General features: G+C 37.3%; 5 protein-coding genes across 10 annotated transcripts; 4 read left to right on the top strand and 1 right to left on the bottom strand.

Moving 5' to 3' along the window:
* The first annotated feature begins 1,738 nt into the window (after positions 1–1,738).
* LOC131336343 (transcription factor WER-like) lies at positions 1,739–3,451 on the top strand. Its single transcript, XM_058372131.1, has 3 exons — positions 1,739–2,036; positions 2,192–2,321; positions 3,006–3,451. Exons 1-3 carry the CDS (start codon positions 1,916–1,918, stop codon positions 3,409–3,411), a joined length of 657 nt encoding a protein of 218 aa, XP_058228114.1. The 5' UTR covers positions 1,739–1,915; the 3' UTR covers positions 3,412–3,451.
* A 5,092-nt stretch (positions 3,452–8,543) lies between these two features.
* On the bottom strand, positions 8,544–12,214 carry LOC131335752 (carbonic anhydrase 2-like). Of its 2 annotated transcripts, none has more exons than XM_058371246.1 (9): positions 12,036–12,214; positions 10,897–10,972; positions 10,632–10,748; positions 10,405–10,453; positions 10,153–10,269; positions 9,987–10,040; positions 9,568–9,653; positions 9,351–9,456; positions 8,544–8,951 (listed from the first exon to the last, which is right to left on the bottom strand). In XM_058371246.1, the coding sequence occupies exons 2-9, from the start codon at positions 10,953–10,955 to the stop codon at positions 8,787–8,789; spliced, it is 753 nt and encodes a 250-aa protein (XP_058227229.1). In that variant the 5' UTR covers positions 10,956–10,972; positions 12,036–12,214; the 3' UTR covers positions 8,544–8,786. The 2 variants fall into 2 exon arrangements, with proteins under 2 accessions (XP_058227229.1, XP_058227230.1); XM_058371247.1 differs by having other exon boundaries at positions 10,897–11,018; positions 12,036–12,213.
* A 13,083-nt stretch (positions 12,215–25,297) lies between these two features.
* LOC131336053 (pentatricopeptide repeat-containing protein At1g19720) lies at positions 25,298–30,720 on the top strand. 5 transcript variants are annotated; one of them, XM_058371676.1, is made up of 4 exons: positions 25,298–28,955; positions 29,105–29,193; positions 29,406–29,541; positions 30,049–30,720. In XM_058371676.1, exon 1 carries the CDS (start codon positions 25,355–25,357, stop codon positions 28,046–28,048), a length of 2,694 nt encoding a protein of 897 aa, XP_058227659.1. In that variant the 5' UTR covers positions 25,298–25,354; the 3' UTR covers positions 28,049–28,955; positions 29,105–29,193; positions 29,406–29,541; positions 30,049–30,720. The 5 variants fall into 5 exon arrangements, with proteins under 5 accessions (XP_058227659.1, XP_058227656.1, XP_058227658.1 ...); XM_058371673.1 differs by having other exon boundaries at positions 29,105–29,541; XM_058371675.1 differs by having other exon boundaries at positions 29,105–29,541; positions 30,084–30,720.
* A 1,025-nt stretch (positions 30,721–31,745) lies between these two features.
* LOC131335840 (peroxisomal membrane protein PEX14) lies at positions 31,746–40,210 on the top strand. Its single transcript, XM_058371372.1, has 13 exons — positions 31,746–31,903; positions 32,023–32,081; positions 33,419–33,663; positions 33,806–33,860; positions 33,953–34,137; positions 35,234–35,423; positions 35,576–35,665; positions 37,270–37,343; positions 37,788–37,830; positions 37,937–38,004; positions 38,373–38,417; positions 38,499–38,567; positions 39,239–40,210. Exons 2-13 carry the CDS (start codon positions 32,045–32,047, stop codon positions 39,779–39,781), a joined length of 1,644 nt encoding a protein of 547 aa, XP_058227355.1. The 5' UTR covers positions 31,746–31,903; positions 32,023–32,044; the 3' UTR covers positions 39,782–40,210.
* Positions 40,211–43,275: 3,065 nt separating this feature from the next.
* Positions 43,276–51,669, top strand: LOC131335841 (1-deoxy-D-xylulose 5-phosphate reductoisomerase, chloroplastic). The gene is made up of 12 exons (XM_058371373.1): positions 43,276–43,585; positions 44,716–44,894; positions 45,176–45,262; positions 45,947–46,072; positions 46,531–46,593; positions 47,577–47,726; positions 47,903–47,970; positions 48,425–48,536; positions 48,703–48,807; positions 48,976–49,097; positions 49,713–49,859; positions 51,368–51,669. The coding sequence occupies exons 1-12, from the start codon at positions 43,495–43,497 to the stop codon at positions 51,534–51,536; spliced, it is 1,419 nt and encodes a 472-aa protein (XP_058227356.1). The 5' UTR covers positions 43,276–43,494; the 3' UTR covers positions 51,537–51,669.
* The last annotated feature ends 11,711 nt before the right edge of the window (positions 51,670–63,380 follow it).

Genomic DNA, 63,380 nt, shown 5'->3' on the forward strand with positions numbered 1-63,380 from the left:
AAGAAAAATGTTGGAAGTACGAGGAATCTAAGGGGAATTTTTTGAAAAATTCTTTTTAAGAAGTAAAGAGAACACAACATAAATCAATTTAAGCTTTCCATTAGTTTTTAAAATTAGTGCAAAAAAAATTGGAAAAATAGTACTATACTCCCTCCATTCTAATCTATTTATCCTTTTTAGGAGTTCATACTACTTTTTAATTGATTATATCTTGTAATGATCTATAATCGTTTAGGTGATTTTGAAAACATTATTTAAAATAACTAATTGAGATAAGGAGTAATTTTCTTAAGTTTCTTTCTTTCTCTTTTTTGTTTTTCCCCATTCGTTAAACCTAATTTACTCTATCCTAGGAGATTTGGGGAGGGGATAGGTGTTTAAGGGAATCGAATCTTACTCATGTGCATGAGAATATAACGGAGACACCGATTGCACTCTAATCCACTTGCAATTTTCTTAAGTTTCATTCGAAGTCTTACTTTTTAACCTAAAAATATAATGGGCACATGTTTGAATGACGTTTCCAAAAACACACACTCCATGTAGTAGTTGGTGTTTTAAGACACAGATGTATAGGATCACGTGCCTCCAAATTTTGCGGTATTTAGAGATTTGAGGAAAACAATGGAACACCAAAGAATGACAATCGAAAAAAATAATAATTTGGGAAATGATTTTGCTATTCCCCTTTTTGTTAATGTCACTTTCATTTTTATCTTTATTAGATGCTTTATTTTGTAAAAGAATGAGAATGGCATTAATAAAAAAGATTGGGAAATCCTGTAGTGCAAGGCCCTGCATGGCATCCTGTAGGACGCACACGGGCCATCGATTTGACAATGAATGGTTGGATATAATCCGAGTCTCTACAAATCATATCCATCCATTGTTTAGATGAAAATCTGAACCGTCCATTGCCTAAATGGACGGCCGAATTGGCCACGCTACACATATAGTGCGGGAGGTGCACTACAGCACCTCCGATCCCTGACAAAAAAATAAGTGACAGAATCAATTCTTAAAAAATTTGGTGCAATTTAAAGATAGATTTCCTGTGCCTGGAAACTGGAAAAGGAATATTACGTGTGTTTTAGTTGACAGCCAAACATTCACGTGTTCCTACGACTCCATCTCAAATACGACATCTCAATGATCTAATTTGGTCCAATTTTGGGCGGTCGGATTATACTGGTTGCGGTCCTTTTGATGGATTTATATATTTTGTTGGTTGAGTTATTAGGCTTGACTATCTCGTAAACTCTTACACAATTAATGTAGTGTCTCATGGTGTAATGATCTCTTCTATCGATTTAAAAAAAAAAAAAAAAGGCTTAACAAATGAGTACAAATTAAAAGAACTCAGGCCTCAAGGATATATACTTCAGTAGTAACTAGTGGCAAAAAGTTTGAGTTTTTCCGACGAAAATGCATTAAATTTAAGTTCTCATTTTGCAGTCAAGACAATCTTTGTGTAAAAAATAAAAAATCTATTGGAGATGGTAAAATCCAACCACGTTCCCAAATTTCACAGGCAATTATACTATGGAAATTGATATTTGCGTTCCACTTTTTACTGATGGCGTCCCATTTTGTTTATGAAATTACTAATATCTTCACGTTAAAATTGGAACGCGAAAATCAATTTCCTTGTATTATTCACCTATAAATGAACACAAAACCAAAATGGTACTACTGTTTCTACTTTAATACTCCAACACGGTCCTATATATGGAGCATCTTCGTAAACTCTCTTCACGGCTATATAAATCCCCTATTTTTTACCATAAAGAAGAACTCTCTATAGAAACAAAACTCCAAGCTCCACAGTATCCAACACCTCCCTCTCTCTCTCTCTCTCTCTCTCTCTCTCTATAAAATTCTACTACCCAGTTGAGTACGTTTTTGGCAACAACAAATGGAAGGAGATCAGAAGGGATACAAGAAAGGGCTGTGGGCAGAGGAGGAAGACAGAGTCCTCATGGACTACGTCAGAGTGCATGGGAAAGGGAGATGGAATCGCATTGCTCAAATGACTGGTTAGTTTAACACAACTATATATACTTCCATTTAAGTTGTCAATTTTTTAGACTGAATTAATACTAATTATTAACAGTACTGTGGGTGTTTATTATTTCGAAATAATTTAAATAATTTTATTTCATACGTATGATTGGTTGTTTGTATGATGTAGGTTTGAAGAGGTGTGGTAAGAGTTGTAGATTAAGGTGGATTAACTATCTAAGTCCCAGCATAAAGCACGGTGATTTCTCAGAGGAAGAAGATGACCTCATTATCAGGCTTCATAATCTCCTTGGAAACAGGTTTTTCTTCTTTTTGTCTTTATGAAATCTCGATGCAATTAATGGTTCTTGTATTTTTTCATCGGCAAAAGAAAGTTTCATTATCTCAGAAGATACATAATAAAATTGTGAACAATAGAAAAATAAACCCATTAATAGTGTTTCGGAGAGCAGAAGGGCTCTTCTAGTTCTGCAACTCGCAAAAACTCAAAATAGATCCAATCGTTATAATGATTAGCTCTTTCACAGTGTGGTAGGGCTAGCTTTGTTAACATTCCCCTCGTAATAATGTGGCCTATCCACTGTCTCTACTAACGTGGGCTCCTTTACTTCCCTTGTTTTCTTTAGAACGTGTGTTGTTCTTTTCTTTTCTTTTCTTTTTTTGTGAGCGGATGTTTGGATCAGCGTAACTCAATTGTTTTGGGCATTGAAGTTAACGAACGGACAAATCTCCAGTAGCCCCAAGATTGAAATGTTTTGGCATCCGTAAAATTTGAACATGAGATTTCATAAAGAACAATCACTTATTACTTTCTCATGGTGCGTACCACGGAACTATTTAATAAAGCGTCCGTACAACTTCCAAATTCATTTTGAACATTATTGTGGTAGTAAAATAATGTCTGTCATAAATACATGTCAATTTTTTTGCGAACATAATGCTAGATGTTGTTGAAACTAACTTGGTGAATTATGATCCCTAAGGTGGTCACTAATTGCTGGACGAGTACCGGGCCGAACGGACAACCAAGTGAAAAATCACTGGAACACTCATTTGAGCAAGAAGCTCGGAATCAGGAAGGGAACAAGAACCAAGGTCAATGGAGTTTCTTCACGAACAATGCCGAAAAAAGTAGCAGCGGGAAATAGTATTACACCAGTGGACACTAATTTTAAGCATTCTTCTGAGAGTAACAATACTGATGGAGCCGAAGACCAAAGAGTCATCGAAGGTGGCTTCCGAAGCAATGCTGGGTTTTTTGAAGTAGACGAGCCCATGGTAAATGAGAGTTTCGAAAGCCCTTGTTGGATTTATGATCACTTAGATGCCCCGAGCTTACTAGATCTCTTCGACCAATTTTCACCTGATTTTGTTTGGCATGGTTTGTAAACCTAACTAATTCTTCAATCTATTGTGCTTTTATCGGCTTTTTTCTAATGTGACCAATCATGCATGTTTTTTATGATCTTTATCTTTATGATCACGACCAGAGCCGGCCCAACCTCAAGAGGCCTGGGCCTTGAGCATTTCAAAAATTTCAATTTTTAGGAGCACTCCAATATTTTCACTATTTGGGTTTAAGTAGGACTCTCTTTAGGGAAAATGACGGCTCAGGACGTGTTTTGATAATTAATACCCGCCAAGGACATTTTCAGCATGTCCTTGGAGGGTATTAATTATCAAAATACGTCCTTAGCCGTCATTTTCCCCTCTTTTTAAGCCCAATATAATGAAAAAAATGCCCAATTAAAGGTAATGAGTTAGCCCAACCCATCATCCAATATGCCCAAGTGCATGTTTGTAATAACCATAATAAGTGTGGCAATTCTTTGGGCATAAGAAATGTTTGCACATGTTCGGATGTACCGATAGTGAAAACAAAAAAACCTTAACCATTAATGGTCATGATTCATGAACTACGTACGTAGTCTGAGCTAGCTAATTAGAAGAAAAGGACTTTTGAGGCCGTGCCAAACTATGAGCCAAACGGACCCCAATATCTCAACATCTTGTACTGGAAATCCATGAGGAGGGGGTAATTAATGAATGTTGGCCACACGTACGTATACTAAACGATAGATGTTCCATTGTAAGACAACTGGTTTTTGTAGTTTGTTTTGCCTATTTCATTTGTTTTTACAACTCAGGCGTACGTTGGGGTAGGCTTCTTGCATCTCGACTAATTCTGAATGACTGATCCCACCATATTATAACCGAGGAATACGGTACAAAACAAGAACTAGGTAGTAACTACTTTCTTGTAATTTCCATTTTCAAGCACTCCTAATAGAATAGTAATAACTAGGATTGGAGATTCTTGTGTTTTAATTGGAATTCAGATAGCATCATATAGCTAGTAGTCGAGAGTGTCCTGGTAATAAATGATTGGGAGATTTAGTAATAAAAGTCCACTGTAGACATTTCATAATTAAGCCCGCAAATTCACACAACCTAAACTCTAAGTACTCTATGATCCTAAATCCTAAATTCTAAATCCTATGAAAGTGCCTAAACCACTAAAACCCTATAATAGGAAAGTGCACCCTAAAAGCCTATGAAAGTACTTAAACTTTAGGATACCCTAAGGTACTCTACCCTACAATAAAAAAACGCACCCTAAAATCTTATAAAAGTGCCTAAATCCTAGGGTATCCTACCCTACTCTAGGGTACCCTAAAATAGACTTGAGACCTTACAAAATTAATAGATGAAATTATGGGCTTATGAAGTTCACATAATAGACCTAAGACTATTTTTTTTAATAAATGATATCTGGCGGTAAAACAAAGAGGTTTTTCACATATATATTGTCTATCAGTCTACGCATAAAAATCAACAAAGTAACATCTATGGCCATCCGATTAATCATACTTTTATGTCAAGTTGTACGGAGTTGTCGGATCATTTGTTTTTAAAATATAAAGAGAATTATTCTCCTAATAAATCTACCTCTCTCCTCATTTTTTAGGCATGCAATGTATCTCCCTATGTGTAGATTATTACACATTTTCACGTTTCACAGATAGTTTATTTAAATTGAGCCTATATTACATGTCGACGCTGCGCCTTCCAACATGAGCATCCACGAGTACTTTACATTAAAGGACAAAGATTTTGTGCCTTTGAGTTAATGGATTTGTAGCCTAATGGCACTTCCTCACCCTTTCCACATGGAAGATAAGGGTTCGATTTTCAGCAGGAGCGCAAGTGCTTGGTGTCGTGGTTGATGCCCATTGTGCTTGCCTCACCCATATGCCGCGTAGTGATACCTCTTTCCCATCCTCTTAAGGCCCGGTTCCACTTTTTTAAATAAATACTAAAAAAATAAAGACCTATTTTCAAACTTAAAAATAATGGGCTTACGAAAATAATTTTTCAAAATATTTTTTTTGCAGGGTAACAAGATCCATATTGCATATTTTTTGATTCAATAAGCTTATTATTTTTAAGATTGAAAATTATAAATAAATATTTATTTTTTAAGGGTGTAAATTGGAACACATTCTAAAAGTAGGCTAGATATCTACCCAGTGATCAAAAAGAAAAAAGAAAATAAATGATAATCGATGCAAATTGATAGTACATGAAAGTGATGTACATGTTCTGGCTAGCTAATTAGAAGAAGGATATATATAAAAGGGATTTGATCTTCAATTAATCATGCTGCAATCAAACACATTTTTGCACAGATGCTTACAAAAAACTTGCACGGTGCGGGTGGAGTTCCACAAATTTTGTGAGTGTCTTTGTTACGTGTATAAAATATTTATGACTTTTTCTTCGATCAAATTAAGATTTAGGATAAGTGGAGACAAATTCCTAACTTGATGTGACCAGACTTAGCAGTGGCATGATATATACATGCATGTTATGAATGGCAGGCAACTAAATCAATTGCCCGTGGGTATCCACACATCATTTGAATTTTGAATTTTGAGATGTCCCAGTTGCTAGCTAGCTTTATTGGAGAATGAATGAAACTGCTCCTGCGTGATCTTATGCTAATGATCATCCACATCAAGATCAGGCAAAAAAAGGAAGAGAAAAAGAAATAGATGAAGTGGGACACTTGTGTGTGCTTTATTCAGACTACGAAAAGTGACGTGAACGGTGTTTGGTTTATCGAGTTTATCCGGTAAGCAATAAAACCTCACTAATCGAATCTGTTGGTGATCATGACATAAACACAAAACGTTGTCTTGAAGTTTATTCTAAAAACTATTCTTGAGATTCGATGAGGCGAATAGATTGAGCGGTTTGGCTATATTACTATTTTGAGCGCCGAGTAAGTCACAACCCGTATAACGAGCATAGCCACAAGACCCGTGACGTGTTGTGATTGATGTACCACGAGGCGCCCATGTTCGAGATTCACAGAGGAGAGAGAGGGGGGAAATGTGAAATTGCGAAATGATGTCCAAATTAAAAGATAACACAGCTAGACTCAAATTATGGTTTGTGTGAAAAGTTTTGACACAATGAAAAAGGACCACCCCACTCATTTCTTTTTTTGCCTTGTAATTTAGCCCTACAAAACTTGGCAAACCCAATTAGGTTTCTGGATTTTTGGGATGGTTTTCGATGCACCCCACAGGTATACATTATTGCTTTCAAATGATCATAGAAGTCCTTTTTCTCCTCTTTTCTCAAATCTATACAATTCCCTTCCAAGTAACAAATCATTCACACGGAGAAAGGGTATGGAAAAAGGTCATTTGGTCCTTGTTGTACGGTCATGTTATGATTTGGTCCTTCCTTTCAAATGAACAGCACCACTACCCCACCGCATGCTCAATCTCGCCGTTCGTCTCAGCAATACATGCACTTCCTTAGAAGAGTTTTAAAAAAATTTGAACCGTTCAAAACACTTTCGAACGGTGAAATTGAGAGCGATGGGGAGAGCGGTGAAACAGAGGAGTGGTGGTACTTACTTTTGGTTTAGTGTATAATCAGTGGAGGTCGTAGGATTATACATTTTGACATTTTACATAAAAAAAAAAATAGCGGTTGGTCTCTTCAAATAACTGATATCATATGTAAAACTCTTTTAAATGCAAATAAGTTTTCCTTTATTCCCTTTTAAAAGCTAAATGATTGTATCATAAGTCCTCCTTAAGAATAGTAGCGTGTTTCCGTCAGTATACGTATATAATCAAGAAAAACATGCATTGCCCTTTTGGTAAATCAACTTATACAGTTATTCTCTGCTCCTCTATCGATAGTCGTCTACCCCTCTTGGCTATGAGATATAAAATGCGGGTTCGAATGTATGTTACTTCACTTTACCTCTATCTATTAAATTGGAGTAGTAATTACTAAAAGATCATTTTAGAGCAAAGATATATAGATCCAAAATAAAAGGAACCTTTAAGCAGAGTATAATATTGATGTGATCACAAAGCTGCAAGGGAATGTTCTGTCTCAGCATAGAGACAATGGAGGTAGCATAATGGGTGCTGGGAAACTATTGGCAAGTGAAGTGTTCCATTGGAAACAAGATTTAGTACTCCACCACTCACAATGGTCAACGGTTACTTGCTCCTAGGTTTTTCCTAGACAAGCAGTAAAATATTTGCAATTTAGTTCCTCTTTAGTTTTTGGCATATTGTACTTATCATTGGCCATTGATTAGCATGTCTTCGTTTACTAGTTGTTGCTTTTGTTTCATTGTGTTTGGATTTAGGGTGGTTGTACTCTAAAAATTCAATTTTACGTTTTTTTTTTTGTCTTTAATTAATTTTTTTTGCATTTTTTAGTTTCGCGTCCAACTTTTGTGATTTGTTGATTCGTCTCGATAAGAGAAATCGATTAAAATTATATAATCAAATACTACTAACCCTCCGTCCCAAAATGGATGACAATTTTTGAAATTCGTGTCATTTTTCATCGCTTATATCTTTCAATCTATAATATTTTTCATGAGTTTGAAAACTTTGTATAATAAAACTAATTAAGAACTATCAAACAAGATCCATATTGCATATATTTTGATATTCATATTGAAAGATATAAGTAATTGAAATTGGCACAGATATCAAAAATTGACATCCAATTTGGGACGGAGGGAGTATCTTTTTTACTTATTTTTGTCTTTATTAAAAAAATTATAAGTTTCAATAATAATTTTGTAATTTTTCGATTCTTCTTGTTAAGACGAATCAATAAGTCACAAAAATTTGAACAAAAATAACAAACCCGAAAAATTTGAATAAAGACATACAAAAAAGTCACTTTAACTTTTTAACTTTTAAGCCAAAACAAGCCTCAGGACTAGAGAGGCTCGGAAAGAAAAAGAAAGAAAAATTGTGATGGTTTTTTCTTACCTCTTTTTGCTTTACTTGATCATTGACAAGACCTTGCAATTATTGAAGATCAAAACACGAGATTTGGTAGTGTCGAGTACAGAGAGCCTTTATATACCGCTCTGTTTTTGCTACAAAAATAGAAACCTTATACATCGATTTGTTAATTCCTCGTTCTCTAGGTACCAAAAAAGAAATTTTCAGTAAATCGAAATAAGATACAGAACGATAAAGACTTTTATTATAGCTGAAATAAAATGAGCACAAATTTTACGTACAACCACCCTGTCGGACTACGAAATCGCTACATTCGCAAACATACAGCAACGAGCAATAGAGCAGAGCAGAAAGCGGCTGCTCTACTGCTTTATTCACGGCATACTATTAATGCCTACGACAATAGACAAAAGAGAAACACACAAACAGAGAAACAAAAGTAACAACACAAGAGTCATGATGAACTCAAATGCAGAGCAGGGGTTTGGTTCCGGCGTCGAAACCCCAGACTTGAAGCTTGCCGTCGACGAAATCGTAGTGTCCGCCCATCAGTCTCAGAGTTCCCTCCGCCACCCGAGACCGGACGTACGGATATGTGAGGAGGTTTATCAATGACACATTCACCGCCTCCTGCAGAATTCACAGTTCGTGACTATTTTCGTAATCAAATTTCTTAAAAATCATCCCCATAGACGCGGATCCGTTAGCTAGGTACCCGTTAGAAGGGGATCATATGATGGTTTGGGAGATGTATATAGTTCGGAGTCTTTCTGCGAAGTTAACACCGAATTAAGATGGACCCAAGTACACGATTAACCAGTCTCAACACAATATTTAGTTTGACATGACTGTTAACCAGGCTATCAATTGGGAAAAGAGAGAGAGAGAGAGAGAGAGAGAGAGAGGCAGAAGAAGAAACGAGCTTATTAAATTAAAAGTTTTCACTATTAAAACAATTTTTTATATTCTCTCTCTTTTCACTAATTTTCATTGCCTCAATATCACCACAAGGCAAAAAAATGGAGTCACCTTTTCACACATCCTGCATTGTACATCAAATGGTTCGTCCCCATGGTCTGCCATCACCTTAGCCTTGGCTGGTAAACCAATCTTGATCCAGTCATGAACAAAATCACTGCATGCCCAAATTACCCCCAAACAATTAGTAAAATTATTTTTGTACTATAATTATTTAGTATCTTTATAAGCGAAAATAATACAAAACAAATTATTAATCAATTCTTACTAGGAAGGTGGCGCATCATCAGGAAGACTCATAAGTGCTTCAATCCCACCACATCTACTGTGGCCAATGACCAGTATGACCTCCACCTGGTTAATTTGTTGTTATTTTTCCATTGAACAAAACATGGACTCGAGGGCTGCTGTCTCTTAGGGCCAACAACATTTGGCAGTGCACAATTTCACCATCCAAAAGTATTACTATTATGGATGGTCCAGATTTTAAAATAACTCTTACAGGGAAGAGTTTAGAATTGTTTTAAAATTCGTACCATTGATTGCTGAAATGGATGGTGAAATTGAGCGCTACTGAATGCTGTTATCCCTTAGGGAGTGTCCCTTCGGAACAGCAGCCCCCCAAGTTGGGAAATTATATATATGAAAATTGTGGAAGGAAATCTAGAAGTAGGATTTCATAACTACCTGGAGAGCTGCAACAGCATATTCAATGACTGCACCAGATTCAGAATGTCTCGTCTGTGTAGCAAGCAGAGATGTGTTAAAAGGTGATGCATATATGCCATCAAAAGTACAGATGTTCTATTCAAACATGAATTAATTAGTAGTACTGTTTTTGAAGTACATATACCTGATTAAATCCTGGGACCAAGTTAGCGATGTTTCGGTTCATGAAGGCCTGTCCTGGACGGAAGTCTAGGACGCGAGACGGGCAAACTCGGGAGTCGGAGCAAGCAAACACCAGAAACTGCAAGCATGTATACATTTTGCATCAAGATACTATGATAGTATGATATGCTAGTAAATTGAGACTGGTACTGGGAGCTCTGAAAATGGTTCAAGAAAGGGATATTTAAGCATGGGGGACAATCAAATGACGTACTTTGGGGCTCTGGCCTGCTGCAAGTTGTTCGAAAAGTTCTGGAAACTTGCTGCAAAACTCATTCATATCCAACTCAGTAAGGAAAAGAATTTAACCAATCAACAAGACAAGTGAAGAGCCTATAAAATCGGATGGATGTGAAGCGTTGAGTTGATCGATCACATGGTCTTGTTAGCAGAAAACAAAAATTACAAAAAAGATCATGGTCTTGTCTAAGCTTCACGTACCGGAATTCATAGGTCATGAAGTGATCGAACCCTCGTCCAATCATTCGAATCGGGTCGCCTACATCAATCCGTCTCGATGCTATTTCCGTCGTCTCGACTTTGGTCTCATCCTCATTTCTGCATCCCAAAAATATAACTCCAGTACTCATGTTTCGGTATATGCATGCATAATGATTTGGCAAAATAAAAATGAAGAAAAACAAGCTTTTAATTAAGTGGAAAATGAGATAAATTAATTAATCAAGGTGGGTAAAAGAAGTAAAACCTAAGAAGCTTCTTGATTCCTTCAGCAGCTACCTCATGACTTGAATTCTTGCCAGCCATTTCTGTGCCTCTTTCTACTGCGCATCGACAAGATTGTGAACGTCAAAGAAAATTATTTACAGTCTGCATTTTTTCATTATCTCATCAATTATGTGCAACTCTCAATTAAGTACTTCTTGTGTTGAGCAAAATATAAATAAATAAAGCTGACTTTAATAACAACACAAAAATGGATCAAAAGTAGCCTGTTTGTAATGTTTTTGTTACTATTGATGATCATAACTCTGTGTACTCATAAACAAGTCACAAGAAATTAACCGCGGGACATTTCTTCTATTGTTTTGAACAAAGTATATTATTGTCAACGGGACTTTGGGCTACCAGCACGGAGAGGAGTATAAGTGCCCACGGGAGAGGTCTCGAGTTTAAGTAGCTGGAACTTCGTTTGGTATGCTGTTGTTATTTAACTTAATAATCACCAACGATGTCTCTCTAGGGTGAGAGAGAGAGAGAGAGAGAGAGAGAGAGAGAGAGAGAGTTATTATGTATATGTATCGATGCATAGTAAATCGTCCGAGAACTAATTTTGGGGAAGGCAAATGGACGTCTTCGGAATTTTATGAGGGTTGGTTATACGTCAGTTCAGGAAAAACAAAAGTTAATGCAATTTAGTGAATTGCTGATCCTCACCAAATTGAAAATTTTCATACCCAATTGTACTAATTAACCAAACTACTTGAAATTAATTTACCCTACACCAACCACAGCATGGGTATGTATCAAGTAGAATCTTGTTATACTTCTTAAGTATCCGTAGCAACACTACCGATCGACAATGAAAATACTGTAGGCAATGACCAAAGGGTCGAGATTATAAACTAAGAAGACGAATGGTTAATTATCTATGAACTATGAAGTGCTCCTGTATGCGCAGCGTGATACGAAGCTTCACTTTTCCTAGCCTCCTACGTACGTACCAATTGTCAGAAAGAAGATTAGCATTACGGGAAAGTGCATGCAAAACAAAGAACAGGTACTGATGCACAAATTAAACCAACAGTTCCTAAATTAATGAATCATATATGGTGTAATTAAGGATATTTGAATGCACCATGCAAGAATCAAACTTGTAAAACATACCACACTAATGAAAACTAGTTCTCGAGACTTTGGGAGCTAATGATAGATTGTGTATCTTACTTGACAAATGCCCAACAAGTGCATGGAACTTTGGTCTTTCTAGGCTATGTATTTATAGGCCAAGTATCCTTAATTGGTTGAGTTCATTGAACCAGAAATCCTCCATACCACAACACTTTTTCACAAGGAAACGTGTTACATGCCCATGCCTATTTATATTTGTATCTTAGTGCAGGGAAATTGTAGAATGCACCTCTATGGCGTGTGTGTGATACGCATTCCCTGAATCGATACCATGCATGTTGCATAAAACTTCATAACATCGGTTTTGAAATCACAACGTTTATTTTGCGATTCATATCATCTGGGCATAAATTCATTCAATTAATTTTGAATTGATAATATTCGCGCGTATGTTATGAATTTTTTTGGATGTTTTTCTTCTTCTTTTTTATCGGCAAAAGAAGATTTATTAAAACTCGATAAGGGTACATCGAGGAGAAAGAAAACAAGAGAGTTCTCAGAAAAGGTGAACCCAAACAAAGAAAGGAAAAGAGAAACAAGGTAAAAAAGTATCCAACTGAAAGTTGGATGTCCCACCCTGAAGGGAATTCTTTTTTATCAGCAAAGAAATATTATTAATATATGATTGAAAGTTACAGAGATTAAATGGACCAACGGAAAAAATGGCATCACAACGGGAAACGGACATTCCAACTATGTTGGCCCCAGTTCCACGCGACATTCCCGACAATCACGTGCCCCGCAGACGTAAACAGGGAACTACAAGAAGTCGATGAGAAATCAACCACAAAACAGAGGATAAAACAAGAAAGCAAAAACAAATGGTCCAACCAGTAAGCATTTAAAGCTCTATCATATAGAACAAACTGCAGCAAATTATGGTCCTCACAACCCCCAAATCAGCTTCATAAATCTGAACCCTGAGACACAAAGTAATCCAGAAAGATCATGAGTAATGCAGCTAAAGCATGACAAGGCCATAAGAGAAATCACATTCCAATGCGCTGCGAAAAGCCCTTGGAACCACCCCATGCGTAAAAATCCTTTAGGTTAGCAAAGGCTGGCGGGGCGTTGAAATTAGTCCTGTGGTGCGCGTAAGGTGGCCCAGGGACCACTCTTCATTACCCAAAAACAAATAAAAAATTCCAATGCGCCTAATCTCATCAAGACTTCTTTTCAAGGCTTCCACGGTGTAGTTTGAGATGGTGTTCAATCCTTTGATCCATATAGCCATTCCTGTTTTTACTATCTGCAACCTCTTCCCATTCAGCAGTGATGTTGTTGAAAGATGATGGTCTTTTCTTGCCTTCCACAGAGACCACAAGACTCGTTGAAATTTATCCCACATCGGTTAATTATAACCTCCAAAACTAGTAGTATATAAGCCTGGACGGTCTGGCCTCTCTACTCATAGCCAATTGATTTTGAGTTGGATCATTTAACACGTTATCAAAGTTAATTAGGTTTTCAAAGGCTTTTTCCCTTTGGGCCATAGTTGCACTTTGCTTCATTGCGATTCGTATATACCGGATTCTTTGTTGATCTCTCCACTCATAACCTAATACATTTTCTCCAGGTTTTTAACCCCAAATTTCAGAGGACCGGTAGAGTAAAAGGGCAGACCCAAACTATCTGCCACATAGAGGACCAAACATTCCATGCAAATTGGCCGTGAATTGTAGGAGATGTTGAGGGGATTCAACTGGCAATAGGCAGATCTAGCCAGAGTTGTTCTAGATGCAATTTTATTTTCAAGGGCTAACCAAACAAAGATTTCAATCTTTAGTGTGACACAAATGAAAAAGTTGGCGGGTAGCCAAACAAAAGAAAAAGTATACAGAAAAAAACAGAACCAGCACAAACATAACAAAGATGAGAATAAATTTATGGGCTCCACCGAGTGTCTATTGTTGTGATTTGAACCGTTCTTATTTTTTAGACCCGCAATATAGTATTGCAATGCAAAAAATTAGCTTGATCGGAAGTCGATAGATATATCAAAATTTGAATTTTGGTTTATAAAATGGACGATCTAATTTTTGTCGATAATAATAAAGATAAACTTTCCATTTTACAAAGCAAAATTCAATTTTTGATACTGTTATCGATGTCCGATCAAGTTTATTTTTTGCATTAATACACTACTATGTGGGGTCTACAAGATGCACGGTTCAGATCAACAATAAACACACGGTGGGACTGAAAAAAGTGGTGGTGAAAAAATGAAATTTTCTACCTCCGGCTAAAAGAATTTAATCTCAAGAAAGATCACCCCAACTTCATCCAAAAACTAGTGTCATGAAAGGTGCACCCTAGACCTCCTCCTACAAATATTTATATGCAGATGTTGTGAATCTTTATGCAAGTATTATGTATTTCGTATAATATGATATGAAGTCGTATTACAATATGTTACACATTCAAAACGATCCGAAAGAGTGCATATCGTACACATCTAAATAGAGGTGTAAAACGATCCGAAAGAGTGCATATCATACACATCTAAATAGAGGTGTATTGTTTGTACCTTTTTCCCGTGAGTGAATACAAATAAACTATATACCACCTTCACAAGAAAGCTCTCATTGCTCTGTGTAGGCCAAAAATAGCAATTTCATCTCTCTCTCTCTCTCTCTCTCTCTCTCTCTCTCTCTCTCTCTCTCTCTATACCACCTTCACAAGAAAGCTCTCATTGCTCTGTGTAGGTCAAAAATAGCAATTTCATCTCTCTCTCTCTCTCTCTCTCTCTCTCTCTCTCTCTCTCACACACACACACACACACACGTTTTACTTGATATTATTGACACCAAACGAATATTCTACTTCATATCTACCATTCATATCAAGGTTTAAAAAAAATGCATGCAATGGTCATGTTTTTAGACTTTTTGACAATTGGTTGAGAAGTTTGTTTTATTTGTAGGAGTAAATGATCGAGGAGGAAGGAAATATGTAACACATGTTAATCGACCTCTTCTATTAATCTAGCTTGTAACTGGGGTCGGTGAGAGAACCTCATTTTGATTTTTTACATACGAAAATGACTGAAACCAAACACCATTGTCCTCTCTTGGGAATGCATGCCATGCATTGCATGTGTTTCGAGTTTATCCTTAACTCATATTGTAGATGGAAAATAAAAAATATGAGTACGATTTTGTCCACCGATCCTAAGAAAGTTAACGAACATTACTGCAGTGCTCTACGTGACAGGCCCATATCGAGCCCTACATGCATTACGAAAATGACCAACACCATTGTCCTCTCTTGGGAATGCATGTGCATCGCCTGTGTTTCGAGTTTATCCTTAACTCGTACTGTAGATGGGGAAAAAAATATGAGCACGATTTTGTCCACCGATTCTGAGAAAGTGAATGAACATTACTGCAGCACTCTACGTGACAGGCCCATACCGAGCCCTACATTAAGAAAATGACCAAAACCAAACACCATTGTCCTCTCTTGGGAATGCATGCATTGCCTGTGTTTCGAGTTTATCCTAACTCATACTGTAGATGGGAAAAAAAAATATGAGTACGATTTTGTTCATCGATCCAAAGAAAGTGAACAAACATTACTTTACTGCGCGTAGTACTCTACGTGACAGGCCCGTACCGAGCCCTACAGCTTGGTTGATTAAAAGTGGGTCTGTTACAGATGTAAATGGGATTTAGTTTAAAGTATTACTGTACGTGAAGGAGTCCGAATTCTAATTATCTATATATAGTCTACTAAGTCTAGGTGTGTGGAATAGGAGAATGTGACTGAGATACCCTCTATGTTGATCAGAAGTTTGCATGTTTTAGAGAGACAAACGGAGTTTATATAGGAGTTCGATATTTGAATTTCATTCATTCTATATATTGTTTTGTTTTGTAACTCAGTTTGAGACTCCACGAAATGACTTAATTAAAAGTTTAGAAAAAAATAAATACGATGAACGTATAATCTAGGACAGCCTAAGTTGGAGGAGATGTGTGTAATTTTTAAGGGCTAGATAATGATAAAAATACTCGACTTAAAAGCGCATTTGTCATCCCTAGATTTGAGGGGAGTTCAACGTATTTCATCGACGATCTCTGCTCGATCGCGTAACCCTCATTGTTTTTTTTTTTTGGCTAAGCAAAAAGAATTTACTATTAATCTTTATAAATGATTACGAAGATTAAAACAATCAAGGGCACACTGGCAAAAAGTCATTCATGACCTAAAGACAGACAAGACGCCAAGCCGGACACCAAAAACCAAAAACAACCAGGAATCCCAAAATCCCAAAACAACCAAGAACGACCCCAATCTTTAGTATGTAGGTTAACGGTTTTTGGCCTCTCATACCTGGCCGGGGAATAATATTGTTGTCTCATATTCCAATTCTATTTGACCTGTTTTATTGTCTCTCTTGTTACTTATTTTTTTCTTTCGAATACAAAATAAAAACAGTACGTCGATGCAATTTTACAATTAACAAACAATCAATCAATCTTGTATGTACAAATTGATATCAGAACAGCCGTCGATAGTTTTTCCCCTTATTTGATTCGCGATCACAAAACGGTTTTACTGTAACCTTTATATACAAGAAGGAAGTGTCTATGTTACGGTGTTTCATTCATATAAAGTTGTAGAATCGCAAAACTTACATTCCTGATGCGTTTGGAAGAAGTAATGAGACAGTGTTATGTAATACCAACTCTTAATAAGTAACCATCTGTTCCTCAACCCAATTCAAAACTCGGAAAAAAGGCTGAGAAATCGCCTTAAAATGGTTTCAGCTAGCCGAATTGGGGCGTGCGGAACTTGTAGATTGCCATCCCAATGCCAATTACACACGACTTTAGCAAATCAACAAATGACTTTGGCTGATCATCTCCCAAAGAGGAAACAGATCCCAGACTCCCACAATTATCTCCAGTTTGGTCTACCTAATTATAGCATAAAAAGTATGGGTTGAAGAACTCAATCAACTGAAGAGGTATTGCCCTGTTTGTCTTTACCGTGCCTCACCACAATTTCAGTTTTCGTGATAGCAAATGATGGGTGGATGTTGTACCTAGCTTTAAGTCATTTTCTCTTACAGCATTACGACAACGGCGTGAAGAACCAAAAAGATTGGAGAAGAAAGTGAATAGATCGAAAACATCCAATACGTCATTTTTACTGTCAGTTTTCTCCTTTTTCACCTTCTAATTGATGTAAAATTGAGACTATATTATATGGTTGCAAATAAACAATTTTGGTTGCTGAGGTCAAGGGGTAGAAATAATCTTAGAATGGAATTGGGCACCCTATGTGTATATAAATTTCCGGTGATGCTACTTACTTTCTTACACCACTCTTATAGGTTGTGGACTTTTGTTTCTTAGAGTATATGTAATTTCTTGAGAACAAGAAGTTTTGGTTATATTGTTGACCAAGTGATGAGAGCTTGAGAAAAAACTGTCATGTGAACATCCTCACTATTTTCTTTTGTTTTTTTGCCTTCTTATGAGGCACCGACACTCTTAGAGATCTTTGTATTTGTGCTAGACACTCCGGGTACACGTAAATCTTCTTTATTGTGTGTCATGTCGAGGGCACGCACGGAAATATGACAGGATAATTTTAACAGATTTTAAAAGCTTTTCAAGGATAAAATATTTGAAAGTATTGGTCCACAAGCAAACTATGTGTTGTATAGGCATGCACCATGAGTCAATATTGCATTCAATAAGCATTCTAACCTAAATATTTTGTGGTTAAAGGTTTGCATAGCTAAAAACAATTATTTTAAGTAATGGTGTATTCGTGACTCCACTTTTTGAGAATTACCATGTCCTATATTGGTGTTTGTGTCCGTATCGGGGCTTCATAGATGCCTTGATACTAATTGAGTTAAGATTTTGTAAGCTGATCATTTATTTTGTATGCAAAAGTGAAATAGAAGAAAAGTGAAGGTCGCATTGGAAAGAAAGAGTACATCAAATCGCGATGCTTTAAATAAGTAAGTATTCTCTTATTATGCAGAGCACTGGCTGCTCCTTTAGTTCTAACTTTCATTTGTTGGTGATATCTTAAAAATGATGTGCGTGTGGCTCCAACTATTATTTTATCGAGCTTGGCTCAAAACTAAAAAGGGATTGAATCAGCTTAAATAAGGGGTTGCACTTTACTTAATTTATTTTCCAATAGAACTGTGAAATTTGTGAGGCCAATAGTTGTTGCTACGTGAAATTTGACATGAGATCAAAAATAAGTCCGAGTGCATCAAGTGTAACAAAGTATGGAAATTTGAGTATATGTACGTACACTTTTATAGACATTGTATTCAACTTCAACACCTACCTTTGGAAGAGATAGATCAATAGGGCCCACGTGCTATTTTAGTCCTCAAGGTAGGCATGCCTATCAAGTGCTATGGAGACTTGGTGCACTTGCAAAAAACATAAGGATTGAGCACCTCCTAGGACACACCATTGTGAAACTACCGGCCAACCTTGCCGCGACACCCTTCTTAGATTTATTTTCTAAGTAATCTTAGATTTCTCAACCTTAGTTCAAGTAACAGAGGTACAAGTGAGCTGAATCGACAACACATATAGATTATCTCTTATGCATACAGTATGTAGAATTGTTGAATTTGAAGAGAAAAAGAAACAACTTTGGTGGCAATTTCGCATTTTCTGTTTAGTCAAAAGTCCTCCGAATGTATTAGCCTTGGATCAATAATCAGTTTCGGTATTAAATTTTGGATTACGTCAAAGGGGTAGTTTCCACCCCCCCGCCTTTTTTTTTTTTCCCCCTAAGGACCTGTTTGGATGCAATGAAAAGAGGGGGGAAATATAAGAGGGGGTAAAAGGGGTGGGACTCACTGTTTTGCCGTTGTTTGGGAACCAAAATTGGACAGGTCTTCGTTTTCACCCCTTCTTATTTTTCACGCGTTTCGGGGCTTCTCCGGTAGAATTTTTGGGCTCCTCATGGGTTCCCCAAATTTAATCCGGCTGTAGAGGAGAGGAATTTGGACGAAATCACCCTTGCTTATCCCCTTTCCCCAACCCAAAGACTCTTTATTTAGTTTCACGACTCTCTTAGAGTGCTCATTGAAAGACCTTAAAGCCAAAAATCTATTATGACCATTTAAGATAAAATAATCGAAAAAATAAGATCTTCGTACCGGTTCAAACGGATTAAAAATCAGAAAACTTAATTTTTTAACTATATTTTTTAAGATATAAATGGTTTAAAAAAATAAGTATTCAAATTTCAATCCATTTGAACCGGTACGAAAATCTTATTTTTTTGATCATTTTATCTTAAATGGTCATAATGGATTTTTGGCTTTAAGACCTTTCAATGAGCACCTGAAGACTCCTTATTTAGTTTTAGGACTATCCTAGGGTGCTCATTGAAAGACTTTAAAGCCAAAAAAATCCATTATGACCATTTAAGATAAAATGATTAGAAAAATAAGATCTTCGCACCGATTCAAACGGATTGAAAATTGAAACACTTAATTTTTTAACTATATTTTTTAACATAGTTTCAAGGCTCTCTTAGGGTGCTCGTTGAAAAGCCTTAGAGCCAAAAATTCATTATGACCATCTAGGATAAAATGATAAAAAAATAAGATCTTCACACCGATTCAACCGGATTGAAAATTGGAGCACTTATTTTTAAAAAAACATTTTTTAATATAAAATTTTTAGAATAGACATTTTTTAATATTAAAATTTGAATTTATATACTTATTTTAATACATAATCAAATTTAACACTGCACATGGACAAAATAGTTATTAGATAGTTTTTCCCATCATCCACCCCTTCTTATCCCCCCATTCTATAAACCATCCAAAAAAAAGTCAAATTTTATTCCTCTATTTAATACTCCATCCAATTCACATACTATTTTTTCCCTCATTCAATGTTATTAATCCCGTACCGTACCGGCCGGTACATACCGGATTTCAGAGAAATCGGTACCCTAACTCCTTAATACCGTTTCGGACCAAATACCGGTCAATACCGGCCGATACCGGTCATCTCGGAAAATACCGGCCGGTACCGGCGTATCGGAAATTCCGGCCAAGATTTTGCATCGTTTTTTTTTTTTTTTTTTCTCCAGTCATGTTATCATTTTTGGTCAAAAAAAGAAAAAAAAAACGTTTTAGATTTTATTTAGGTTATCTTAACCCCCAAAAAAATAAAAAAATGTTTTTCAGAATTTTAGCAAAACATGGGCTTAACCATATTACGTGCGCGAAGCTCAAATCCGGGATTTGCACCCCCCCTGCACGCGAATAACCCGTGACGCGCACCCGGTTAATTGGTTTTCGAATCAGTTTTTCCAAATTGTCTTCGGCCACGGCACATTTTTCCGAGCGCGCGAGACCTCTTATTGGGTTCTCATTCACAAATTCACTAGTGTGCAAAGTCATTTAAAGTGGAAAAGAGTTTTGTAACTAAGCAACGTGGAACTAGAGATATTTTATGATGAATTGTATGATATGGAGGATTTTTTTGAATTATAATTATATATAATTATTATATATATTATAGTTGCGGTAAATCCAAAACGGTACCCGGTACCTGACCAATACCGGTACGTACCGTATCAGTAAAAAAACCGGTACTCTGTCCGAAACGGTATTCAGAACTATGCCCTCATTCGTAAACCATCAAAATTAATACACTCTACTATCTTATCCCCCTTCATATTTTTTACCTCCAATTTTTTACTTGCATCCAAGCAGGCCCTAAAAGTGCTAGATGGTTTAACAATGCTCAAAGTAGTTGATATATGTTAAGAGATCCGTGTTTAGCACTTTTAGTAAAAATTGGAAACTGCCCTCAAGTTACAAAATTGTTGGATGTATTATTTGCTTCATTAAGTCCAACTCGGCATACTTCTTTAATCTTTTCTGGAGGAGTAAAAGAAATTGGTACCAACTCCATAAGCAAATTAATAGTTCTTTGTAACTAGTTTAAATGTATAATTGGAGGAGTGGCGTAAATACGCGCGGGTAATTCTCTCTCATGCCACTAAGAAGATGATCACATACCACACATTAATGAATCGATTTAGTATTTGAGCCACTAGCTAGTAAGTACCGTAAGTACAGACAATTTCAATCGGAGTGCGTAGTGTCGTAGGTACAGACAAACACTATACAAAATAAAAATAGTACGTCGATGCAAGTTTACAATTAACAAACAATGAATCAATCTTGTACGTATCTGAAACTCAACCTCGAGGTACCTTATCCGTTAGCGCTCTCTCTCTCTAGAAAAGGAAGTTCCAAAGCAGATCTGGTTTGGGGGAGGGGGGCCGCCGCCTCCCCATCCGCCCCCCTCCCCCTCGCCCCTTCTCTCCCTTTCCCCTCCTCCTCTTTCCTCTCCGTCGGTGTATCTTCTCTTCCGTTTGGGAGCATGTATTGCAGTACTCGTGGTGACCTCGTCTCAGGTGTTCCGACCTCCGGCCGGTGACCTGTGGGCTGGATTTGTCACGGCTTCACCTTGTCTTCCCAGAATCTAGAGTTTAGTGGCCGTCGGAGGAGGTAATAATGGCGGTTTGGGGTTAGGCTCTGATGGGGTTAGGGTTTTTTTTTTTTTTTTCTGTTTTTTTGGCCATTTGGCTCGAGTTCTACAGGCTGGGTCTCCCCCAGTCTGGTTTGTACCGGTCTAGTTCTCTAGATCTGGTGGGTTTTGGGTGGTGGGCGAATAATTTTAGTTAGGGTTTAGTGGGTGTTCGAAGTGAGGTCTGCAGTGGTCGAAGGCAGTGTCGGTGGCGCTTCTTGGGGGTTTCCGGCAGTGGTAGCAGTGCCGCTGTTGTTGGGATTTTCCGGTAGCAGCTCTGGCCTGTTTTGTTTGCCGGTGTTGTTTCCTTGTTCTGGGCCGTCAACGACAGTTTTAGGCGTGAAGCAGTGTTTGGTCTCCGGCACGGGATTAGATTTCTTTTTTCGCTTGTGATCTGTTTGTTGTTTGATTACATCCGTTTTTTATTGTCTACTGGTTTGTACTGGGATTTTGTTTGATTTCTCTCTGCCTAGTCCCGAATGGGATTCTCATATCGGCACCTAGTGCTGATTTGCTTTTACAGGGTGTCCTGTAATCCCGGATTAGGTAGTTTGGTGTACTCCTGTATTTTGCGATATAATCTTTGCCTTCGGGCTTGAAATGAATTGACTGATTCAAAAAAAAAAAAAATCAATCTTGTACGTACAAATTGATATCAGAACAGCCGTCGGTGGTGTTTCCCCTTATGAGTACGATTGGTTTGGACTTGTGCGCACAGGACGCTTAATTCGTGACTGGAATGGAAATTGGATGTATAGCGGGTTTTTCTTGTGTCTTTGGGGATTTCCCGCTAGCTCTCGCATCAGAAGTTTGGGCTCTTTATCAATGGCCTAAAGCTCCTTGAATCGAAAAGGCTCCCTTCGGCGACCATAGAAACTGATGCAGCAAATGAAATTAACATCATCAACGATATGGATGGTTCTCATTACCTCTGCACTTCTTGATTCTCAATTGCAGGTCCCTGATTCGGGAGTTGATTGCCACCCGCCGGTTAGCCATGTTACGCGACAAGGAAACAAGTGCGCGCGCTCCCTCGCTTGCGAAGGATGATGAAGTGCATTGTTGTTCTTTAGTTTATCAGTCTATTTCCAATTGTATTAAGCTACATCTGTTGGCAGACGCATGAGGGGTGATTTTCATCCCCGAACTTTGTACCCGTAATTTTAGTTTATTTAATCTTCCCACTTTTAAAAAAAAATAAAGCTAGTGATAAAAAACACTCACTGCAGTGACTGTGTGTACAAGTGCTTGTTATTTTTGTGTTTCTCCTGCTTTTCTTTTCGGCTAAATTTCACTTATCATTCTTCTTCTTTTTTTATTGTCTGATTCATCTTTAATTTAATAATTAATCTTATTGATTCCTTAAACTTTCTAAGTTGATATCCACTTAGTTTAATTGCATTTCCTACTATTTATCCGGCGAAAGCCACTATTTTTTCTTTTTAAAAAATCAAGAAACCGTTGTCCAATTGTAAACAATTAGTATTGATCTGTAACAAAATATGGGGCAATGTTCTTTTGGTTGTTTTATTTTTTAAATTAAAACCATTCTGTATTACAAAAAATGAAAAAAAAGGAATTTTTTTCCCTAACATCCTATTCAATATACATTTTATACCTCAAAGTTCGACAAATTTTTTCCATTAACCACCATAAGGAATAACCATAAGGAGCCTTAATGTCGACCCTAATAACGAAACATTCATTGTCGTACAATAAATAGAATGCGAAATCTAAAATTAGACTATGTGGATATTGATTTGTTTGTCTTTTTTGAATTTTTCTTTGATTCCTGCCTTTTTTTTTTTTGACAATCTTATACTTTTCTAGTTTCTCTCCTCGATACGAATGATTAACCCAAAAAATTATGAGCAAAAGCTCATAAAAAAGTTACAAAAACTAAAAAAATAAATACCCGAAATAATCTTAAATCGAGCCTTGATAGGTATAATCGATAAATTAAAGACAAAAGGAGAATGCTATCGTCAACTCATAAGGCTGACGATAGTGTCATTCATGCGCCCATTAATGAGAGTCTACCATCCTATTTTTTTGAATAAAGTGGGCCCCCCAACCAGCTTTTGCATTTCTGTCAAACATCAAGCTCAAGTCTGAGCTGATATAAAGCATCTATTCAATTGGACAAAACTAACCCTTTCTCCTTTTGTAATAACGAAAAGAAACTAACCTATCCAATACTTTTTCTTCAGAAGTTCAAAAACAAAAAGTCTTTTTTTTTTTCTTCTTTAACGAACGAACAGGTCTGGCTCATTTACACCCCATAACTCTTAGGCTTTAAATCCCTTGTACAGTACACTTGTTAACGATTTTTTTTAAGGGTAGTAATATTGTCAAAATTATTTTTGTTAGTGTCAAAACTCTCGCGCATAAAAATTTTGTACACTGCACATGATACATACTTTTTGTGCACTAGAATTTTTACACCAACAAAAATAATTTTGACATTATCATTTCCCATTTTTAATAGTACACTTATTAACTTTTTTAAAAATAGCTACTTGGGTGAGTTCTCCTAATTTTTAAGAAAATTAGTTGATTTGTCCTTATTTAAATTTTCTTCGCATTTGTTAGTTTTGCGCCAAATTTTTGTGGATTCTTGATTCACTCGATGAGAGAAATCAGAAGAGGAAAAAAAATTATTTCGGCTAAAAAATGATTATTTTCTAAAATATTTGGATAAAAGTAAAAAAAAATTTATTTCTTCGATTCCACTCGTCAAGATAGATCAATAATTCACAAAAATTTAGCGCAAAACTAACAAATACGAAAAAATTTCAAATAAGGAAAAAACTAGCTTATTTTCTTAAAAGTTTAGGAGAACTCAGTCAACTTATTTCACTTTTTTTTTTTTGCTAAAAAGTTATTATTCTTCAAAATACTTGGATAAAAGTAAAATCTTTTTATTCTTCCGATTCCTCTTGTCGAGACGAATCAACATTTCACAAAAGTTTTGCGCAAAACTCATAAGTACGAAAAATTCAAATAAAGACAAAATTGAGCGGAGAATTGATCAAGCACTTAACGATGTCTATCTAAACTGATTTTTTACAAGTTTTCTTAGAAAAAATATTTTAAACAAAATTGAGCGACTTCAATTATTTATACGAAACTTCAGAATAATTTCCACACAATGATTTTGTATATTTGGTATGAGCACCGCTATGTGTACATATGCAATGTGTATACTATGTAGATATGAATTTTGTGGGGTCCATCTCAGATCCCACAAAAATTATTTGAATCGCCTATTATTTTTAAAATATTTTTTTTGGAAGGACCCATAAAAAAATTGTCTCTCTTAGCGTCAGTCCATTGGGTTTAGAATAGAAGGACCCATAAAAAAAAATCAAAAAGTAGCAGTGAATATTTAAAAAAAAAATGTAGCCTGGAACATGCAAGAGCAAAAAGTAGAGGTGAACAACTTGGAGGTCCGTACAGGATAAAGTTGGAGGGCTATTTTGGTCATTTACTTTCTTTCTTAGTTGAAGTTCTCAGCTTTACCCTGCAAAAAATACTGTCCATTTACCATGGAACTCGCGCCCATAGTCAGCCTCTTGGGCGGAGCATAGAAGGACCCAAGACAAAAATAGAGATAAGTTGGATAGTTGAAAGGGTAAAGGTGACATTTTACCTTTTTCTTTTCTTACCAAACTTTGATACGATAAGATAATCTTTCCGTCCCTTTGTCTTCGACATCTGTCGGAGAGATACGAAGGCACAACAATGGAGGGTGTAATCATGCGCAGCAACTCCAGTTCTCCATTGGCAACGACACCTTTCAAGCGAGAAACCCATCCTGAATCTCCATCTAAACCCCCCAAGATTTCAGTCAGCAAGACCCATGAACCATTACCCATAAAACTGAACCCAAGAAGAATCACAGAAGCACGCTTGAACCACCTCTGCGGAGCCGGGCGCCTCAGGGAAGCAATCGAAGCTCTCGACTCCATTTCCCGACGTGGGTCCAAGGTAAGACCCGACACCTTCAACCGCTTGATTAAGTCTTGCGTTCAAGCTCGTTCAATCCTCTTAGGCCGTAAGCTGCATAACCATATTGGTTTGGTGAGTGATTTAGACTCGTTTACGGAGATCAAGTTGCTCGGGATGTATGCTAAGTGTGGGTCGTTAGAAGATGCGCGTAAGGTGTTTGATGAGATGCGGGAGAGGAACATGTACGCGTGGTCGGCCATGATCGGCGCGTGTTCGAGAGAGCACAGGTGGAGGGATGTGGTGGAGCTTTTTTATGGGATGGTGGTGGGAGACGGGATTGTGCCGGATTTTTTTCTTTTCATTAAGATTTTGCAGGCTTGTGGGAAATGTGGGGATGTAGGGACTGGGAGGTTAATACATTCGATAGCAGTACGGTCTGGTATGAGCGCTGAAACCCGTCTTGCGAATTCGATTTTGGCAGTTTACGCAAAATGTGGGAGGTTGAGTTGGGCCAAGAGGTTTTTTGGGAAAATGGAGGTGAAGAACAAGGTTTCTTGGAATGCAATTATAACTGGGTATTGTCTGAAGGGTGAGATCGGAGAGGCACGGCGACTTTTTAACTTGATGAGGGAAGAAGGGATTGAACCCAATTTGGTAACTTGGAACATATTGATGACAAGTTATAACCAGTCGGGGAACTTTGAGCTTGCGATGGAAGTGATGGAGGAAATGAAGAGTTTTGGAATCACCCCTGATGTCGTCACTTGGACTACGATGATTTCAGGGCTTGCACAAAATAACAGGAAAAGCCGGGCATTGGAAGTGTTTGGGGAGATGCTTTTGGCCGGGGTTGAACCGAATGAGATTACCGTTACATCTGCGATCTCCGCATGTGCATCACTCAAAGCTCTATCGATTGGAGAGAAACTCCACTCTTTTGCTGTTAAGATAGGATGTACTGAAGATGTACTAGTCGGGAATTCACTCATTGACATGTATTCCAAGTGTGGGAAGCTTGATACTGCTCGGCGGGCTTTTGATTTGATTGCAAGGAAAGATGTCTACAGTTGGAACTCAATGATTGGAGGCTATTGCCAATCTGGATACTTGGGGAAAGCCCATGATCTATTCATAAACATGCAGGTATCGGATATACCACCTAATGTAGTCACATGGAACACAATGATAACAGGCTATATGCGAAATGGAGATGAGGATCAAGGCATGGACCTTTTCCAGAGGATGGTGAAGGATGGGAACATTAAACGAGATACTGCTTCATGGAACTCTGTTATTTCCGGCTACTTGCAAAATGGGAACAAAGATAAGGCATTGGGGATATTTCGACAAATGCAGTCACTCTTTGTTAGACCAAATGCAGTTTCAATTTTGAGCCTCTTACCTGCCTGTGCAAATTTAGTTGCTGTGAAGAAAGTGAGAGAGATCCATGGTTGTGTATTGCGCAGAAATTTACAACCTGAGTTGTTTGTTGCAAATGCACTTATAGATTCTTATGCCAAGTCTGGGACTATATTGTATTCAAGAAACATATTTGATGGCATGTCAAGAAAAGATGTCAAAACCTGGAATAGAATGATCGCTGGTTATGTTTTGCATGGTCGTTCATATGTTGCACTTGACCTATTTGACCAGATGAAAAAGGTGGGGCTTAAACCAAATCAAGAAACCTTAGTGTCTATCATCTCCGCATGCGGTCTTGCTGGAATGGTTGATGAGGGGAAGCGAGTTTTCTCTAGCATGACTGAAAACGACGACATTTCACCATGTTTGGATCATTGTCTTGCTATGGTACATCTATTTGGCCGTTCGGGTAGGCTTGAGGAAGCAATTGACTTTGTTGAAAATATGGCCGTAGAGCCTGACTTCTCTGTTTGGTCTGCCTTACTAATTGCTGGAAGGATTCATGTGAATACTAGGTTGGTAGTCTATGCTGGGGAAAGATTACTTGAATTAAAACCAGGGGATGCCTTCATTCAGCGCTTTGTGTTACAGACATATGCCTTATGCGGGATCTCTGCAGACTCTTTAAATATGAGAAAGCATGTTAAGGGAAATGAGACTAAAGAATCTCGTGGGTGGAGCTGGATTGAAGTTAAAAACAAAGTACACACTTTTGTTGTAGGTGATCATTCTAAAACTAATTCCGACATTCTGTATGCTTGGATTAGAACCATGGCAAGAAAAATCAGGGGATGTGCTCCTCGTGATGGACTTCACATCCAAGAAGAAGAGAAGGAAGAAATAGGTGCGGTCCATAGTGAAAAACTTGCAATTGCTTTTGCCCTTGTTGGCACACCTCAAGCATCTCGATGTATTCGGATCGTGAATGACCTTAGAATATGTGGAGACTGCCATCAAACTGCCAAATATATCTCCAAGACGTATGGATGTGAAATATATTTCAGTGACACTGTGTGTTTACACCATTTCAAAAGTGGGCAATGCTCATGTAGGGATTACTGGTAGATAAGGAACACGAGCATCGTGAAAGGTTTGTTCGGCGGAGTAGAGTACTAGTGTGAGAGACTGATTTTTTGTTGAAGCGCATGGATCCTGCTGCAACAACAGGTGATAATTATACCCGTGCATTGAGGAAGGTCAGATAGAAGAAATTAGTGGGAGATGAGTTGTCTTTGTCTGTTTTGTCATGCCGCCAAGCATTTCAAAGTGTACATATTGTATGTGTGTGTTAGAACACTTAACCTTGTAAGAACTTTAAAACACAATATGAACCTGCAATTTATCTGATGAAACAGTTATCAATGTCATGCGTTGGCGATAAGGGTACAAAATGTCACCTTCTAATAGCTCTCCAATTTTAAACCAAGAAGAGGAAAATACCTATTTTCTTGGATTCACTGATCTGCCATTAGAACTGAAGATTAAATATATCGCTATGAGGCATCTTCTCAGTAACTGTCAAAGTTGAAGCAGAATCAAAAGATCGATAATGGAAAGTCAATGGACTTGTGCAAGTATCAGAGGTCTGGATGTATGGCTAATAGGCTGAACGTGTGGTCATGTTCAAAAGTTGAGCTGTTTGTATACTTCACATGTGAACTCATCTTTCTTTTTGTAATCGAGAACATTCTGTACCATCATAGAGCATATGTTGCATGGAATATTTCTAGACAGAAAAGGGTACTTGTATGAGATATTCTTGTTTTCTGGATCCAATTCTCTTCCATTCAATTCATTCCCGCCATACTGGAATCCCGAATTTGCTTATGCAAACTGTTTCCAATCTGATAGAAGCATTCACGCACCTGTCTTCTGGTTGATAAATTCTTCATGGACATTGGCTAGCAACTCGATACAACTGCACTCATCCATCTGCACCTCTCTCTCTTTCTTCAACCACTGTTCAGACAAGGTAATACCTGGTTCACAGCTAAATAAGTTCAGCTTATATTGGTTTCAAATCTCCATATTCTTTCTTTGTGTTGGTCATTTTTTATCTTGCTGATGCTCATAATGATAATTGCATACTGAACACTTATGGGTCAATTTTTATTTCTGCAGGCCTTATATTTGTGGACTGAGGCTCCCAGGGTATTTGTTGCCCTCCTAAGCTTCCTTACTAAGGCACCATCCAAAAAAGTTTGATTCAGGTACCTTTTACAATTTTACGATGTTACCCATAAAATTGTAACGGTTGGCAACAACTATCTAAGGAGTTCTGGAGGCGGAAGAATAAAAAACAGTTGGGAGTTTCTAATATTTGACAATATTAGATGGTACATTTCGTCAAAATGCTATTATAGAGGAGAGTGAGAATTTTGATTGATTGTAGATCAGCCTCTTTATCCTTTTCCTCATGCAGTATTGGATATGATGGCTACAGAGGCTGATTCTGTCAGCAGTAGGCACATCAGCCTCTGTAGTCGTTTTCTCATGCAGTATTGGCTATAATCAGTTCCAAGTGGTATGACGAATATTGTGCTGAAAACTAAATTAAGGTTAGTACATGTTGATTCTGAAATTCCTTCTACCTTTGAGTTGAGATAATTCAAAATTTTGACCTTTCTGGTGATGTGTTGATAAATATGTTGCAAAAAGTAGGTCTGTTTGATACCTTTAGTATGAGAATATGTGAATTTGTTCAGTTATAATGATCACTAGTAGTCAATCTTGGTCAGGCCAAGTTTTACACTCCTTTTGGTGTTTGTAAGTGCATCTAAAGACTGGTAATTTGCTATGTATATTAATGGCTTGGTATATACTTAGTGTGGTTGTTGAAGTTGCAATTCCCACGAAATGTGAAAGACTGAATCGTTCCAAAATTATCTGTGTTTAAAGCTCAAATTGATGGTTTAATGACTCTAGTTTTGCTCCCTGGCCCAAATAAGAAAATCTCAACTGGAGGAATCAGTAACTGGGCCTTCGCATAAGATAATGTGTATGTGATCTTTATAAAGTTTCTTGCGCCTTTCATCAAACCTCAACTCACCTCTTTAAGTTCGTAGACCAAAATCTTGCTCAAACTGTGGGAGCAAAACAGTTGCAGCCAGGGAAGTTGAAGAAAAGAAAGTGGCAGCAGCAGGGGAAGGAAACAAAGCCGTCCAGATTAACGATTCAGAGAAAGTTCAGAAAAAGTGGCCTTGTGCTCTATGTCAGGTGACAACCACGTGCAAGAAGAACTTGGATTCTTATTGAAGGGAGAAAACACGAGGCCAAGTGGGACCGGCTCAATGCAAGTGACCCCCTTTGATTTTGAAGTCGGTGATATCTTGGGGTGTAAACTTCTGCTGAAGGAAATCTGTTGGCTGCACAGTTGTCAAATTAGTTCTTGCTGCTGCTATCTATCATCTATGGGGCGAAAGAAACTGCAGAATTTTCAAACAGAAATTAGTGGTTTGGCGGGTGGTCCGTGATCAGATTATAGACAATGTTAGAGCTTGTCTGTGTATGGCGTAATACGGATCATTCAGTGTCCAACCTCAGGCTTCTGGAGGCTTGGAGAGTTCCTAGATTTGTTTTAAAAACTGTATAGCCTGTCTCTATTTTCTATTCTATCTATCCTTGTTTGGTAGGAAGGTTTTGTTCCTGATTGTATTGGTTGTTTGGGTCCAAGGTCATTCCCTTGCCCTCTTTTCTTTCTTTGGTTGGTTTATAAAATCTTTTAACTTCAAGAACAAGGGTTGCGAGGCAGCCAGTCTGGAGCTAAAGAAGACCGTTCTTTGCAATAGACCACAATGACAGACAAGAGCATAAGGTGAAAGTAGTGACCATCTAACTATATTTTGTTTATTTGTTCTTGATCGTCAGGTCAGAAAGAAGCCCCAGCGTATCCTATATGTTGGCATCTGTCTTTAAGGACCCTGGCAGTTAGAATAATTTTTTGTGGGAAGGAAACATACTGTAGTGACCATCTAACTATATGAATTTTTTTGCAGTATTTGTACAGAGTATTAGTTTTTTTTTTTCAAACCTATAAATACCTAGTTGAACCACATTAGTCTATAAAAAAGAAAAATGTGTTCAAATGGGTCAAGGGAAAATTTAATTTCCAAATGGGTCACGTTCCATTCCAATTAGTGGAAAAAAATTACAAATATTGTAAGAACTTATGCAAAAAGTGAGAAAAAGAAAGAGAGAGTTTGTTTTCTTCCAATTAGTGGAAAAAAATTACAAATATTGTAAGAACTTATGCAAAAAGTGAGAAAAAGAAAGAGAGAGTTTGAAAAACGGAAAAATACATTGGGTGCCAGGAATTCAAACCCCAATAGAAGGTACCTTACCTGAAGCGATTTGTCACTCCATCATGCTTTTGTGTAGAATTCAAGTATTTATATTTTTCCTTATTATGTGTGTTTTTTTTTTTGTATTTTTGTATTTTTGAAACGGGAGTGGCACATGCCACCTCCCACTTCTTATCTGCAAAATACTTCCTTACTTATGAGGTTAAACAATGCAATAGACCCCGTATGTAATACGCCCCTTTATTTACATGTAAACTTTATTACATATGGATATTTAAATTAAGTTCATAAGAACGCAGCCTTAAATTAACGGAGGGGGAATCTTGATAATGCTAGTTAAATCAGGGGAGAAAATTATCATATCAAAAACTTTGAGGGTGATATGCTTATGTTTCAGAAACCTCAACGAAACTTTCACAAAATAATAAAATAAGACCGCAGCTGGAATCAGAACCCAGAGTTTCATACTTTTATCTGCAAAAAAAAAAAAAAAACTTTCCTCGCTTATTTATTTCTTGGTCCGTCTTTCTATCAAACACAACGTAGGCATAACGTTTCGGGATGAGCAAAAACCGCTTCTGACTCACAACCCAAAGCCCCCCTGACCTCATCCTCTTCTGTAAGGAAGCTCTAATAACCAACTTCTACTAGTATCATTTATTCCTCCAATTTCTATCTTCGTTTGATTGGGAGACCTGATTTTTTCTTAATTTTGTTTTTTTCTTGTTCTGTTGGAAGAATCTACCCAAGTTGGCTGCCCATGGCTACCCAGCCGGACGATAAACCTCAGAATCCAGGTGAATTTTCCCCACAATCTGTTGTGAATTGATTTGGGTATTCAGAGAAAGGTGGTTATTATATTCTGTGTTTGGTCTCTTTGTAAAAGTTTGGGTTTCTGGAAACTGGACATATCATTGTCAGATGAGGGACTGAATTCTTTAACTGGGAAGAGGTTTTTCTTTTGCTTGGACATATTTGATACAGAAGTCTGAACAAACTTAATTTCTTGTGTTTTTCCTGCCTTTATAATATGGTTTTCAGTATATGCTGTGTTGTTTCTTCATATGATTAGTTTCTTCATTGGTCCGTTCGATTAGGAAGAGAAGATGAGGGAAACTGAAATTGGTAGAAAATGAAGTGAAAGTAAGTAAATGAACAGAAAACTTATTTTCTTGCATGTGTTTGGTGAGAATGAACTATTTGTAGGAAAGTTCTGTATTTTGCCATTACAGATTTTGTTTACAGTGAAAATAATAAGAGACTATATGTACTTACCTAAATATAACAACTTCCCAAAGTTAGGAGTATGTTAGTGGCAAGAGGGATAAATTTGATATTCAAATTAAATTTGTTATTGGCAAGAGGCAGTATGTTATTTAAATTTTCTTGTGTTTTTTGCAAGAAAGAAAATGACTGTTGAAGGGCATATGAGTCCTACCTTAAGGTGACTTCCAGCTCCACAAGTGAGGTAGCAAACTTAAGATTCATTAGTGGGTACATAATTATTTATATCTTGCACTTTATGTCGTTCTCTTTTTAATCAAGCACATAAATAGTTGATGTTGATTGGAAGTATACATGCTCTCATCTTTATCACAAGAAAAGTGTCTATGCTTTGTGTGTGCAGATATTGTGCACGTGTGAATGATTTGGGTACAAAATCTATATGTACATGTTTCTCTTGTAAAGTATAGTAAATTATACTGAAGAAACTCCAAAGGGGGCGAGCACTTCTAATTTTTGTGTAGTGTAAAGTTTAGCTTAAACAACATTACTTGATGGTTTTGTATCTATATCTCCTCTTGCTTTTCGGGTACAAAATTCTTTTTCTGTCCACACTGCATTGTTTTCTGTTGGTTCACCTGGGAATCTAGGGAACTATAGGTGATAAAGTTTGTTCATCATTGTAGTTCCTTTTGATTTCTGCCTATAATGTGAAATGTTTTTATCTTGCTTGTTCGCATGTCAAGTTAATTGGATCAATTTTCGTAGTTTTTCTCATTTGTAGCACTTTTAACATGAAGATGGTTGACAGCTTAGATAATGCATTAAGTTCACCTATAATTTTGCATTTCAGTTGACCACGTGAATGCTTATTCTTCTTTTGATAATTATCTCTCTTTCTTAATCACAGCTTCGGAAGTTGTACAAACGGCAATTGAGGATCGGCATGATACCATGGCAGACGCCAATGGAGGAATTTCTCCCACATCTGTGTTTGTGAACTCGGAACCAATGCGAGAGGAACAAGTGCAAAATGCTGTAAAGTTCCTTTCACACCCGAAAGTGAGGGGATCACCAGTCATGTATAGGCGATCTTTTCTTGAGAAGAAGGGCTTGACAAAGGAGGAAATAGACGAAGCATTCCGCCGTGTGCCTGTGAGCAAATTATTCATTTTAAGTTTTGAACTGCAACATCCTATTGGAAAATCCATGAAGACTTTATTGAAACCCACAGTAATCCTTATGTTCTACACCTTTTAATTTGGTTTTGGTCATTGAATTTATGTGTTAACTGCAGGATCCAGATCCACCTCAGAATGTATCAAGTGCACAGCCAGCTGGTTCTATTCAAGGTAAAATCTGTTGGTGTCTGGTTCTTCTGCCGGTGGTTTTGATTCAAAAGCTTTTTAGGATTTTACAAAAGATTGCTGTCTGTTGCAAGCAGATGGGCAGATGAAGTCTTCATCAAATGTTCAGCCACTAGTTTCAACTCAAACTCTGCAGCCTTTAGCAGCTTCCCCATCTGGGGTCATTTCCACAATGACACAATCCCGATTTCGTTGGTCCTATGCTCTTCTTGCTGTAGGGTTTCTTGCTGTTTCTGGTGCTGGAACCGCTGTACTTTTCAAGGTATTATCAGAAACTTCTATAGAACCATTCTATGTAGCAGAACAATCTATATATTAGCTAAAGCCTAAAGCCTGATGTTTAGTAGCTTTTGGTTATATTTCACAGTTCTTGCATGCGAGTGGTTGGAAGCTCTAATTTTCTGTGGGTACCCTCTCACTGAAGTGTAGGACTAATGTTAGTATCCTCTCCTAAAATTTTATGAACCGCCCTGAGTTTATCTAGTTGAGGAAACCTGTTTTCCAGTACTGTTTTTGAATGAAACTCCTACATAATCACTGGTTTCGTCAAAAAAATAAAAAAATAAAAAAACTGTGCTGTGTCGTACTGCATTGTTAGTGAACGGGGGAGTCTCAAACACGCAATGCTAAATGTCTGCTGGTGCCACTGTTGTTGGCTGCTAGATTTAAAGTGTGCCTAGATGCTTGAATGTAATAGGATAGAGCTACATACTACATATACTGTACACGTACAACTACAGACCTATATAGGGTTACACATGCATATACCACATGGTATTGGGCTATTAGTCCTTTGGGCATCCTGGTAAGGTTTGCAACATACAGTCCTTTCCAGCACCTTTATGACTTACACTTGCCAATTCATTTCATGAACCTGTTTCAAACCCTTCATTCACAACTGGAACTTAGTTGAAAGTTGGTTTATGAAATGGAGTCAAAGCATGAACAAGTCATCATGGTTTTATTCACTGCTTTGGTAGGCAGTTTTGGATCTCTTCGCTGGTTATAATTTTTCTCATTTGTGCTGGCTTTTTTCTTATTTCATATACCAATTGTACTGAATGAGAGAACAGAATAGTTTGAGCGGTAAAGAGTAAAGGTTTAAGGCTGAAATTGGTGAAAAAAGTGCGCATTAGTATAAAAAAATGTCATTCTAGATTGTCGAAGTACAAGAGAGAAGAGGTATAAGATGGCTACTAAGCAGTATAGAAGGCCCAGTGGAAATTGACCCATTTGAAAGTTTAGGTGGCAAAATTTACTCTGCCTCTGTTGTTTCGGGGTTTAATACATCCCTTTCTCTCTAAGCAGTATAATGGTTGAAAATGTTTACAGTAGCAAATGACGGTCCTTTTTGCCAGAATGCTATTGTTCCAAGGTTGAAGTCTTGGATTCGAAAGGTTGTACACGAAGAAGAAGAGAAATCTTCCAAGAAAACCGACTCAAAACCAAGTTTGGAACAAGAAGCAACAGCTGCTGCAAAAGCTGCAGCAGCAGCAGCTGCTGAGGTGGCTCGAGCAAGTCAGGAAATGTTGATTTCGAAAACTGAAGGTGAGTTTGTAATTAGTTTAGCTGAACCTCCTGCCCCGTTATTATCTCAACATAACTTTAGCTTGTTTCTTTGCCTTTTCTTCTTATCTTGTTTATATCTACGTTGGAATAATAACATTCAAAATGGGTGACATTTACATTGTCTTTGTCAGAGAAGAAATGCTTCGAGGAACTTGTGAATCTGATTGGGGTGCAAGTCCAGGAGATGAAGTCGATGAGTAATGCCATACAGAAGTTGGAAGGTAGTGGAGAGTTGCTTCATTGTTTAGCAATTTCTATCTAATATATGGTGTCCATTGCTGTAGTTAATCCATCCTGAGATTATTTTCATTGCAATACCGTTAACTACCTCTGTGCTGTTGCTGTTATGATGTCTACGACTCAATATGTTATCTAAGAATTTGGACATATTTCACAGTTTTAAGGCTACGAAGTAAGCACAACTTGGTTTACTGTTGGTAACCTTAAGGTTGATGATGTAGAACCTGTAACCTAGCTTAGGTATCCATGAACCTAAGGTTGTATTGGAATTTGTGTGCAACCTCAAGGATGATATTTGTAATCATTTGATCAATATGGTGATGAAGTATGAGAATCCTTGAATAGGCTCCCATCAAGTGAGAACAAAAAACATATTGATGAAGCAAGATAAACTCCTGAAAAACAATCTAGATAAATACTAAATAAACAAGTTTAATAAGATCTCTATCTTCCCTTCAAAAAAGAAAAGAAAAAAAAAAGATCTCTATCTGGCCCGCACATTTCATCATCCAAGCACAAGGACACTGGTTGGGCTGTCTTCCGCTGCATGCGCTTGCAGATCGAGAGAATTGGGCCTGGACCTGATCGAGAGAATTGGGCTTGGACCTGGTCCACACCATGTTAAATGAACTATCGAGAGATCAAATAGGTAGAGAGATTATTTTGTGTTCGCCTAAGTTTGACATTTGTTAGTTTCAAATATTTCTGTCTTGCTTTTTGACGAAAAATGAGGACGTCTCTTCCTAAAAGGTAATGAGCCTAAGATCTAATTGGACTTGAACACTTTAAATGCTATATGAGTACGATATGTCGCTTTGAACAAACTTAACTGGTTAATCAGAAAATGATTTAAGCGTATTTGGTGATGAAGTCTCTGTAAATAATATATTCTAATAATAACCCAACTAATAGTTAACGTGCATGGAAAACACACCATAAACCTTCATTTGTGGGGTGTTGTACAGCGGCAGAAGGCTTTGTTTTACGAGAAGAATTTTTCTTCCAACTGTCTTCAAGATGGCTAATAAAGTTCACATATTCTCTCTCTCATTATTACCATTTTTTTTGTATGTAGCTGTACCGTACTGCACTGCTCATTGCTCCATATCTAATCTAATCTGTCGTTTTTTCTTTTTTCCTTTCTCAAAATTTTCTACTTGTAACTGAAAGTTTGGTTAACCTATAGGATCTGAAAACATATCAATAGAAACCATCTAGGAATATAAAGCCACACATTATAGGAGGAGTTGTTATACGTGATGCATACTTTGAGCTATTGGCCTATTACTCGCCTACTTGTGGAGAACCTAGGAAATCTGTCACTTTGTTGCCCGGGTGCCTTCTTGTCCAATCTACATGACTGACCTACAATGTACCAGCTGAGGTCCTTGGGCCACAAAATTGATTAATACTGGAACTGCCCATCAAAATATTGGGTGCATGCATCTGTCAGAAATCTCATATTGAACTAAGAATTCTGGATATGATATGTTCTTTCATAGTAGTTTATTGAGTATTAGTGTTTTGAAGACCTCTGCAGAAGCTATCTCACCTATATCAATCGTTGCTTCTTGTGCATTATTAGTGCAAGGTAATGCTCCAGGGAGAACCCCTCTAGTTGAAGAACAAGACCATAGAGTCTTGGCCAAGAGTTCCAGGGTGAGTTGATTATAGGCATGACTTCAAGTCCTTTTAGAATGGCGGCTCTACGACTCTTTGAGAGGGTTCAAGCGAACCCTCTGGATTCAAAAAATTTGCTAATTTTTTTATATTTTGAACAAATAATTCTGATTTTCTTTAATATTGTCAGCACTGGATCATTTGTACAAAGTCAAAGTAATTGAAAATTCACTTAAATTTGTGAGTAAGTATTATAGCTCAACATTACAAAATAAACGAAGCTCAATAAATTTTCAACCAAAATAATACCTTTACTTTTTTTTAAGGGTTTTGTATAGATTTTTTTAAAAATATTTTTGTCATCGCTGAACCAAGATCCTGGAGCCCCGCCCCTGTTTTAGATGATTTGGAGCTGATATTTTTGTGTCTCTAATTGCTTGAATTTTTTTCTATCTTTTTTCTTACTTTATATTCATTTTACAGCAACAAATGGCAAATGGCACTGCGAACTTTGACTTGTATTCAGGTTTTTGTCCAGTGATTACTGATTAGTGTTTGACTTTTTTTTCTCTGTTATTTAATTACTCTTCAGCTTTTAATAGTGAATGAGTATCCTTGGAATTTCTGCACAGGGAGATCTTCATCACCGCCTACAACAGTGGAGCCCTCGGCTGCACCTCACCCAAAATCTTATATGGAGGTAAGTTTTACCTCTTCTTTTTGTTTTTCATAGTTTTCTCAGCAACAGAATATCTTTTCTTTGTTGAGATATTTCAGTAATGGTCAAATATATTCTCCACTGAATTGCTTCTCTGCCAGGCGATTAATTAAGTTGTAAAAAAGATGCAGCTTTGTCATCTGAAAATAAAGTTTGCTTGCATAATTTCTTTATTGAATTGTTTACTTGGTTACATTATCATTTTCTTTCTGGTTGATGCATCTTGATTCCAGAGAATGTTCTGAAATCGTATGCAAATTAAAGTCTCCTAGTTATTTTCTAAGATGGAGACTAGAAAGTCCCTTCTTATTTATTTTTTTATTTTTTGATGTTGAGAATCCTGATTGCAGATCATGGCCATGGTCCAAAGGGGAGAGAAACCTCCTAACGTCAGAGTAAATTTGCTCCTTCTAGTCTCTGTATTAGGTTTCACTTGGGTTTTTTTTAGTGCTGATCATCTATGTTTTTCCTTTCAGGAGATAAACGATCTACCTCCGAATCCTAATCAGCCCTTGCCAAATCCTCACGTAGCACCAAGAGCTAAGGTTTGTTTTCGAATGTTTCATACACAATGTACAATTATTTCATGTAGCCATATAGGTGCATATCATTCAGCTTGGGATGTTCTGTAAACACTAGAATATTGAAAATTGAAGTATAACGTGTTGCAACTTCTTATCATTTGCATATGTTCTGTCCATTCAACGAACCCCTGGGGCCACTCCACTGACTTCAACTTTACTACTATAAAAGCAACCTCACTATGTCAACCACCTTATGCTCTTACCAATTTAACCTCTGCTAATTTGTGCATTGACAACATCTTTGTTAATCTTGTACTATTGATTGTTCTTCCAATCCTACAAAATACTAATTTAAAAAACACCACACATTGATGCAGCAATATCATTTATGGAATTGAATCATGTTGGGGTGCTTTCCTTTAAAGTAAAAAAGCCCAATTCGTATACTTCATTATACACCACTATTTTATAGTTGTTCTTTTTATATGGCATTCCTCTACATAGTCAGAAGTGCCATTATGTTATGCACGTTTTAGTGACAAGTTTCTGAAAACTTAGCATATTCTAACCTTTTGACAACTGATTCTTAAAAATTTGAACATCCCCCTTAACCTGGTGCAAGTGTTGGGAATTTTAAGTCCATTTATTTACGCTAGATAGAGCTGAATATGGTTACTGCTTCCTTCTGATAGCCTTGGGAGGTCAGCCAACCTCAAAACATCTCTAGCCAGGTTTTTCAGTCTCAAGAGAGCAGCTATGGGCTGAATTACAACTTACAAGATAACGTACTCCTTAATCAGTCAAATGGAGATAGTTCAGTGCCTTGGTGGCAAAGAAAAAATGTCAGAATTTCTGAAATTGAACATGAAGACGAATTCAAGAGTGGGTCTTCTGGTACGCTGACCCATGAGCGAACAGCTCAGCGTTCATGGGTCCCTCCGCAGCCACCCCCGGTAGCAATGCCTGAAGCTGCTGCGGCCATCCGACAACCCAAAAAACCACTTTCTCAGAAACAAGTGGCTGATGACCAGTTAGTGGCTAATCCTCCAGATGTAACTGATGAGTTGCAGAGGATCACAAAAATATCCGAGTCAGGTGGTGTACCAGATGCCAATGGTGGGACCTTGTGTCTGAATGGAGTCAATGGACTTCTATCTGAATCTGAGGGTGTTGTGAATGCCAATGGTGGGAGCTTAGGACTGGCCACAAGTGAGATACAAGAACTAGAGGCGTAGTAACGAAGAGAACTGCGGACAAATCTGGTCTTTCTGTCATAAGGTATCTATAAATCCTGATATGTCCGTTAAAGTTGAAAAGAATTGCTGAGATCTCTGCACCTGGTATGCCAAAGATTAATTGTTGGGATCAAGAGCTTATGATAATAGAGAATGAAACCTAGTTATTTGTGGCTTCTTATCTCCCATGAATACTAGGCAGCAATTTTCTGCTGTGATTTAAGCATTAACAATTGCTGTGGTTGTTATATATATGCTGCAACATTGGCTTCTCTCTTGTATTCTGTGGACAAGGTCTTAATGAGGTTGTACTGGTTCTTTAGTTCAGCTGCATCCATCTTAGACACGTGTGTACAAAACCATGCAAATAGGCAAGGCTATAGCCCTATTGTTGTTTGTTATGATGTTTCTAAAGCTTGATTGGTGATATAACATGATAGCAAAGCCTTGGTTCGTAGGGGAGTCTTGTACCTGCATTCAAATTCTCCCCTCCTACGTTTATTTCCTGTTAGCATTTTGCTGCTCTTATGGCGTGGATGTTTGTATCTGCATGTGGGAGATTTCCATGCACGTTGAGGGTGGGTGCTAGATAAATTGTTATATATTGTTGGATCTATTTCCTTTTAACAGTTTATAAGGGTTTCGGACAACAAGGTAGAGAAAGTCATTTGTATGTACCCTCATTCGCTGGTTAAATATTTGGTAGTGTTGCTCATGAAGGAGCAAAAAAGGGCTTCTAAGAACTGAGCTGGTTCCCAAATTCCCATCAAATTTGGCAATTCCTCTTAGGATGTTGCTAATGCCAAATGGCCATGTCCCTTGCACGCCTTGGTACGCGCACCTGCCTCTTGTTTTGAGGCGGGTTGTATACGTTTTTTTTATTTTATTGAATGGGAGTGGGTATATTAGAATTTAAAATTATCGGGCGGGTATGATTTTTTATTCAATAGAATCTTTTGTTTGTGGATAGTATTTGTTTGTGACCACCTATTTTGCTTTGTACTTAAAAGCTTCTTTTTGTTATCGGATATCCAATTTTTTGAGTTTGGATTCGAATCCAGTTGGATTCGGATTGAATCTCAATTGACAGACGTACATCCAACCGCTTGGACTAAACTTTGAAAATAAATGACGCAGGATTGATACAATGTAATTTTTTCAACTTTCAATGGATTTATTTTTTTTCCCGTTAATCTCTCTCTTATACACACGTTTACATACAAAAAACATCACATGGAGGGGCTGTAAGGACTAATCCAACGTGCATGTAAGCTGGCTCGGAATACCCTGCATTATCAAAAAAGAAAAAAAGGGCAAGTAGGGAAACTACCATAATATTGCTTTCTTGTTTTCATCCAAATATGTAGGGACCATTGATCAAAAAATATGTAGGGGGACCAAAAACGTGAAAAATAAGAGTTACTTTCTGGTCCATCTCACTTGAAGCTTGATACATCGTGAACATTGCATTAAATTAGTTCTACCTGTTTGCAATTCTCCTATGCATCGAGAACTACCATAGGGATTTTTTACCCGCCATGAAATGCTCGGCTAGGAGGTGCTCTTGCGAGGTAGCCACAGAACTGGAGGAAATAACCCGTCATCACAGTCCCATCAGGACACGAGCTACATAAGAGTGCCCTATTACACGACATCTATTTACGATTGACTACTACTGCAATTAGGTTCTCACTCTCTTTAAAAACACTTACTTTAGTTCAAATCTATTGTTGAAATAATAAAAAGTTGTTTGCAAAGTTTAACCATTATGCAATTAGGTTCTCACTCTCCAAATCTCTCTCTATTCCTTTATTTTGGAGTAATTAATCAATCCAACTCATCCTCTATATTTGCCTCCATTTTGGAGGATTGGTTTTGATCCTCCATATTTGGAGGATCAAAAATTTACAGTGGAATGGAGGCAAAAATAGAATATATTGGGTTGGAGAGGCTGAGTTTGGTTCTCAACTACCAGCAATAAATACGAAGGACATGGCTGGTCCTCGTTCCTCAACTACCGGCAGCAGTAAATTCAAAATAGAGGTGAAAATAAATATGTGTGGATGAGAGTTAATAGGAATAGTATTTTATCTTTCAAAATCACTTTTTTATTTTAAAATTATGATCCTCCAAAATAGAGAAATGGAGGTTGTTGGATTCTAACTCGTTTTTTTTTTTTCCTTTTGTCTTTTTATCCTGGTTGTCAAAATTGTTTTCCACTCTTATGTCAAGGTTTTCACGCATGAAAACCATTACAATCGTGGTTTATTGCTCATTTAGATGACAATTGGGGGCCCATTTTATGTACTTTTTGCTATTGTGACTAATAAGTCCTCTGATGAGTGATGCAACTTCTTGGACCAACGCAAGTGGGTATCAAAAACTTACATTTGCAGTAGAAAAAGACAGCGCGTTGAACAATGCCAGCTCCAAGGGCACGTTTTCGCTAGCCGATAAGTAATGAACAATTTTTTGTTATCTAAAAATGTCAAGTCTGTCAAGGCGGCTGATTTTGTCACTCCCTTTTTTGTTAACATCACTTTTCTGCAAATGTATTTTTGGGTGCAAAAATACACTTGCAGGAAAATGACATTAACAAAAAAGAGAATGACAAAATTATTTTCCAAAAAAAAAAGAAGAAGAAATTGTGGGTTAAAATGCAATCACTTGTGGTCCAAATTTTTAGTGAAAATGCCCGTCTTTTATCACCGATCCCACTTATTGCGGAACTTGTTTCGGTCTGCATTGGTGAAAAGAGTTTAATACTCCCTCCGTCCCTTTTTAAGTGTCCTGTTTCGTAATTCCAACTTATTAAAAAGATATCATCATTATACCTTTCACATCAACTTTTTCCTCCATTTTTCCTACTTACCCATTATCATTACACTTTTACTCACTTACTTTTTAAAATAGAATCTACTTTTAGGGACAAAATAGACAATTTACAAACTTTTACCCACTTACTTTATAAAATGGACACTTATTAAAAGACAGCTCAAAATGAAATACCGAACTATAAATAAGGGACGGAGGGAGTACTTGTGTGCGGATTCAACATTAGTTTAGTTTTCCTTTTGATGCAATTTGTTTATTTTTCACTTGGTTGGTGGATTGTGCCATAGTTTATAACCACTATTTTTTGGATAAAAATCTATGTAATTGCGGATGACGTTTCATGAATGCAATCATTTGCTTCCGTTCGAAAAAAAAAAAAAAAACAGTGACGAGGATTTTTATCAAAAGAGAAAATCTTGTTTACAAAGCATTTGTAAACAAGTATTTACGGAGCTTAATTTCAACCGTTCAAAAATGTTTCGGTAATAAATAATATTATTTTAAAGAGATTATTTTTAATTTGGACTGTCCGATACTAAAACTGACGGTTGAAATCACTCAGCTCTATAAAGAGCCGTTTTGCAGCGAATCCATAAATAAATTAAACAAAAATGGCAAAACTTGCATCTAAAACAAAAGCCGATCGGGTAAACCATAAACAAAGTCGCACGCAGTGCACGAGAGCAGCTGATTCCCCTGTCGTCTTATCTTCCCTCCTCCGGTCCCTTCTCTCTCTCCCTCAGTCTTCCCATGCTCGAAAGCTACGTGATGATATAAGAAATCGTTAATTCCCAAAAACTCTCTCTCACTCCATTTACCACTCGGTACTGTATCTGAAGCTTAACAATCACAGTTCCAATAGGAGAAACATTACTGGTATGGCTCTGAATTTGGTATCCCCAACTGAAATCAAGGGACTTTCGTTCTTGGACTCCTCTAAATCCAACCATCATCCTCTTAAGCTTCAAGGTTCCTCTCTACCTCTCATACCTTTTTCTTGATTTTGATATTTTGAGCTACTCTTTTTCTTTTCTTTTTTTTTCTTTTCTTTTTGAAGGGAGAGCTACTCTTTTTCTGTTCAATGCTTGCTGTGTGGACATAATTTGCACAACTTAACTCCTAGTGTTAGCCTAGTGGTCAAGGTCTGGGACTCAGGTTGCTCCTCCTAAGGTCTCGTATTCGAAAGCGCAAGTGGTGGTGAGATTGGTGCCTTGAGTTATCAAAAAAAAATAATTTGCCCAACTTGCCAAAATTATGTTATGTATATTGGTTTATGGTTGGTTTTATTCTATGGAAACTGAACTGCTTATTGTTTTGTTGATTAATTCAAGTTGGGTGACGAATTGATGCAAGTTTCAAGTGTTATGGTTATGATTAAAATTAATTCGAGTTTGGGTGTCTAATAGCTACAATTTTTGGTTTTTCTCTGGAATATATGTGGTTATTTGAATAATGGGTTTCAAGCAATTCAAATCATAACCATTTTACTAAATAGGAAATGAAAAGAAATGGTTTCAAAATACCGCCTTTTGTTTTTCAGCCCCTTTGGATTGTGATTGGATCGTGAGAAAGGGTGTGATAAGAAAGGGGAGCCATTTCTCACGAAATCTCATCATCATCTGATGGTGAGATTTGGTGAGACAGAGGAAGCCAATCAAAAAGTATCATTTTTGTACTTTTCTCTCCTTTCCTTTGCTTACCATATCATTCAATCCAAAAGAGTGATTTCGGGAGAAACTCTAATCCTTTCTCTTCTTGCAAATCCAAACCTTTTTCCTTCTTTGGACTCTAGGATTGTTTTTTTGTTTTGTTTTTTGAGGGGGGATGAACTGAGTTAGTAGTATCTGATTCTTTATTTTTCTTACGTGCAAGAATGGATCGTAAGAGCTCCGAAGTGGAACTAGAGTGTCTTTTGTTTGAATTTAGTAACTTAAGTGTCTCTCTCTAATCGGTTTGGATCTTCTTTATGGCACAAATCATTATTGGGGAAATGGTTTGGTTCAGTTTAACATATTTGAACTGTCAAATTAGGTGGGTTTTTGTTGTTTTTGACCAAGGGATGATCCCGTACTTAAGTTTGTTACTTGTGATCCATCTAGGTAGGTTTTCTTTGAAGAAGAAGGACTATGGAGCTACATTTGGAAAGAGAATTCATTGTTGTGCTCAGCAGCCTCCTCCAGCATGGCCTGGACGGGCTGTTGTGGAACCAGATCGTAAAACTTGGAATGGCCCGAAGCCCATAGCCATTGTTGGATCAACTGGTTCTATTGGAACTCAGGTTAAAGATTTCTCCGCTTACCTAGTAAAACAAAATTCGTTCCCCATTTTAAGCAATAGGATGTTTGAACATTTTCAGTGAAAAGAGTCACTTATAACCTTAATGTGAAGTTCTAGTGAATGGTCATTTCTTGATCCTGTTTCATTTTTATTCTTCCTCTCCATTTCATGGCTTCTTATGAGTGAAAAAAATAATAGAGCTATTTTCGACTTTTGTTGTCAAACAAGTACTAGGCATGAATAATTTGTCGTTGACATTCTTCAATTGTTCTTGCTCTACAGACATTGGACATAGTTGCAGAGAATCCAGATAAATTCAGAATTGTGGCTCTGGCTGCAGGTTCTAACGTGACTCTTCTTGCTGATCAGGTGATCACTCCATCAGTTTCTATGATTGTACTCTTGTCCTCTTTCTTTCTTTCTTTTTTTTTTTTTTCTTTTTAAAAGTGCAACTCTTATATTTAGAGCTTCTACAAGTTTTTTTTTTGTGGTGACGGGAGAAACCCATAACCACTTTTGGTTGGAGCTGCTAAAAGCTTGACCGAAACTTAGTTAACTAGAGACACTATCCAAGCATATCATAAAAAAGGCTTGCACCCTGACAACCATCAATTGGTTTCTCTTTCTGAGGTTAGGCATTATCTGCACAAAGTAGCTTCCATCAGGTTCAAATCTACTATTACTCATAGGCTGAGTTTTAACCACTGAACCAGGGGCCCATACTAGGAAAACTAACTTTAGCTATTACATGGAATTGCAGATGCGTCTCTATTATTAGATATCTCTGGCGCTTGTCTAGAAAAAGGAAGCAAAATTTGTAATTGATATTAAATGCCGAGTAGATTAGACAGTTTTTTCTTGAGTTTATTTAATTTTGTTTGGATAGTATTGGCAAAATGAGTACGTATTGGTTCTTCATGTGCCTACTTCTCTTATGTAACTGCAAACGTGGTTCTGTCATCTCCACTGTTTTCTCAACATATCTTGTGCACCAGATAAAGACTTTATTTCAATGTGCAATCTTTGTTCATATTAACTGTTGCCATAATCCAGGTCAAAACATTCAAACCTCAATTAGTTGCTGTTCGGAATGAATCATTAGTTGATGAACTCAGAGAGGCTTTGGCTGATGCTGATTACAAGCCTGAAATTATCCCTGGAGAGCAGGGTGTCATCGAGGTCAGCGGCCTCTAATTTCCTCATTCCTCACTTTTGTTTTTGTGATTGATATAGAACAGTGGAGGGATGAGAAGGGGGGGAAGAAGGGTAGCACAAATGGCCACAGCCCTAACTCAAGGCCACAACCTTAATACTCATTTCTCATTAATCAAACTCTGCCCATTTTTACAATGAATAGAGATCTTTTTTATAAGCTAAGAAACTACATAATGATAACACTAACAGATACCAATCCTAACAAAGTACTTATTAGATAATGAGAATACTTATCTAGAAACTACATAATGATAACACTAACACATAATCAGCTCTAATAAAATACTCCTAGATCCTACTAATACTTAAACATAAATATATCTGGCTAATATATTTATGAGACCAAAAAGCCTTTATGTTCCGCATCAGTGATGCAATCCATTCTCATAGTGTTCTGAATATTTCGCTTCAATTGTTTCCAGGTTGCTCGCCATCCAGATGCTGCTACTGTAGTCACAGGGATAGTAGGCTGCGCTGGTTTGAAGGTAAACTCATAAATCGTTTCCTTGCATATTCTATTTTGGGCCATTTTAGCTAAAACATCTTGACCGCATCTTTAATCACGAGGAAGACATTTTGGTTTTGTTTGGTTGTTTGTGTGGATTGAATCATCTGAACTAGGAGTAATAACTTATGCAAAAAGGAGGATGAATTTCATATTAGAAGCACATATTTGGTATTTGTTTTTCTGTGATCTTATAATTGCATATGCATGAATGCGTTATTTGCATAATATTAGATAATATAATCCCACATTGGTTGGGTATGAAATGGGAGTTCAACTAATATAATGTTGGGACCTCTCCACCTAATAGCTTAAGGTTTTTGGTCGGATCCGAAGTTTCTAAAAGATTTTACGAAATGAGAAATTCCTAGTGAATGGTGTACTTAGTATGTGATCCCTACAGAAATAACGTATGCCATGTGAACAGCCAAACACCTATTTAACTATATATGGCAATTTTCAGTTTGGGAACACATATTATAAGCAGTGATCTTTAATCTTTGAGGCCACTCCTCCTACACAAATAAGAACCATCTGAATTGGCAAATGAAGGAAATGGATCCATGTAGCGGACTAAGTAGTTGGGGCAATTATGAGTTGTATCATGTATGAATAGGCTAGACAACAACATGCAAATAAGAACAAGAAAAGATCAGCAGCTTCTGCGGAAGATGGATAAAGAACAGGAAGATGATTAAACCTTGGAAACAAACTATAACACCCTAGGCTTAATAGGTAGTATGGAAATCTTTTGCATATGCCAACAAAAGATAAGGATTGCATTATGTCTATTTTTGCTTGCCCTTCACTCGAAAATCTTGACCAAATGATCTGTAGTTGCTTCCTTGGGTGTGATATGAATCTGCATGTTATGTTACATATTTAGTAGCATGATGTTTTTAAGTTATCAGTATAGAAAATCCTTCAGGATCCAAATTAAACTTTTGTCTTTTTCTTTGTTAGCCTACAGTGGCAGCAATTGAAGCTGGCAAAGACATTGCCTTAGCCAATAAAGAGACACTGATTGCCGGGGGTCCTTTTGTCCTTCCTCTTGCGCGCAAGCATAAAGTAAAGATTCTTCCAGCTGATTCAGAGCATTCTGCTATATTCCAGGTATGGACAAGCACCAAAATGCAAAGAGTACAATTTCTTTTCTTTGTTTCCTTAAGTCAGTCATGTGAATTTATGTACGTATCATTGCTATATAATTTCTGTCCATTGCATGACTAGTACGTTCGTCAGTTCCCTTCCTTCTCATTATAAGGCCTAATGAATTGTCCTGGTTTCAGTGTATTCAAGGCTTGCCAGAGGGTGCTCTTAGGCGCATTATTTTAACTGCATCAGGTGGCGCTTTCAGGTGTGACTGCTTAATTTTAGACAGAAGTTTTATATCGCATGTTAAACTATGTGTGAACTCAACTAAGTCTGAACTCGGAAGAATGTAACGCACATATTGCATCGTTCAAGAGAAATATGAGATAACAACAGAATTTAAAATATTGTAGCACTTTTGAAGTGTTCTATTGAGTCGTCTAGTAAGTTCAAAACATGTCCAGTGAGCTTGACATTGTTATTGTGTTTTCAGTTATAAGTCCAACTTAATAGTTCTCCTCCCGAAACCTATTTGCTTTTCTTTCTTATAGAGCTCTCCTTTTCATTGTCAAAAAATATCTCGGGGAATGGGTTAGCAGGAGCTGGATAAATCCTCTTTATCATGTACTTCTTTAGCAGGGCTATTTTAAATGAACTATTGCAATTTCTGCTTCATCATTGGTATGAAGCCAAATTTAATCGCCTCTTTCCTATGTCAGGGATTGGCCTGTTGATAAATTGAAAGATGTTAAAGTGGCTGATGCGTTGAAGCATCCTAACTGGAATATGGGGAAAAAAATTACTGTCGACTCTGCTACCCTCTTCAATAAGGTCATTATTTGTGTTCCTTATCTTCTATTCCAAGGACTTGCACTCCCTTTTTCTGTATAGTTAATTTTCTGTTATTTATGGGGCATGATCCATGAGGACCGTGTCAATTTAACCTCTAAAACCTTGGTCCAAGTTATAGACAGGACTCACGATTTTCTGTTGACAGGGTCTAGAAGTTATTGAAGCGCACTATCTTTTTGGGGCTGAATATGATGATATTGAGATTGTTATTCATCCCCAATCTATCATACATTCAATGATTGAAACACAGGTTATGACTCATCTCTAACGTAACTTTCTTGGTTCTTGTATGATGGTTACAAGGTTCTGTTAATGAACTTCTTTGCTTTAACGTGACCGACAATTGAATCCTCTCTCTCTCTCTCTCTCTCTCTCTCTCTCTCTCTCTCTCTCTCTCTCTCTCTCTCTCTCTCTCCAGGATTCATCTGTGCTGGCACAACTCGGGTGGCCTGATATGCGTTTGCCAATCCTCTACACATTATCTTGGCCGGACAGGATTTACTGCTCTGAGATTACTTGGCCTCGCCTTGATCTTTGCAAGTAATTATCTCTTGATCTTAGACCAAATGATCTAGAATTTATATTGAGTTCTACGTTTTCCATCTGCTCTATGAAGGTAAAGTTTAAAGTCTAAATTTGATCATTCATGAGGCCACCAGAGCTTACTGCATTCATTTTACTAGTGTTTTCTTCCCTCTAGATGCAGCTAAGTAATTGCATTAGCCAAGAAAATACACTTGTGTGATGACACATTGAATGTTGCATTTGATTTGCCGTACTCTTTTCTAACAAATCTACCAAATGGGCCAGTCACTGTCTCCGCATTTTGGATATAGAACTAAACTATTTGCAGCATTTTACCCAAGGAATATGTTTATTATTTTCTCATTGTATGTTGGAAAACATAGCTAAATCATCAATATTCTGTAGTAGTTGTGCTGACAGTCATTTTGAACTGTAGAACTCTCATTAAACTAATGGTCAACATACTTTATAAAATTCTGAATCAGCTTTAACAGTGAATGAAAACCATTTTGTAAATCCTTTTATGTGATTTTAAGATTGTTGAACGTAATTCTCTGAGAATATGGTGAAACTATGAAAATGCTAAAATTCACTATCAATTCCTTATTTAGCTGTATTTGGATGATACAGGCTTGCGTCACTGACTTTTAAAGCTCCTGACAATGTGAAATACCCATCCATGGATCTCGCCTATGCTGCTGGACGGGCTGGAGGCACCATGACAGGAGTTCTCAGTGCTGCAAATGAGAAAGCTGTGGAGTTGTTCATCGATGAAAAGTATGTACATGTACTTGTTGAGATTTACTCCTGCAATGAAAGTGTTCTGCTTTCTACTACTGTACAGTATTGGGAGGCACAATGGTAGTAGTTGCAGGAGTAGCAACATCTTCATACCAATGAGTCTCATCCTCTGAGCACGAACCTTAAAGTGGTAGCCTCTCCTGCTTTTGATCTTAAAGGTTAAGGTTTTACACCAGGTTCATGGAAAGTGAAATAAGTAGCCAGTCATATGTAGCATCTTACATGATAAAACTAAAGGAGAGTTGAATATAGTGATACCCAAACACCACAAATTTCCTTTCAAAGTTTATGTTAGTCCCCACTCCTCAGCCTTCAGTATCCTCGGTGTGAGTGTGTGTGTCTAGAGAGAGAGAGAGAGAGCATCTTACATGATAAAATTAAAGGAGAGTTGAATATACTGATACCCAAACGCCACAAATTTCCTTTCGAAGTTTATGTGAGTCCCCACTCCTCAGCCGTATCCTCAGTGTGAGTGTGAGTGTGAGTGTGTGTGTGTGTGTGTGTGAGAGAGAGAGAGAGAGAGAGAGAGAGAGAGAGAGAGATGTTCCTGTAGGCATAGTACATCGCTTCCAACTAGGAGAGTTGATAGAATCTCATGAATGTTAGGATAGAACTAAGTGTCCAAGTTTAAGGTATGAAAAAAAATAAAAACGCAACTGTTCGCCATCTCCCCACGCTTCAAGAACCATTGATACCAAACCAATTCATCCTATTTTCCTTGTACCCCCACGAATATTTCCTTTGAAATTTGTACATTCTGATTGGTATGCTTAATTGTTCATGGATGAACACATGAGATTTTTTTGTTGCCCTTGCTAAATTACTACAAATTCTAAAATCACGTAATTTTGATCCTTAGGAAATCCTAGATTTCAAATGTACATGTCCGCCAGTTTGATTCATTTTGATTTACCTCGGGATATTTGGCAAACTTCAAGTGTTATTCCTGAAGCAGCTGACTTTGTTGCTCTAGTACGTTATTGATAGTCCACAAAATTGTAGCATTAGGCATTTAGGCTGTGTTAGGATCTTAGATTTTCCTAGTGAATAGAAAAGCAAAGGGAAAAGAGAGAAGAAATCAGCTTTACAAATCAACCCCAAGGGGTTCTTGAGAATCTCACAAATCAACCCCAAGGGGTTCTTGAGAATCTCAACCGGTGGTCGAGGCTTGGGACTTTAGACTATGCTCCCCTCTTAGGTCATGCTATCAACTCTTATGGGGTCAATTCATACTCGACTTTTTCTTTGACATTAATTGGGCCCCCCTCTAGTGGATGGTGGTATTGGTTCCCCACATGAGTTTCAAGCTGGCCCATACATTCCGAGTTATGGAAAAAAAATTCACAAAATCCCTTCCCTTTTCGTTTCCTGCACATAGGCAAGGTTGAAAAAGATACTTAGTTGGACATAAGAATTGTCATAGACACTGGTGTGGCTTTGCTTGTTAAGCTTTGTCATCCAATTGTTGCTTGTGTTGTTTTCAGGATCGGCTACCTGGATATTTTCAAGGTTGTAGAGCTAACATGTGATAAGCATCAGGCAGAGTTGGTGGTATCACCTTCTCTCGAGGAAATAGTACATTATGACTTGTGGGCGAGGAAGTATGCCGCGAGCTTGCAACCTTCATCTGGTTTGACTCCTGTTCCTGTATAAGCAAGTTTTTGTCCGTTGTGCCCCAGGCAATGATGGTAGTGTTGAAAGATCGCGTTTCTACACTGCTTTAGGGCATGAAGCAATTGTGTCATAATTTTCATAATGAGAAATGCGAGCTTCTCTGTATTCTTCATTCTTCACTTTTAGGTCATGAACGTATTTTTCCACCCTCTGTGGTGGGTGATATTGGGAATGGTGCATTCTCTTGTAAAAGAGGAAAGAGCAAAAAAATAAATAAAAGGAAAATATAAAAAAGAAAGGGAATACAATGGAAAGTGTAAAAGTAAATAAAAGGAAAATATAAAAAAGAAAGGGAAAGTGATTTACGGGCCGGTCCAATTTATGGACCTATATTCCCACGAATCCCACCAACTCCTGCCCAAAACCAAAACACACCGCTAAGGATTTCTCTAACTTTTATGCCAAAACACCCCCTTCTTCTCCCAGACAATCTCTCTCTCTCTCTCTCTCTCTCTCTCTCTCTCTCTCTCTCTCTCTCTCTCAACCGTTGACGATGACGCGGGAGTGTTTTTGGTAGTTCACTTAAAATAGGGTTTTTTGGAATGCGCTTGACAAGCGGTGGACTTAGATGGGTAGGCTTTGACAAAAATGGAACGGAGGGAAATACAAAATGCGAGAATAAAGTTGGATCACGGGATCTCGGGATCGCTAATCTCTGGGAAAATTATTCAGTGTGGTAAGTGCATCATTAACATGGATGCATTTTTTTTCCCTTAAACAATAATTCTCATTGCAAACAAACCCAACGAACTAACGAAGAAGAAATTAAGTGATAGGATATTACGTGCCTCATTTTCGAAGATCGTCTTAGGCCTCCGAAATCTCAGAGTCAGCCCTGTGTATATCATCTGTGAAAAATAAATGGCAATTGCAGTTACTTTTTCTTTTTTCTTGGATTATCTGAAATTGGCTTTTACATCGTGTACTGAAAACCTTCTTCTGTTCAGAAAAGAAAAACATTTCTCGAAGACAATTTCATAATAGTGTCCCTCAATTTGAAGCTGATAGTACTATGACATTATGGATCTCTGTTTTGTGATGTCTAGACTTTAAAATCGTCATAGCTAGATATGCTGCTTTCTCATCTGAATCGACTCGGAAATCGCTGAAGTTGAACATACAGCACATCTGAATCGACTCCGAAATCACCGAAGCTGAACATCTTTGCTGGATTCTACGCCTACGAACCGACGTCTTCATCGGGTCCCCATCACTTTCATGTTGCTTATAAATTCCCTTCCCAAATTCGTAATACTCGCTTAGTGACATATTATCAGGTTGGTGATCATACGTGACACTTTCCTTTTTATTTCTATTGAATCGTTGTGTACATCACTCTATGTCACATTCAGTACTGTCATACATGGTGATTATGAGAAATAGCTTTCTGAAGATAAAGTTATATCACGTAACTAAAGCAGATGTTCTCTATACTCTACCTTCTTCCATTCATAATTACGAAAATGCTATGCTCACCGACGGTGGCATACCGACAGTCACACAGGACTCACGACGGATCAAAAATCTGAATGAAAAATGAAAAGATTAGATCGAGCACCTATACATATCGGATTGAGCTGATTTTGCACCAGGCCACTCGGGTTTTTTTATTTTATATAAATAAATATTGAACGGCTCGGATTTTCAGTGAGGGACCCGTAGCGGGCGCCGCGTGGCCGTCGGTGCAAGGTCGGGATGGCTACCGTCGGTGACTGTAGAAGGGTTCTAATAATTACCCACATGCCACAACACCCCATTAATATTGGAAAATTGCTGCTCTGTGAGTTTCAGTGGAAAATTGCTTCTCGCGCGCGAATTGGGAAGGTGTTGCCCGTGAATTTGCTGTTGTGTCTTCTTCCATTTTTTTCATCAAGTGAGTTTCTGTATTTTTTTTAATTCCACCTTTTCCTATTGTTCTGCCGTGTACAAATATTGTACTCCTGCGTTGGCGTGAATTGGGACCTCTCTGTAATGCGGTTCGATTTTTTTTTTCCAGCAAATTGGTCTAAAGTCCAAAAGAAGAGGTCCCAAATTAGATTTAGTCCAGCTTAAGTTTCAGTGATGTGTAAAGTCTATTAATGAAAATATTTTAGAGTTTAAGGTCCGTGAAAAGACCAAATTGCCTTTAATAAGACAAGGGCCTTGTTTGGCTAACACAAAAAATGTCTTTTTTAATTTAAATGATCTTAAATGAGACAAGGGCCTTGTTTGGCTAACACAAAATATGTCTTTTTTCGTATTTTTCGATCTTGTTGCACTTTCATAGGGTACCCTAGGATTTTAGGCACTTTCACAGGGTACCCTAAGGTTTTAGGCACTTTTATAGGGTTTTAGGGTTCATTTTCCTATTATAGGGTTTTAGCGGTTTAGGCACTTTCATAGGGTACCCTAGGGTTTTAGGCACCTTCATATATAGTAGGGGTGGCAAACGGGCGGGTTTGGGTCAAATTGGGTAAGTTGTTAGTGGGTTGGGTCTTTAATGGGTCATTAACCCATTTAGACCCATTAACTATGAGTCTAATTACCCATACCCAACCCGACCCATTTATTTTAAAGCAAACCCGACCCGCCCATTAACCCAATTACATATAAACTAAAAATTATGATCGAAAAATTCGAAAAGTAAAAAAAAATTATGATCGAAACTCATAAATTTTTTCAAAAAGACGAGAATAAGTATTTTTTTTTGTTTTATTGATTTTTTTTTCTCTTTATTCAAAAAATTATAAGTTTCGATCAAATTTTTTTACTTTTTTGATTCCTCTCATCAAAACAAATTAATAAGTCACAAAAATATGACACAAAACAAAAAAAATGCAAAAAAATATTGAATAAGGACAAAAAAATAAGTCAATTTTTTAATCCAAACCCTTTGCGGGACTACCATGAGAGAAATTTATTCACGGCGGAACACAATTTCACGGGTCCATTCGCGCAATTCATGGATGAGATGTATTTTTAATTTTGACTGGTTAAAATAATTGTTACCGGTCACAATTGATTTTTAATTCGGACCATTCAAAATATTTTTGGACCCGTGTGATTTAGCACAAAATAATTGAATAAAAGAGGAAGAAGGCCATGCTCCTGTGGGGGGGGGGGGGGGGCAGGGGGAGAGAGAGAGTGAGAGGGGCGGGGGGAAAGAGAGAGAGTGAGAGAGGGCGGGGGGAAAGAGAGCGGGGGCAGGGGGGAGAGAGAGAGAGATGGAATTTGGGACCAATTAAGAGATGAAATTTGGTGGGTTACTTTCATTGCCCATTGGGTCATTTAAGTTGACCCAATTAATGCCCAATTATGACCCAATTAATAATGGGTTAGTTGGGTTTGAACCCATTCTTACCCAACTAATAAATGGGTTGGGTTGGGTCTATTTTCTAGTTGATGGGTCTGGGTTTGTTAATGGGTCTGGGTTCAATTTGTCACCCCTAATATATAGGGTATCCTAAAATTTTAGACATTTTCATATGGTACCCTAGGGTTTTAGGCACTTTTATAGGGTTTTAGGGTTCATTTTCCTATTATAGGGTTTTAGCGGTTTAGGCACTTTCATAAGGGACCTTAGGGTTTTAGGCACTTTCATATATAGGGTACCCTAAGATTTTAGGTACTTTCATAGAGTACCCTAGGGTTTTAGGCATTTTCAACACCGGTCAACCTTGGTCAACGCCGGTCAACTTTAGAAGGGATTATTTGTAAATCTTGGACACAATGTCCTTTAAACTTTAGAGGAACATATTTATATCTTTATCATGGCAAAAACTCTTATAGTATGTCCTCCTACTCAATTTACCCTTTTTTTTTTTAATTTGTTTGGAGAATTTTGACCACTGAAATACATATACGGCTTCTATGTATTTACTCCTGTCTCTTTTCCAGCTCAAATTTTAAACCTCGCACCCAAAATTCAAAATATACAGTATAGCTCAATAAACAAAAACTCCAGGTATTTGTTACTTAATGTTAAATTTTGTTTTTGTTTTTTATGTCCCCCCCCCGTGTTTATCCAATTGATTGCTTACAAAAACTGTGAGCATGTTATTTTATTGTAGAATTGTCATGGAAGACACATTCAATGGAGAAATTTTGGAGTTGAGAAAAATTCAATGGATATATGGTTTGAAAGATCTAGAATTTTCGGAAAAGGGAGAGGAATTTTTGCATATGTATGGGAGAGGAACCATGTAAATTTTTGCATACAATTGAAGTTGTAAATTGGCTTTAGTTGTTGCCTATCTCGTATCGCTGATTAGCCTGCCTTAAACCATTTCAATTTTTTGAGTCCATTTCAATTTTTTGAGTTTTGGGTTGGTCTGAGAGTGGAATATGTGAATCTAAAGTATTTGAATCAACTCTAGCAATACAAAAGAAAAAAAGAAAAGGTACTTTTACGGGGCTACTTGCATTGCATACCACTTAAAAATAGTGGGGCTCACTTTAGGATTCTACACAAATGATCTGAGTCGTTAATTAATTTTAAAATAATTATTTGAATAGCTCCATAAAAAACTAGCTCCATTGAATGACTGTAAATTCTTCATCCAATCTTATAGATTTTCTTTCAGGATCCTAAATTCAGAATGAAAAGTTGGATAATTTGATGAATCTAGCTCTTAATAGTTTTAAATTAAAAAATTATCTTAAAATTAATGAACCGATCTGATGGTTTATGTGGGATCCATACGTGAGCCCCACAAAATGATTTGTACACAATTGGTACAAAGCCATCAGTATCATTGGAGTTATGGTTGTTTATATTTTATGAGAGTTATGCAACCTCTTAGGTTCATGCCATAAAAAAGAAATCTCTTATGAATCTCCTAGTTCCGGTGTAAATGTCCTGTATTTGACTGGATTAAGAGGAAAATAATAAAAGTGCACGTAAGCTGACCCAAACATTTTTGACCATCGAAAAAAAAAAAAAAGTGGTTATGAGGCTGCTCGTAATACTCACGTTTCTTGTTAATTGGTGAAATCTCATTCATAAATGATAATGAGGTGTTGTGGCATGTGGGCAATTCTTGAAAACTTCAAGGGTTAAGTTTTAGCGTAGAAAGATAGTTGGTTTAACTCAAGTTAAGCACATCACGTGATTTTCCATTGGGTTTGTACTTTTGATGATGTGGCAATGGGTTATTGGTTTGAAGGAAAAGGCCATATTTCCTCCCCCGGTGGAGGGAATTTATTCTCATTTATTTTAGGCCGTTGATTTTATCACTTATTTTATTGTTAACGTCATTCTCCTGTAAGATGTATTTTTGGTGCAAAATATACTTGTAGGGGAGTGCTGTTTAGAGTGACAAAATCATTTCTCTTGTTTTATTCAACTTAAAGATAAGCAGATAAGTTATCGCCTCTTCCAAACAAACTTGTTATTAGTTTTAAATAAATAATACTAAAGTATATATGCAGGTGAATCAAACGAGCCGTAACTGTAGGCCGAAAGTTCAATTTCAAACCCCCAAACTTAGTGCTCACAAGGCAAAAAATATTGTAATTGTTTTCTATCATGAAAATGGAACTAACACCCCCAGGCTACGTACGAAAAGTTATATTTAATGATCTTGGGGTATTGTCACGTGATGTCTTAGGGCTTCATCTCCGCTATGAAACCCACATCAATGGTTTCGGAAGGATGAACTTAGCTAGGCACCCCGTGGTGATGTCCCAGGAAACAAAATAATCTCTCCCTAGCTAGCTAGACAATGACATGTACTGGGGATTAATCGGAGAGAATCCGTAGTAACAAAAATGCAAAGTGGACATACCATCAAATTAATTAGTGGGTCCAACCATTAGGAAAATGACTTGATATATTATACTAGTATTATCTTTTATCTTTGGGCAACACCTATCCTTGTCTCCATTTAAGCTTTCTTGGAAGAAAGCCCACAAATGTCATGTGAAGAAAGACAGCTCCTCATTTTTCCACCTTTGCCCTCTATATATATGAATGCAACCCTAGCCTTTGAAAGTGAGTTGTTAGCCAATCTCAATGGGTGTTGATTGAGATTAGGCATTTGAATGTGTGTGTGTGTGTGTGTGTGTGTGAGAGAGAGAGAGAGAGAGAGAGAGAGAGAGAGAGAGAGAGAGAGAGATAACATGTGCATGCACCTACACTGAGAGAGAGAGAGAGAGAGAGAGAGAGAGAGAGAGAGAGAGAGAGAGATAACATGTGCATGCACCTACACTTGGTCTGCCAATTTGCTGAAAGGGGTATGGTGGGGCTTCTTGTGAACCTAGCCAGCTAAAATTCACTAAGGAATGCTCCGTTTTTATAAAATTCGTATCATTTTATTAGAAGATTACAAATTATAATTTTTTGAAGGAAAAAGTTTAAATTGGTGCGAAAAAAGTCAAAAACTTTACGTATGAAAGTATTTTATTTTTCATCGAGAAAATGACTACTTTTAAAGACAAATTAACAACCTAGCTAGAATGGGTGAATATGTCAATGTTATGCTCAAATTGGATGTTCAATTAAAGCATAAACAAAAACAGAATCCAATTCTCATGTGAAGAGTGCGTGGTCACAAATGAGATCTGTCATGATTTCTTCTTTTTGATCGGAATCGTTGATTCTGCAAGTTTCGAAATGTAAATAATCCATACAAAAAATTAATATCATTGGATATGAGTAGTCATCTATACAAAAAATGGGGAAAGTCATGGTGGAGTAGAGCCTGGCTCTATGAGGATTTCGTTGGACCCCAAGGAATATGGGGCATATGTTAGGAACTTGCACTTGCTTTTGCAATCCTTACTCCAAAACAAGTACAGTAAAGAGAAAGGATGCCAACTGCTACTACTCTAGATCTGAAGCTTGTTTTGCCTGGATCTCCAAGGGATGTGTGGAAGAAACTAAGATAAAGCCCAACACCCTCACCAATTAATAAAACTTCCTGTAGTGTATTTGTAAAGCCAAGTAGTAGTTGTTAGTATTGTCAAATTCGAACACGTATCGTATATCAATTTTTTTTTTTCCATTTTATGAGTTGTACGTATCGTTTGTAGTAAAAAAACGTTACCACAAGTTTCACTTCTTAAAATAAGATCTGAATTTTTTCGATAAATAATCGTAGGATATGTACCGAATCGAGATACATGTATATATTACAGGATATGTCATCGTATCAAGAGATTTCTATAATAGAATACCCCGGTATAGTACGTATAATTTTTCGAAGGAGACGATGCAATATCGTTGGTGTTTTTTAATAACTATATATGGTATAAAGACAAAAGGTGAAGGTGCAATCCTAGTGGGAGCAGTTCATGTATTGATTTATACAAATGTGGTTGTTTGTGTATGAATTTTACACTTCAAAGGTGCTTTTTGAACTTTCCTCCCTGGTGGACCATCTTTGTTTTCTGTTTTATTGGGGTTTTTAGTTTTTACCACCAAAGACAATCCCAATAGACCTTATCCAGATATGCTGCCGAGCAGCTCCCTACCGAGCAGGTATGGAGCTTCCTGTCGAGCGGATACAGAGAGGCCGATTTGACCGTTCATCTCGGCACGAATGGCTCGAATCGAATCTGAGTGTATACAAATCTAAACAGTGTGTTGCTCGGTTAAGATCTGAATCGTCGATTGCCGAAATGAGTGGCTGAATCAGCTGCTTTGCTAGGTTCTGCTTGGCAGCATCTCCTCCATGTTACACACTATGATCAAGAAAGTAAGTGTCGTCGATCTTGTGGGCTTAACCATAAGAAGTCTGGAATATTGCTTTCTTTTCCTTTTGAGAAAATTATGTAAAAGAAGTTGAAAAACTGCACGTCTAAAACACTTTTGGACGGTAAAATTGAGCGCGATTACTAGTTGCTGTTGCCAACCCCCTTTGTTATAGTACTACCCCCAAATCTCTCTCTCTCTCTCTCCCTCTCAATTCATATTGGTAGCTAGTGGTAGTTAGAGCATGTACACAAGACTAGGTAAATGGATATATTTAGGTATTTTAAAGAGGCAAACCCAAAAAGATGCACTGCACCAGCTTCGGTAAAGCTTAGGTACTTTACCTTTGGCCACAAAACCTCGCTTAATTTCCCGAGGAACTGTTCATCACCAATTGCATACTTTATTATTTATCCCACAATTGACTTTCTCTCTCTTCTCTTCTATCCAATATTGCAGCTAAAACTCCGGCCATCTCCTCCGACTCCGAGCCATCTCCTTTTCTATCGCCAACGTTGATGCGTCGCCGGCGGGTACATACTCCGGGTTTGATAGATCCCGTCCTTCCCAAATCCAACCTTCCACCCCTTAATGGATCTAAACAAGTTGCTACAGAGCGGCGGTGTTCCACCAACAACGACGGCAGATTTCGAGTTCAACGGCATCTCCAGCGTTGCGGATCAAGGTTTTGGGCTAGACCCATCTGAAACCCCATTTTTTTACTGCCCAAGTCTCTTAATCAACCACATCAATTTCACCCCACACAAAACCCAACAACTTTCTTACCATTTCTGTACACCCAAATTGAACACCTCCAATCCAGTTTCCCACCTCATGCAATAAGGCACAACCCAGGTGGCCTTGAACGGTTGTTGACGAAATGGGAACAAAACCAACGGGGATAATCAACCACCTATGTGTATATAATTTATAATATTCTAATGGAATGGAGAAATTTATGGAGAGGATTGATGTAACATGAAAGTTAAAAAGGACTAGGAAAAAATACAATTTTCCACTATTTATGGTTATAGTTAGTTTATCTAACCCCCGGTGTACATGCTGTTAGCAATGCCTAGCTAGTGCCTACAGCTTCCAAGAAATGGATGGATCCAATTCTTCTGTGATTTGACCCAATTCCACTGTGCTCCAGGTCCCAAAGCCAACAGCTGAATAATTTCCACCAGGAGCAAAAAGAAGGAAAAAAGTACTTTACACATTTTCCAATAGATGTTGAAAGCTTTTGCAGTGGAAATAGAGTCATGGGGCCCTACTGCAAAGGAAATAGTATGATAGAATCCATAAAAGCCCAATAGATACCCAAATTGGTACTAGTCATTATGAATGCTGCCTGTAGTAACTCTCAAGCCAATCCTCTTCAAAAAAAAAAAGGGTAAAAGAAAAAGAAAATAGGGTAGGTACCTTTCAACTGCCACTCGAAGTTTATTCGTGGGCACATGCTGTATGTATGTAAAAAAATTGGGTGCTGTTAAATACAACTGCGAATTTGCTACATGTAGCTAATTCATAAGAGGAAATTTTTGGATTCCTCCTTATAAATTGGCTACATCTAGTAAATTCGCAGTTGTATTTAACTGGGCCCAAAAAATTTAGACTTTAGCTCTTCAGTTAAGAGGTCTTGTTTTTCTTTGTTTTTTTTTGTATGAAAGACAAGATATCATACCAAATTATGCTGGAGGAGAGGTTAGAGAGATTGTTCAATATAAAACAGTAGGAATTGGATCGTATCTAGTCCATTTGACGGACTAAACGTCCAGTTTGGCCCATTGTGTGCCTTCTTTCGGCTGAATTTAGTGATTGAAACCTTTCGTACATTAGAGTTTGTTGAGAACGTCAATCACGACCCAAATCACGTTGATTGGACGTCATTTCAATTTGATTTAGACAGAACTATATTATCATAGGTGCAATTGAGAGATACCTCACAAATGTGGGTACTGTTTTTAAATACCACAAAATAAAAAGGGGCAATATTGAGAGAGATTTTTCTTCAACCACACAGCAGAGAAATTTCAGTGTCAGGTGGGTACCATGTGGTGCCCGCTTGGCACACCCGAGCCATCTGATGCAATTTTGGATGGCTCGGATTTGGAGAGAGAAAAATGAGAGAGAAAGAGGAGGAGTGGGAAGAGAGAGGAGGTTTCAATCTGAACCGTCCAAAAGTACATCAGATGGCTCAAGAGTGCCGAGCGGATACCACGTGGAATATACCCACTCGGCACTGAATAATTTCTCTACACAGCAAGAGAGTGTTGCACAAATCTTGGTTGAAGACCCTTTAGGAAGAGCAGTTAGCTTTGTGGGGAAGGATAAATCTGCAAATTTCTTAGGCAATCCTCAAAACTTATAATTCACACAAATATTGTTCAACTAATAAGAAAAACTATGCCTGGTTATGTACCCTATTAGTATTTCTTTAATTGATGTTTAAGTAATTGAGCTGGAAAAACCTTCCTTGAGTTAATTATACTAGCAGTACTTTTGTTACCCCAAAAGGCAACCTAGAGGAGGTTGAATAGGGTTGCCAACAATGATGCCTAATTAAACAATAATTACTAAGCAACAAGATTAAACAATAAGCAAGATTAATTAACCGATTGAAATTTGAATTGTTAACTCTATCGAATCGAAAGCATGTAAATCAGTATAAGACTTATGTAATGAAGCGCAACGGAATACTTCGAGCTTGTCAAGATCTACGAATCGAGACCCGTTCTATAAGCGCAAACCGTGAACACCATCTTTGAACACGAATATGAACACCGTCTTCTCATCTCACCGAGTAGAGAAGACCGTTTTTGAGCACGAATATGAACACCGGCTTTGAACACAAATATTCACACCTCAAATCCTAGAACCTAGACCTTGTTTGGTTAAGGGTTTTAGATTTTGAATTCTAATTATTATCCTATTTCTATCTCCACTCATTACCCTTGTCTCTAATTATTACTCTTATTTTTCTCTCTATCTCTCTTCAATCATTAACTCTATTTTCAATCATTATTATATTTCTCTCTACACCCATTACCTACAAATCCAAAATTCCATGTATCTCCAAATATCTGCAAGACTACTATTTTTAGATAAAGTCCGCGAGTTTAAAGCAATAGAGGTAAGAAGTCTATCTCAACTTTTAACAAGCCCAATCACTTAACCACATGTGGACGACCCATGTGGGCTGGATCTGGTCCAATCGATCCATTAAAGTAAGAGATTAAATTCTTTACACCATCAGTGTAAACATTTATTTCCTCCAAATCAATTACAGTACGTCACGTCACTATGTTCAAATAATTGGGACCATTGTTTTTGACGATGTGGCACAATATAATTGATTTGGAGGAAACAAATGTTTACACCGACGGTGTAAAGAATTTAATAGTTTATTGGAAGGAAGAGAGATCGATTAAAAGATATATACTGGGTCAGGAATGCGTAGTCTAGTCCACTTCTCATGCTTCGACTTGAGTTTCCACTATTCTCCAAATAGTTTACAAATACTTGCTTTCCCGAGGAGCTAGCGAACCGCTAGAATTTTCTCCAAAATCCTAAAAAAGAACCTTAAGCTTCCAAGTGTTTAACTCCTTATAAACACTCATATTTAGAGTATTGTTATTATTACATGAAGATTTGAAGGATGAGTACAGAGCTCAATATTAATAGGTGCAGTCACTGAAGTTCGTCAATATTAAATCTTTAGAACGAGAAATCCAAATCAAACTTTTTTCAAGAGAGATTATCAAATTCCTTTCTCTTCCATTCTATTTGAATTCATGTCTAAAATCAAAATATTTTTAGTTTACAATTTATATCCAATCTATTCTTTTGTTCCGTACTTATATGGTAGCCTTCTGTTTGGAAGATGTCTGGTAGTCAGCATCAACCGGCTTGTCAATCAATTTATCATCCGATTACGATGCATGAACTAATTTCATCGAAGACTTGTAATATGGATTCAATCGAAGACAAAAATATCGTAACTTGCATTTTCCATCTAGAAACAATAAAAATCTTGTTTGTGACATCTTGATAGCGAAATGTAGTACTACATCCTCAAAATCAAAATATCGCATAGATACCATACAATTTCTAACAATATCCAAACATGAGAAGACGCGCATATTTCTTTC

This window comes from Rhododendron vialii, chromosome 8a, assembly GCF_030253575.1.
Source record: "Rhododendron vialii isolate Sample 1 chromosome 8a, ASM3025357v1".
Taxonomy (NCBI): Eukaryota; Viridiplantae; Streptophyta; class Magnoliopsida; order Ericales; family Ericaceae; genus Rhododendron; species Rhododendron vialii.

What these genes read in the sequence shown, in the direction of transcription:
- LOC131336343 (XM_058372131.1), top strand. Translation starts at nt 1,916, where the DNA reads ATGGAAGGAGATCAGAAGGGATACAAGAAAGGGCTGTGGGCAGAGGAG. An exon ending in TCGCATTGCTCAAATGACTG is followed by an intron (nt 2,037 to 2,191) that starts GTTAGTTTAACA and finishes TGTATGATGTAG; the next exon opens with GTTTGAAGAGGTGTGGTAAG. An exon ending in CATAATCTCCTTGGAAACAG is followed by an intron (nt 2,322 to 3,005) that starts GTTTTTCTTCTT and finishes ATGATCCCTAAG; the next exon opens with GTGGTCACTAATTGCTGGAC.
- LOC131335752 (XM_058371246.1), bottom strand. Translation starts at nt 10,955, where the DNA reads ATGGCTGGCAAGAATTCAAGTCATGAGGTAGCTGCTGAAGGAATCAAG. An exon ending in TTCATGACCTATGAATTCCG is followed by an intron (nt 10,454 to 10,631) that starts GTACGTGAAGCT and finishes TGAGTTTTGCAG; the next exon opens with CAAGTTTCCAGAACTTTTCG. An exon ending in ATGCTGTTGCAGCTCTCCAG is followed by an intron (nt 9,654 to 9,986) that starts GTAGTTATGAAA and finishes CAAATTAACCAG; the next exon opens with GTGGAGGTCATACTGGTCAT.
- LOC131336053 (XM_058371673.1), top strand. Translation starts at nt 25,355, where the DNA reads ATGGAGGGTGTAATCATGCGCAGCAACTCCAGTTCTCCATTGGCAACG.
- LOC131335840 (XM_058371372.1), top strand. Translation starts at nt 32,045, where the DNA reads ATGGCTACCCAGCCGGACGATAAACCTCAGAATCCAG. An exon ending in CGATAAACCTCAGAATCCAG is followed by an intron (nt 32,082 to 33,418) that starts GTGAATTTTCCC and finishes TCTTAATCACAG; the next exon opens with CTTCGGAAGTTGTACAAACG. An exon ending in AAGCATTCCGCCGTGTGCCT is followed by an intron (nt 33,664 to 33,805) that starts GTGAGCAAATTA and finishes TGTTAACTGCAG; the next exon opens with GATCCAGATCCACCTCAGAA.
- LOC131335841 (XM_058371373.1), top strand. Translation starts at nt 43,495, where the DNA reads ATGGCTCTGAATTTGGTATCCCCAACTGAAATCAAGGGACTTTCGTTC. An exon ending in TCATCCTCTTAAGCTTCAAG is followed by an intron (nt 43,586 to 44,715) that starts GTTCCTCTCTAC and finishes TGATCCATCTAG; the next exon opens with GTAGGTTTTCTTTGAAGAAG. An exon ending in TAGGCTGCGCTGGTTTGAAG is followed by an intron (nt 46,594 to 47,576) that starts GTAAACTCATAA and finishes TTTCTTTGTTAG; the next exon opens with CCTACAGTGGCAGCAATTGA.